Genomic DNA, 57,407 nt, shown 5'->3' on the forward strand with positions numbered 1-57,407 from the left:
CCTTGCCATCTCCCTACTGCAGGGGCTTCAGCGCAACCCCCCTCCCCCCCACCTCCATCCACCCCCCACAGGGTTTTCAGCACAACGACCCCCACTGGCTCTCAGAGCAGCCCCGCCTTGCCATCCCCCAGCCACAGGCGAACTGCTTCAGCGCAACGCCCCCAAGCCCCCACAGGGCTCTCAGCGCAACCTCCCCATAAGCTCCATCCACCCCCACAGGGCCCTCAGCGTAACCCCTCCCCACCCCCCTATCCATTCCCACCCTCAGAGCAATCCCCAGCCACCCACGCCCACAGGGCCCTCAAAAGAACCTCCCTATCCACACACATACCTACCCCCCAACATGGCCCTCAGAGCAACACCCATCTCCCCCCCACTCAGGCCCACTCCATGGCATGGGCCTCAGAACACCCCCCACCTCCCCCCTCTCCCCCACACTCAGGCCCACTCCATGGCATGGGCCTCAGAACACCCCCCACCCGTGCAGACACCACTGTATAAATAAAAAGACAGGCTAGCAAAAGCATGACTCTATAGCCTGGTGGTATGGGTACCTCTCTGGGAGGTGGGAGACCCCCAAGGTCCAGGCCCCCGCTCCATTTATTTATACAGAGCAGCACAGCTTCACCAGGAGAGATTGAGGGCTCCCCCCCAACATCAAAATCCCCAAGAGGCTTTGGAAAATGTTACCCCCTAAGGCTTTGTGCCCTTGGCTAGGCTATTTCCCAGCAGCAGTAGAGCTGCTAGTGAGCATATCTATTTTGATGTGTTTCCCCTCTATTTACCCCTTGACACAATATCCACTTGGAAGACTTGAAAAGCTTACTTGTGAATGTAAAGGCGAGCAGCTTGCTTAGCTAGACTCCCCGCCCATCTGTGGTTGCCTCTTTGTATAGTTATTCACAAAGACAAAGACAACAGGTAATAAGATTTTCTCTCTTTAATTGTTATTCAGGACAGAGTTGAATACAAATGTCAGAGAACCATGCACTGCTCACAAATCCTGTGAGACACATACATACACACTCACATCATGATAGTAATTTGAAAACACAAACTAAAGATCTATAGGATGTAACTTCAGGAGCTCTTTAGGTACGCTACAGTGATCATTTCAGATCCTTTCAACATTACTGTTTTCCACAGACACTTTTAGCTGACAATGATAATGAAACATTATTATTAACTCTTACTTATTGCACAGTGTTTTCCTCTTAGCAGAGAACAATGCTTAGAGAACAAGAAATGCATTGACCATACACATGCATGCAGTCCTGAAGGGTCTTGATTACAATGCGATACAGAAGACTGACCTCCTTAACAAAGCTGGTTTCTTAGACAGCATCAGCATTTTCATAATTGTTTGGCTGTTGTGGTCAGCCTCTGAAATGGACTGGGAGCACATTACAGTTGTAGCACAATAATCACAATGAATTTTAAAATGGGATTTCCCCCTATCCTGTATGAGACAAGCCACAGAGAAACTGAAAACGGGACTTCCAGGATTCCAGTTCCATGAGGCCCTTATTCAGAGAGCCCATGTCTGAAATCCTTCTCAATGACAGACACAAAAAAGGATACAATGTATCAGCCTAGACACCAATCACATTCTGTAGGATGATATGCGTCTTCTTGAAAAGCAGCATCCATCTCTTTCAAGAGCTCATTAACGAGTAAGGCCTTTTCAATTAAGCTTTTATAGGACTTAAGTTAGAAAATGTTATTTTTGCAATTTCTTTAAAAAAGTTCATGATCTTAACTTAAAATTACACACAAGCATACAATGTTCTAACTCTTCAATCAAAAACAAGTCCCTTAAGATAAAGACATTTTGGTAATTGGACAAAACACATTTTCCTTAGTGTGAGCACCCAGAATTTTAGAAACCACAGTTACCTTTCTGATGTTTTCTCTTGGCAATGACTACCACCGTGGAAGACAGAAAAATATTTTATATTTCAAATATAAGTAGGGTATAAAGGATGGGGAAATTGGTTACACTCTGCTCTTCTGCTGTAACAAATGCCTTCCCCCCTCCTCCCTCCAAGTATTATTGTCAGTTAATTAACCTTGTAGAATTCTGAGAAAAGGCCTTTCGAAGAACATGGCAAAGAAGCCAGTAATCTGACAACCTGATAAACATCTTTAAAAATGGTGAGAAAAGTTAAACAGGTATTGTGCGAATAATCAGATCCTTACTAAACAGAATTCAGTTAGTTTGGAATACAATGAAATGCCTTAGTTTAAGACTTTTGATTGATGATGCAAGAGATCATCAACTGGAGGTCTATTATAACCAACCTCAAGGTCAAACAAATATGTACCTGAAACTCTACACATGAATACATTAAATTGGTTGCTTAAAACAAAAGTTGGTGCAGATTTTACTGTAAATGCGGGGCTCCCCATTCTGATGTCCAGAGTTAATTGTGGCTCTACAGTGGCAGAATTTGTCCCAAAGGCAGCAAGCAAGTGCTCTAAAATGGCAGGGCATTACGTACACTGCAACATATGTTCCAACTTTTATTTCCTCCTAGACTCAAGAAATCTAAGGAGCCTAAACTTGAAAACAGGACAAGGTCAACGGTAACGTTCAAGGTGAGATGGGCTGATAGACTGAAGTTTGACAATACCATCAAATAACATCAATTGGTCATCTTTCCAAGACAGGGAATCTGTGCAGTGAGAACATAAACAAGGGAGCTTGTCATCACCCAGTACCTATCAATGACAGGACTACAGACTGATACAGAAATGGTCCAGAACACTGCCGTACAGTGCCATTGTAAATGCAGTACTTGGTCATTACTGTATAACAAGGGGGAGCAGGTGTGTGTGTGTGTGTGCGTGCGTGTGTGGCCTGTTCGTTCAGTTAATCTCTGCAATAAACACTGGGGCTGTCAAGGATTAAGATTATCCCAATCTCATCCCAGCTAACTGCACTGGGATGGTTCTCTCAGGTAGCTTGACAGCGGGGGAGTCTGTGTGGCTTTCCTCCCACTGTAAAATGATGGGCACAGATGACAGTCCCTACCTGCTCAGCAGGTCACCCCACTGAAACTGCACATCCTGACAACAAGTAAGATCTCTCTCTCTGACTTTCCCACACCTGAATGACAATAGTCCCATGATTACTGTTACAGGATTGCAAGGCTCATCCAGGGACCATCAAACCAGGGTGGGAGGAGGCTGCCTGGAGTCACTTCAGCATGATCCATCTCGCACACTATGCTAACGGCTTTGCTCTGTCAGTCTCCCCTAGGAGCACAGCACACAAACAAGATGCTTACAAGAGCATGTTTGGAGAAGGGTTCTACTGCCCCAGCTAGCTGGACTCACACTAAGCAGATGTTCTCCTCTATGTATATATCCTATACAACAAGTTCCCTACAGGAGCACACTGAACACACTAGAGGAACAGCTGCTGAACCTTTACTAATTCTTGAAGGCGACCTGCAAAGGAAGAAAATGTCAACTGCCTCAGGGCTTGTGCCTTTTCTTCACTTCTTTATGAGGTAAAAAAGGCCTAAGACCTTTAAGATCCCCCCTCCCCTAACTTATTTTACACATTCCAGCCCAGTCTTAACTGGCTAACCAGCTAGTAAAATGAGGGTATCACAAGAGCGAAAGCTGAGAGGGGAGAGAGTTTTAGTTTAAACTCTTTTTTTGGTTCATACCTATTTTACTTCCATGTCTGATACACATTCTCAATAAAGGACATCTTTGCCAGCCCTTGTCTTCACCGGGAAAAATGCGTGTTGAAACATGTTAGCTAACACATTAAAATCTGAGTGCAGGCAAAGCACGGTGTGGTTTTAATACATTCTGGTCAGGTAAATTCTGGGGGGTAACCTGGGGGTTACTCTGACCAGCTAACATGTGGTAAAGCTACAGCTTACTTTGTCTGTACTAGGATTTTAACACAGGGTAGCTAACATAAGCTTACCACTTCCCCACCTTTTTTCTACTGTAGCCATGGCCTTAAATAGTCCACACCACCTTCCCTCTTCGAGTAATGAGTTAATGAATGAGAGCTCAAAATACACGTCCTCCAACATCCAGCAAGACCAATGAGACCAGACTGACATTCCTGCTACTTCTAAAGGTAAAAACACGCGCAATGCCAAACCTCACCACAGGTTCCAGGCTCACTTCATACACATCAGGAAGAAACCAGGGGGGCAAACCCAGGTTTTAAATTCATCACTTTCAATTAAAGTCACCTTTGATTTCCATTTGACTGACTGGTATTAGCCAGATGGCTTTTCATTTGCACTTCACTATTTAGCTACTACTGCTATCAGTGAAATGGAAATAAAAGGTGACCTAAAAAGAATTTTTTAAAATTTGGGCTTGTGCCTTTTTTTGCTTCTTCATGAAATCAATGAGAGCTGCTGGGAGCTCAGCTCTATTGAAAAATCAGGCCCCTTATGGACACAGGACCCTAACTTAGACATCAATTTTTGGAACTTCTGCCCCCACCACACACACGTGAGCTCACTGTACACACAGTGAGAGCAGTCTTTCTTGTCAACTTCTGGAATATAATATTTCAACCACTTTATAGTTCAAATGCACGTTACATCTGCCATCAAATTTTCACAGATATTTATATACAACACTTGAGCTCATTTCACACTTACTGCTTAAGAGAAGTTTGCACAGCAGCAACACACTTATGTTATCAAGTATCAGAGGGGCAGCCTCTTATGGTGATGGTGGCAATCTGTTAGCCATTGGATTTTGACAGCCCTATATATAACTCCAGTACCTGGGAATTCATGACAGATTACACTAAAGGGGGCATACGCTTCAAGTATTGACTGATGTTTTAATGATAGCGCCCGTGTCCTTATTAGGTTTGTAGTCACATGAGTTAGGATTATCCAACATTCCCCACTGAGGCTTTCTGTGGGTTCATTTCAGTACAAACCCCGTCTGTCCCCCTCATAGGCTTCCTGGCCTCCACAGTAATGGAGACTTCAAGTTAATTTTTAAAATTAATTTTCCTTTTTTCCTGCAGCTGTGAAAACCCAACTCAAATCACCTGGCTACTCCCTTTGCAAAACAAAATTCCTGGCCTTACACTGCCCCTCTGCCAAGCAAGGTAATTGGGCTCTTGACAGTGAGCTCAGGCAGCCCCATACAAGCCCTAGAATAAGGCCTGTTCTTTGCCATCTGATATAAGGAAAGAATGCTAGTCAAGGAATCTTAACTGCTTCACTGATGTTTCCTGTCTCACCTGCAGTCTGGCTTGATGTACAGATGATGTTCAACTGGCGTTACAGCAGAAAACTCACACCAATGGAACGACCTCTGCAGCTTCAATGCTAGATTGCAGAGATCTGCAGAAAAGCAGCAATGGTGTGAAGAGTTGTGAAGTAAGTTATTTACTTGCTGTAAATAAATGAAGCCAGCAAGAGTATGAAGCGCTTTGGCAGAAGTGACAATCTGATAGCCACCTGGCCAAAGTTTTCAAATAGACAAACTTTTAAGATGAGTGGCTGAGTCCGTCCCCAAATCTAGCTGTTCTGGATCGAAATAATTAAGGTATGGAACAGAAACTCCCCCAGTGCGCCCCAGCAATGAGATTTAAAGTTCCGTACACCTCTCAGAAATGCTTCTGTCTCTCCCTTTGCTATAGAGCCAAGATTTATGAACACCAGTGACTTGGCAAAGTGTGACAGTTTCATTCATTTACAGAGCTCTACCCTGGTAACAATTCAGAGATGGGAAATCTCAGCTGTAAGTCGAGGTACGTGTGTAAGAGCGTTCAGACATTTCACTGGAGGGAAAAATTAGACTACTTAACTCAATGCTTATTAAACTCAGCCAATCAGAAGCTTGGAATCTCCTAAATGTGTTTTTTTTTTTTTGGTAGCAGGAGCCACTTTTCTTTTGCTTGGGTCACCCTCATTAATGTAAGTATCCTCAACCCAAAGCAACTGTCAGAGACAACAGAACGTAGTTCTGATCCGACCAGCAGAGCCAGAACTCTTGCTGGATTTGATTCAGGTGCAGATGTCAGTGTTCCACAACAGCATCCTGTGTGGATTGTGCACCACACAAGAGAGATCCTTCTTCTAAACAAGTCTCTCATGCTTTTCTTGATCAGACTCTGCTTCTCATTCAGTCATGCACACTTGTTTGGTAGGAAGCTGCCTCATTTCACTGACCTTTTAAAATATGTAGAAAAAAAAATCTAATCATAGAACTAAAATATGCTAGGATGCAACATGCAATGCATGTAGGAGAACTGCAGCAGCTCAGTATTGAAAACGCGTAATAGCTTATAGAAATCTTACTGGTTTCCTTGAAAAAGGGGATCTTGTTAGTATTAGTCATTTGCAGACACAGATTATTACTTCTTAAACACTAAGATTAAATTTAAAATTCCACCTCTCTATTCCTACTGAAAATTTCCAACACAATTGCATTGCAATACGGAACACACTTATGATCTATAGTACCCAGTTTGCTATTAGGGACCCCACTGTGTTCTACAAAGAAACACAGCCAACTTATTTAGGTTAAAAATTGTAACTTAAAGGGGCTGTTTATGACATGGGGAATGTTCCCAGGATTTCATATATCTATTTAGGTTATACTTAAAAAATGTGAGTTTCTACATTCACTGACCTAAATTTTTTTTTTTTTTTTTAAAAAAGGTTATCCCAATATAACACAATATGCAACAAGAGTTTCCCTGCTGTTCTACAGCAGCACCAGCTGATCATCAAATGCTTTCCCCAAGAGGTGAGCCTATTTCTACTGACTGATGATGCTTGGGGTACAAAGCACAGCCATGTTTTGGTGGTGCTGACTTGTAAGTGCTAAAAAATGCAATGTTTGTCCAATGGAGAGAGAGAAAATTGGTTGGGTTGAAAGGGAAACAACTGGTGGGGTTGAAAGGCTTCTTTTTTCAAGCCTCAGATGCATCTTAAAGAGGCTGCCAGGGTCCCTTGGTGTTCTTTTGGTTAACAAAAACGAAGGTATTAAAAGCATAAAAACTGAAAGAAGAGCTGAACTAAGATAATTTGAATGCCCCTCTGAACAAGCCTTCCAGGAAAGTCAGACTCTGTTACAGCAACGCTCTCAACAAGAATGTCAACCTAGGCTCCCTAAAAACTGCAGATCGGTGAGGGAGGGGCTGAGTACTTGTTTTCTAGGGGTTCCAACTGTGTCAGACTGACAGACAACCGATTCAAATCTCATTAGACAATGGATACAAGTAAATAAAACCTCCTTAAACCCCTAGGCTACTTCATCACATTAGATACAGTACCCTCAGTGGTGCCACCTTTGCCATATCGTTACTGGGTGTTTCGCTAGCTGATTTTAAAACAGATTTAAAATTAACTTTGTCTTCTTTTACACATTCCACAAAACAAGACCACTTTTCACCTCTACACAAATGGAGCAGGAACAAAAAGGAGTTACCTATTGGGGACTGAGCTAAGGCACTAAAACTGCAGCAGGTGATGAAGCAAGAAACCCACATCAATGGTACTCTTCATTAAATTGCCTTATTAAAAAAAAGGAAAAAAGGTTTCTTTTTAGAAAAGGACGAGATAATACAATATTATTGTATCCCTGGTTTTTTTTAAACATTATTTTGCTGTTCTCCCAGAGAGATTTGCTTCAGTTATTAAAGTCACATGAGCTGTTTCCAAAGCATAGTTTGGTGAAACACAGGCAGAGTTGTCTGAACTCTCCTTGGAAGCCTTCTTTTATTTATATTTTCCTCGTGAATTTCCAAAAAGTTGTCTCTCTTTCCTCCTTTTTGGCATGATACTAAAGTCAACGATCCAACAGCCTTCCCTCAGAATCGACAGATGGCAGCTCTCCCATGTGTCTCGCTAGGATGGTCTTGTCATCACAGCTTCATAAATATTGATGGCTGGCTCTGCTTTTGCACTATGTCACTGAGGGGAAAGACACTAGAGATGGCTACATCCACTATACCTTGGCAAAGCTCTGCATAAAGTTTCCTAGAAGAGAGAAAAATCAGAATGAGATATTTTAACAGGAAAAGAGAGACACACTGAACATTCTTTACCCTCATTCAAGTTTTCCTAGCAGCAGTTATACTATCTTGGCATTAGTATAAATGCCCCTTTCCCTTCTAGCTTCCTCTCTCACTGCCCAGGAGGCTGCTCATCCCTTTTACTATACTTCTCTCTCCATCTAAGCAAAGATGGAATCGTAAATCCATGCCTTCTAGTAGCTATTGCAATGGACTACAAGATCACATTAGTGGGTAGTTTTACATTTATTTACTGTCAGAATAGATTATAGAACAAAAGCAGTAGAGACTTAACTTGAAACATTAAACTGAAGCACAAGACATTTTTTGGGGAAAAAAGAAAATTTCTGATCTTCACAATTACGTGGCGAGATTCAAATTACTGTTTAGCACACTGAATTAATCCTATTTATAATAGAAAACGTTCCTACCAAACCATTCCTATGGTAGGTATTAATCCTGGACTTAGATACAGACGTGCAGCTCAAATTGACGCCAGTGGGACTTTCTCATGTTCACCTGAGAGCGGAACTCCACCCTAAATCATGAGACGCGTAGACTCCACTAATTCTGCAGTAGTAAGAAAACCTAGCAAAAAGAGCTCCATGTCATATGCATTCAGGTCTCCTCATCTGATACAAAATGGGCAAAGAAGAGTAAAGCCAACTTGGTGGAGATCTCTGCTGCCAAATGGAAACCCCAATTCAGGGACCATGTCAATGCTGCAGAAGATACTTAGCACATTTGTGGAAGAGTCCACAGCAGGTGCACACTCCCCCCCCCCCCATCGCAGTCATGTAATTTTGATGCTTCAGTATTGCAAAGAAACACGGCAGTAGGATGCAACAGCAAATGAGGTTTGCTTGTGTGGCACTGTACAGGGATTTCAATGGTTTGGCAGAGTTAGTTGTGCTTCGTCACAGTAAGTGTCATGAAGCTGGTATTATCAGCACCAGCCAAGGGGCACTGTCAACAGAGATCAAGGTAGGCTCATTCCAAAGGGGGTAGAGAATAATGGAAAAACAAATCAACCTAAGATCAGTCTAGTATAATAGTTTTCGCTCTCTCTCACACACACACACAGTTTATGAAACACACACAATTTCTCCAAGCATCAAACTCAAAACCAATGATATTCTGAGCAGTGTTTTGATGTTTTTACACACAAAAAAATTAAAGAAGGGACAAATTAATCTCTGGCATAGCAACAATGGACTTTGTTCAACTAGGCCTACCTTCTGATGAGAGGAGAAGCCTTATTTGTGGGGCAACGTGAGACAGAACAACGAGACAAACTTCAGTCTAGTGAACAGCATCAATATTTGATAAGGTATTTTAACTTAGCAAGAGCTACACAGCTAAGACTGCCCAGGTTAGACAGCTCTAGACCTTCCTACATTTACTGACATAGGATGGTATGGCACTATCAATACGTTTAGTGTCAGTTAGTTACAATATTAGTAGCTGAAAGTCTGGGCTGCTGGATGGGTGTAATTCGTAAAGTCGCATGTGTAAAAAAGCAGAGAGTGTCTGAGAACATAAAAATTGGACAGTGATAGACTGCAAAATCCGGTGACGACGGAACCTGGTTATATTCTGAACAAAAAGAGCGCTCATCCATGCTTGTAGCTGTGCCCATCGCTTCACACTGACTCTACAAAGATAACAGGCTTCAGGGTGACAGAGTGACATTCCTGGATTTTATAGATTGCATACAAGGACTGACGAATGAGTGCCATGTTGATGGAATATTCATCTGTTTCAATGATGCAGATGTTCTTCTTCATCTCTGGTGACTGTCACTGTTCTAAAACAAACAAGGCAATTTCTGTTGAAGATGTACTGTAATGGGGCTGGAGATAACAGAGGCTGATATGTTTTTTCCCTACCAAGGCCTTCTTTACCAGGATTAACAAGGTCTTTTCACCTGTGCAACTGGCTCAGCATACCTTCAGCTTCCAGATCCTTTCTCCTGCACTGCTTTCAGTAGACGATTTCTGTATCAAATCTGAATTTATGAAAGTCAGTGTCTTTCTCCCAACCATGGTGTTAGATGGATTTCTGGCAAGCATTCTGTGTTCTCTTTCATTTCTAATGGATCCTTAGACCTCCGGGTACCAGTTTTTAAAGAATGCTAGGAGAAGAGAACATTCTCCTTTTTAAGTCATCTTGATAGTTGTAAATTAAAACACAAAACATGCCTTTGGTTAAGTATTTCATTTTTTAAATTAAAGGTTCCACACCCTACAGCTGTACATTCTCTCACTCTTTTGGCTTCTGTGTCAATTCCACGTCCTGCATCCGTTTCTGAATAGCATCGGTTCTTGCTGCAATATTAATACAAGTTCTCTGTTTTAATGCAGAATGCCCAGTGTTGTCTCTAGTTGGGGGACCTTTGTGTTGATTTCCTTAGCTGTCAAGAATCGTTTCCTGTAAACCTGTCTCTGTGGCTGGGCCTTATGCAGTGCTATCAGCAAAAACAGAAGCCCTTAGCAAGTGAAAAGGCTGACTGCCAAACCCTAGTTGCGCTGCTCCTTTCCGGATATGGCCTCTCAAACCAGAGAGGAAAAATGAACTTCCTTGGAAAGGGTTCTGCAGTTGGGTGCAATGACAAGAGAGATTCTCCAGAGGTTCATGTTTGAACCCAGATCACCCTCTCCATTAGGGTTTTATCATAGGGCTTCTAATTTAAGCCAATTTGACACCAACTCGCCAAAGAGTCTCAGAGTGCATAGATGGAATGCACTGAATAAACTGAACTTGTTTCCCCAGAGCTCCCTGCCCTGGTCAGCCCAAACTCCTTCTCTCTCCCCCTGCTCTGGGAGTAACACACCTCTCTGATACAACGTTGAGTCTAAATAAGCTCCCCATCTGCACCTAGTTTCCATCGGAGTGTGCTTTCCTGAGCTGCCTCTGAGCGCCGGCAGGGAATTCACTCCCAAAGCCACAGGCTGTTGTCTGGCTCAGTGAGCTTTCCTCCAGAGTCACCACCAGAGCGAGGCTGCCCAGGGGCCACCCAAGAGCTGGGCAGCCTGTCACAGGCAGTTTCTGAAGGAGAGCCCCTGAGTCAGGAGCACAACACAGCTGCTCCTCTACCACCACGCCAGGCCACACTCCTCACATGCAAAATATTTACACTTCTTTCCAGAAACTCACGTGCGCAAGTTCAACCAACTCCTGGCAGATCTAGTTGGTGGCATTACAAGGGCATCTTTTCACTAGGGTGAATGGTTCTTGAACACCTTTGCAGGCATCGATGCAACATGGATCTGTCTTCAACATCTGAGATGCAGCTCTACACAAATGATATACTTTCCAGGTCTATTTGAGATATTTATTATAGCCAATGATAAACCAATCCCACATTTACATGGGTTTAGGCTTCCCTATATCTTGTTCATAGTACAGCAGGGTAGGGGTGAAATACACTGTCTTGTCTGAAGTATGAAGAACACATTCTTTAAATTGCTCTTCAAAACCACATTCCCACAGAGCAATTGCTAGCATATGCAGGCCTACTGCATCAGCAACACACTCTTTTGAAGGATTACAATTGGATTTTCCTCATCTTGGCATGCAACACTTGTTTTTGAGCACTGGGACCAAAAGGTCAAGAGCATACAGCTGCACCAACAACAGGGAATGGGCAGGCGCTCCAGAAGCACCACTGGGAGCAGAGTGAGGTGACAGAGTTCTCTACGCACCATTAAATTAAACCTGTTCCTATCCACTGTTCCACTGATAGAGACTGCTGATTTGTTCATGAAATATATTGCTTAATATTTGGATAGTTAAATTACTTGGACAATAGAATGTCACCCAAAAGTGCCTTTTACCCAAGTTTCTCATGTTTTTTTTTTGTTGTTGTTTTTTTTTTAAAAAACAAACATTGGATTTTAAAAGAAGGAGTACTTGTGGCACCTTAGAGACTAACCAATTTATTTGAGCATAAGCTTTCGTGAGCTACAGCTCACTTCATCGGATGCATCCAATGAAATGAGCTGTAGCTCACGAAAGCTTATGCTCAAATAAATTCGTTAGTCTCTAAGGTGCCACAAGTACTCCTTTTCTTTTTGCGAATACAGACTAACACGGCTGTTACTCTGAAACCTGCCATTGGATTTTAAGTTTTAGCAATTTTTCTCTCAAACACAAAACACACCAGTGAAAAAACCCAGGAAAGATTTTATGAAATGAAACCAAAGCACGTGTATTATTTGAATATAAACCCTTAGCTATTGTCCAAAAATACCCCACCCTTCCAATTCTATAATTCACCAAAATGTAAGAACAATCATTGAGTCTGTCCCTAGTCTACTAGGTAGGCCCACAACGATTTTGCAGCTTTCCACAGAAGCCAATACATTTCCCCAAATTGTTTGCTTTTCCAGCACTTAGCCTGTTACACTTATGACCAAACCAGTCCCAGAGGATTAAACAGACATTCAATTGATGCTGATTTGATTCAGGTCCTTTAAAAGCTAACTGTTCTGTCATCTGTGATTTTGCTTCTACAGTTTTTCCACCATTTTGATGCAATGAACTATGGAGCAAATCCTCCTTCACAAACATATTTGGGGTAGAAATCTGGATCTTCATCTTAAAATGCGACAAGGAAGGAACTCAGGATTATATTCCAACCAGCATGATGCAGGCACTTCTTCCTGTTCTGGGCTCCACCTATGCCCTTGTGTTTGAGGTCTGTCTATTGCTTAGCCAGCATGACTGATTCTGTAGCTTCTCTGAATCACTTTAAAATCTGGTCCTCGTGTGATTGCCGTTCTTTGTTAAATTAGGTCAAACCAAATTTCCCAGGATACCATGACAGTGTCAGCCACCTGTAATCTGTCAAGTCCTTTCAAAACAATCCTCAATTGCTCTTGTAAGTTTAGTGCCTCTTTTTAGAACCCTTATGGTTCAGAAGCCAAGCTGTATTTTGATCAAAGTTCTTCTCATTTTCAAGTTCCAACACTTTTAGGAGTTGGATGCACGTGTAGAGATACAATCTTCCTGATTGTTCCACTACTATTGCATCCATCCCCTTTTTCAACCAACCAAGAGGATAATGGTGTCTGTGGAAGAAGATCTGAACCACAACATGCACTAGAACTGTGTTGGGCCTTACTTCTTTCTCAGTGAGGTATAAGCAGTGTGCTGAATGCCCACACTGTACATAAGAAGTTTAGGATGACTGCATCTCTGAAAATTATCATCTTTTTATGCTCAGTCCAAGGAAATTGCAAAGATTTCTCTCCCATATTTCACCCCTTCCTTGGATGGCATCTTCACCCACATGGACACAATATTATTTGTTTTTTTCTTTGCAGCTGTAAATACCTATTGACTGGATGCTTGAGACTCTTGACTGAGCCATCAGCACTGTTGCTTAGAAGAAGTGAATGGCTGGGAAGATGTAATGATAGCTGACGGAGGTTTCTTTATTGAGTATCTTGGTCTCTTGGCCAGAGGTTCAGATGGTCTGTGATAGAGACCTATTAAATCTCCTCTTATTTTCAGTAGTATAAATTCCAAGAGATCTCAGTGGGGCTCTCGACTTCTTTAAATTGTGTAGAGAAGCATCTGTCAAATCCACAAAGGGTTTACAACTGTCAAAGGGGAGTTCTTCAATGGCACTCTGAACCTCTCTCGGAAAGCCCAACATCTGCAGCCAAGACACTCTTCTCATGACCACTGCAGTGGAACTAGACCATTCTGCAGTGGCTGCCACGTCTGAGGAGGCCTGGAGCATTTTCTTTGCTAGAAGCTGACCCTCTTAAATAGAGCCTTTAAACTGGTCATGATGTTCCTCTGGCACATGCTCAATAAAGGAATTCAGTTTGTTAGAATTTAAGTAAAGTGCTCATGTTGTGCACCACTGAAGGGGATTCTGTTATTGGCATGAAGGAAGCATCCTGCCTTCTTATCAAGTTAAAGTATTTGCATTTCAGGTTGTTTTTAATGCACAACCATCAGTTGCTCTTTGCTATTTACTGGCTGTCAGAAGAGGAGAAATTGCTCCTGAATGGAACCAATAGTGAAGAGCTGCTGGAAGGCCTGGGACAGAGACTTAAATGATCACTGCACCTACCTTTTGGTGACAGCATCAAAAAAGTCTCACTTCCAGGATCATACTCATCGGTGTTCTTCTCTTACACTTCAACAGACAAAGTTTCATTCAATGGTACATTTGCTCTTGAAGAGTCTGAAGAAACTGATTTTCTGCATGGTTAGAGATGAGCACAAATGATTTCTATCCTTCTACTTCACAATTGTTGACAATGTAAATATTTTGCTTTAGAAGAATAATCTGTTCTCATTATTTCAATTCATTCAATTGATTGTTTCCTTACCACCTCTTTCAACATTATACATCTTAAGTTCGATATATACCAAGTATCAGTGCGTGAACTCAGTAAATTCTAATCACTGCATTCGTAGTATTGACCAGCAGCTTTCACATCTGTTATAGCTGAAATGAGAAACAGCCACCTATTGCACACTACAAACAAGACTGGTAAAGCTGAAAAATAGGATAAGCTAGCCAGCTTTTATATAAAGCCAGGTTATCAGATGCTCTGCCAACCTTCCAGAAGTTCCTAGATTTATGCCACATCTAGACTAGGGCACTACTGTGGCAAACTATGGCATTGTAGTTGTGACACTGTAGTGCCACAGTGTATGTGCTTCCTACAGTGATGGAAGGGGTTTTTGCGTTGCTGTGGGAACTCCACCTCCACAAGCAATGGTAGCTAGGTCAACAGAGGCAGTCTTCCGTTGACCTACTTGTCTCTACAGCTGGGGCTAGGTGTGCATAGCTATGGTGCTCAGGGGTGTAGATTTTTCACACCCCTGAGCACCGTATCTATGTTGACCTAACTTGAAAGTCAAGGCCAGTCCTTAGTAAACCAAGTCCCTGAACTGTTTACATCTCTATCCACTAACCTCTCCACCATCCAGAGGCAGTCAGTACCACCCACTAGCCACACCCGTCTTAATCACCAATGACTCTGCCCATTCCCCTTCCCCCACTAATCTTCAGTTCCACAATTTCTGCCTGTTTTCCACAGGTATAAAAAGAACCAAAAAAACTCTTCTCAGTTCCATTTACATTTTCACAAATAGAGTTTTCATTCACAGATTGAAACTGGAGCTAGATACTTGAACAGCAGCGCTTTTTTCATATGACAAGTCCAGGAGTGGGCATCTCAGCCTTTGGACTGGCCCACGCTACTGCTGGGGAAAAGCCACCGGTACGAAGGGCTTCTCCCAGTAAGTCCCTCCCCTGACCATGCTGCTGCTGGGCTTGGAGAGAGGGATAACGACAAATTCCTGCTGAGAAATAGTGTAAGTTACAGAAATTCAGCTGAGCGGAAATGTGCCTTCTGGCACAGAGGCAGAACTCTGGCGTGCCATGTGGCTGTAGCTACTGCAGCACTACAGCCAGGGGGAGCTTTCTCCAGCCCCACAACAGCGAGGGGCCGCCTTCTGGAGCACATTCAAGGCAGGGTCACCTAGATCGCCAAGCTTAGGGAGCAGCAGGCTACGTGTTGGAGGCAAGTATCTGGTCTCAGTTTCAGGAATGATAGCTTTCCACTAAGCAGAGAGGAAAGCCAACACCTTCTTCAGAACTACAGCAGCAAGAGACCAGGTATGCCGTGCTGTTGGTACATGGGAGCTACCATTTTATTACAGGAAGAGGATGCTCACTGGGCACAGGCAGGGGCCCCATTGACTTCGATTAGCCAGACCTTCAGTTCCTCATCTACCATGAAGTCAAAGCCGAAGAGCTGGAAACTCTGGTAGTGAAGGTGTTTGGTGCTGATTGCAGGCTCTATACACATAAGGCAGCTTCTGCGAAAGGAAAAAATGCAAAAAATCTGACTTAGCAGCCAACAAACATTTAAGAGCAATAATTCTAGATTCCTGGAGCAGGCAGACACACAGCACAGCGATCAGAAGGGCACTGTGCAGTGGGAAAAGCAAATGGAAACAGTGGATCAAGAACAGACTTGTTCCTCTTACTATTATTACTTTTTGCTATTGTGCCCAGTCAAAAATAAAAAGAGATAGTAAAAAAATCTGACTCATGCAAAAATATATCTGATTGCGCTAACTAAAGGCCTGATCCAAACCCCATTGAAGCCGTACCACTGATTTTATTGAGAATTGGACCAGCATTGAATATGGCAGGGACACATCATAACACCACAGGCTTTAGAACAAGAAAGAAATGCACAAGAGCACAAAGAAGATTTTAAAACAACTCTTTACAAAATCTATCATTTAGCACATCTCTGAAGCAGCTGAACGCGTTCCTGTGACACTCAACACGTTTTCTGAGTTCTCCAACAACACGGAATGGCATAAAGCCAAAATTGGTTCAAGGAATGATGCACAACAGACTACTAATCACGAGCACCGAGACGTGCTCTCTTTATCTGCATTTAGAACAAGAGAACGACTATGGACACTAGACATGCAAGAGTGACCTCCCAGCAATATGGGTGTGACCTAATTAACAACCTTTATCCATTAAAACAGGATTTCTCTTTCAAGTAGACAATCACGATTATTATTCACCACACAGGATGCTTTGACAAACTATCGAGTGTAGAGAATACAAATATATGTATATATGTACTTACCCAGTATATGTGTATGTATACATAAACTCCACACACACCTGCATTTGTTGACTAAAGAATAAACATTGTGCACATGATAAGCATTCTGGGTTTTCATCAAGGCAAAGCAAAAGCATATTTGTAAGTGTGGCATAAGTCAGCGATGCAGGGGGCCCCAACTAACATCAATGAGGGTGGTATTGTTAAATTGCCATAAATCTAATTAAAGTTTACATTAAGTCTGAAGAAAGCAGGGTCCAATATATGCAACAAAACTGGAGCCAATACTGTAAACCCTTTCAATTGAGCAGTCCCAATGACTTCCACTGGGCTGCTCTCCAAGGCTACTCGTTTGAGCAAGGATTTGTGGGACCAGGACTAGCTGCATCAGCTGGGGGAGAAGCATGCCTGATGCAATATCACACATTGGCTCAAGTGCTTCTCTAGAGCGATGCCCCCAGTTCAAGAAAGAAAGGAGCTATGAGGGGGCCAGTTACAGTTCCCTGATCCACAAGCCCTCCAGCCCGGACGTTAGAGCTGCCTAGGGACACAAGATCACATGCCAACTGAGAACCGGGGGAGCACAGCTACGCTCAGGCCACCTCAGTGCTGGCGGGAGGGGCAGTTGACGCAGGAGTGGACTAGGACAGCTTTGTGCCACTGAGAGCTTCCCCCACCAAGAAAAGGTAGGGCCAGATTCTAGCCCCTTTGTCCACATAAGCAGCACGAAGAGGTCAGGATGGGGGAAGTGCCTGTTATCTACCTCATTCCTTTCTACTGTACCTCACTGCTGCAGAGCCAGTTCCAGCCAGCTAGTACCCGGAGTCAGCGGAGGCTCTCATGGCAGAGGGCTGGGGTGGGTCTGGTGTATAAAAGGGGAGCGTGTTGGCAGGGGGCTGTGCAAGAGGTATGCACAGCTCCTACCAAGATTTCAGCTCCCGAGGATTCCCATGCGCAGCAACGTGCAAGGACAGCACGTAGACAAGTTGGGAGATCCAGCTCTGTGCATCTCCTCTCCCCATGCGATGGAACAAATGCAGAAAGCACTGCAGACCCTGCTCCAGCTGCTGGGCTACAGACTTGCACCTTAGTGCCAAGTCATACTGAATCCAACCCAAGTGTACAACACATGGCTTCACAAATCAGTCTAGGAGCACTGAAACAGAGCGAAGGGTGAACCAGCCCACAGAAATGCAGCAGTTTGAAAGAGCTCAGCTGATTATCCGCATGAGCAGGTGTCCAGAAATGTCAGCTCATGATGGAATGTCATGCCATGGTTCAGCAGCTGTAGGACAGGAACCAACTTGTTGTAACAGGAAACCATACCGAGAGGAATGTCTTGAAATAGCTCCTATCATTTCTGAGGGAATGGGTTTAAATAGGATGTTATAATGAGCCTGCATCCTTATTCCTAGGCACATTACTGGAGCATTCTAAACTGTGAAAAATTTTAGATTACAAAATCAATATAAAAGCCTGAGATCACAGTACAGCCTTCTGCTTCCAGTTGGAATGACTTTCCTTCCCGGCTATGACATCATCCCAACCCTTCTGTTGTATCTTTGTTCCTCTGAGAGCACACAGGCTTAGGAATTGGGTCTATTCAGCTCAGGACCAGCTTCTCCGGAGAAAGGGGCAAGAAACCCCATTTTGAGCAAATTATGGAATAACCTGGGGCCAGCAATGATGTAACGAGCGGAATCCACCAATAAGCCAATATTACATCCATTTAAAAAAAAGTCAAAAGGACATTCCGTTTGCAATGTGAAACCCTCAAAAGTTAGGAAATGCCAATATTAAGGTTGCCCATGCAACCCTTATTCAGCCCTCCTGTGCATATGATCAGGAACAATCAACATGGATTCATCAAGGGCAAGTCATGCCTGACCAACCTGATAACTGGCTCTGTGGATATGGGGAAAGCAGTGGACATGATGTACCTTGACTTTAGCAAAGCTTTTGATAGGGTCTCCCACAGTATTCTTGCCAGCAAGTTAAAAAAGTATGGATTGGATGAATGGACTATAAGGTGGATAGAAAGCTAACTAGATCGTTGGCTCAACGAGCAGTGATCAATGGCTCAATGTCTAATTAGCATCTGGTAGCAAGCAGAGTGCCCCAGAGGTCTGTCCTGGGGCCGGTTTTGTTCAACATCTTCATTAATGATCTGGATGATGGGACAGACTGCACCCTCAACAAGTTTGTGGATGACACTAAGATGGGGGGAGAGGTAGATATGCCAGACGGTAGGGATAGGGTCCAGAGCGACCTAGACAAATTGGAGGACTGGACTAAAAGAAATCTGATGAGGTTCAACAGGACAAATGCAGAGTCCTGCACTTAGGACGGAAGAATCCCATGCACTGCTATAGGCTGGGGACCGACTGGCTAAGCAGCAGTTCTGCAGAAAAGGACCTGGGGAATACAGTGGACGAGAAGCTGGATATGAGGCACCAGTTTGCCCTTGTTGCCAAGAAGGCTAACAGCATATTGGGCCGCTTTAGTAGGAGTGTTTCCAGAAGATTGAGGGAAGTGATTATTCCCATCTATTCAGCACTGGTGAGGCCACATCTGGAGTATTGCATCCAGTTTTGGGCCCCCCCTTTACAGAAAGGCTGTGGAGAGAGAAAGTCCAGTGGAGGGCAACAAAAATTATTATGGGGTTGGGACACATGACTTATGAGGAGAGGCTGAGGGAACTGGGTTTATTTAGTCTGAAGAAGAGACGAGAAGAGAAGAATGAGGGGGAGATTTGATAGCAGCCTTCAACTACCTAAAAGGGCTTCCAAAGAGGATGGAGCTCAGCTGTTCTCAGTGGTGGCAGATGATAGAACAAGGAGCAATGGTTTCAAGTTGCAATGGGGGAGGTCTAGGTTGGATATTAGGAAAAACTATTTCACTAGGAGGGTGGTGAAGCACTGGAATGGGTTCTGGGGAGGTGGTGGAATCTCCATCCTTAGAGGTTTTAAGGCCCGGCTTGACAAAGCCCTGGCTGGGATGATTTAGTTGGGGTTGGTCCTGCTTTGAGCAGGAGGTTGGACTAGATGACCTCCTGAGATCTCTTCCAACCCTGATCTTCTATGATTCTACAATACAGTCTGTAATTAACATGATCACATTTTTCCCACAGGACCCTGTTTCATTCAGTACACAGGATAGAGCACTGAGTAAACGAAGCAACTCTGTTAGTTCTTTGCATCATCTCCACCCTATTAACAGAAGTGCTTAGCACCTGTAGCTCCTGATGATATCTGGGAGTTGTGAAAGCTCAGCACCTCTGAAAATCAGGCCCCACTTGTCTCATGCGTGTACCTAATCAGTAAGACACCTGAAATTAGTTGAAACTTTGGTGAATTTTGGCTTACATATCTCTATAAATATATGTACATCTATTAATATGTTGAACAAGAAACAAAAGTAGCTCCATTCACCTTGTGGAAATTCCCTAGACTAGACAAGCCCATAGGGTCAATTTTGTGCTTTGCCCCACACTTCCTATGTGACCTTGGGCAAGTCACCTAACTTCTTTGAGCCTCAGTTCCTTGTCTGTAACATGGGAATATTGATACTTTTGTCTGTCTCGTCTGTTTAGACTGCGAGCTCTTTGGAGCAAGGTCTATCCCGTATTGTGTGAATGTACAGTCCCTACCACAATGGGTCCCCAGTTCTGGTTGGTGCCTCTGGGTGCTACTGTAACACAAATAATGATCAACGTTACCTTATTATTTGTTTGATCTGCAATAACAGGCTACTTTCCAGTGTAATGTTCAAAGAACTCATCAAATACTGATTGAACTCCTCAAAAAACATTTCATTCCCTTCTTCATACTTCCCATAGTTTTTAGAATATTCCTTCTGTATGCAGTGATTGGTCAAATGGCAGGTTTTGTCTTGGAAATTAGCACTATTGTATGGTTCTGAAGAGGTCCGCAGAACGCCTTCTCTGTAGAGGTAGATATTATATTGGTGATCCACTAGAACCCAGCTTCTGAAAATTAGAAGAACACTAAATAGGGTTTTTTGTTTTATTTTTTAAGCCAGCATATGCATGTAATCAGATTTATTAACAACACTTCGCTCACCCCAATGCATTTTCTCTAATCTTTGTGAGTAAGAATTGACAGGCAATCAATAGAAAACGTTACCTAATATCAAACTTGCGATGGCCTGGCTCTAACAGCATAGGCTTTTCAAGGTATTTCTGAATCACATGCACTTGTCCTTGATCATCTATAAAGTTCAGAAGTTCAGTAGCCTCTGAAGAAATAAGAATTCCTTCACCTAACATGAAAAAAACAAAGGTAAAATACAGCAGGTTTCACAGATATGATGGATGGAAATTTTTTTTTTTTAAAGGATTTTGAAGTACACCAAAATATATGTAATGGCATATGTTATTGGGTCTCTTATTGCAGCAGATTTGGCATTATGACCATGCTTGAGAATATGGAGGTAAAAACCTCTCTAGTTAAGGTTCTCAGAGATGTCTAGGCGTCAAGACAAAGGAAGAGTTTCAGCTATAAGAGTTACAATTGAAAATACACATTTAGATCTTGGGACATCTATGTACTTAAGAGTCCGGATTGTCTGTGTGGCTGAGTCTTGTCTAAAATTTGTGCTTTGTGGCTTCTACTGTTTTTCCTCAAGTTCTTTAACTACCACATAGAATTATTCCAAGAGACAAATTAACAAACAAAAGATGTTTATCATGTACTTTTGGTGTGTTTCAGAGAACTTTTCTCAGATGCAATATACCATTCCAATTGACAGTAATTAAGACATTTCTATGGAGCAGAGAGATGGGAACTTCAACTCTACAACACACTTATCAGGGAAACCTCCAATACACAAGACCTCCAATACACAAAAATCACAGGAACACATCATCATCATGTAGTTAGAAACGTCAGGCCTGATGTGACCTCCAGGCTTTTTGTGTTGAATCCAGTTAGAGATTTTTCAAATACTTCTAGCAATCATGTCACTACTTCCTGATGGCGATTATTCCATTGCCTGACTGGTCTCCCCTGCCCCCAGTTATTTTCCTATCATCTAGCAGGCCTATCCTGCACACCTGAATACCTTTACTCAGATGTAGTCACACTGAGTGCAGGAGTGCTACATGCATGAGTTAGGTTATGTACGTAAATATCTGCAGGACAGGCCCCTCTCCGCCCCTGCTTTAAAACATTACTCCTCATTTTATGTAATCCTGTAACCCTAAAAATATATCCTCTTTGGCTTTTTATAGATATTTAGGTCTTTTTCACCTTATCCAGTCTCCTCTTATAGGACATGCTCTCTAACACTTTAAATCATTTTGACAGTTACTTTTAGATGCTCTGCTGCTTGATCAATGTCATTTCTTGGAGCAAGTTGTGGTCTAAGACTGAACAAAGAGGAATCATCACCCTGTTCATCTCAGAAAAGACATCAGAGAGTAATATTTATCTCCTCCCAACTCAGCCCACACACCCATGTTTAACGTGCCACGTCTCTTTCCATAGTGGGGCTGTATAACTAGTTTTCTCCCATAGTCTGTTTTGGTTCAGTATTTGCCCCCAGTGAAGTACCATGAATCTGTCTAAGACAGTAAGATACTGTCCCCTGCACTGTACCATCTGGGTGCGTATCACACGTTAATGAATTTAACCTCCTAACACCTGTGAGGTAGACGATAATCTCCGTTTTACAGATGGGAAACTGAAGCAAGGAGGGAATATGTGGCTTGCCCAAGTCACATGCAGAGTCTACGGAATATCCAGGACTGAAACCCAGATCTTAGTCCCACTTGAGTGTTTTAACTAAGCAACTCTCTTTCCTCGTTTGGTTTATGTCTCATCTGAAAGATGGCACAGAAACAGCACAATGACACACCTTCCACCAGGTGACTTTGAATTTAAACATGAAGCAATTCAAGTTGCCCATATTTTCTATGTGGCTCCTCAGTTTATTGAAGCTATTTCTTCTAGTATGGTTTTTGTTCCAGCTTCTTCTTTTGACAAACATAATTCTACAAACAGTCACAGGAGTAACTTTATTCATTGCAGTCCAATTTAGTTCAATGTGAAAGTCATTGCTAAATTAGCAAGAGTGCAAAAAGAAATGGTTTTAAAAAAGGATAAGGCTAATATCAATATTTTCCCTGGTATGAAAGTCCCCCATTGAGAAAGTTCAAATCTATCTTCAAATTTCCTCCAATTTACAGTTGAAGTTGGCAATTATCCCTTCCCCCATATAATTTCAATACAAACGTCCATTTGCAGTGGCAGAGTATTGGAAACAGAACACAGTCTTTCCAGAATTTGGCATTACTGGGAAGCAACACTCACAGTTACAGTTGCCTAACACTCCCCAGAGAACCCCTGATTCTTGGTTGTTTTAAGCTTTGCCAAACTTTAACTCTTCCAGCTGAAATCTTCTCTGTTTTGGTCTCTGTCTCGCATTGAATTTTTGAAAAATCTGAGCGCAGGGCAGCCATTTCCAAGGAGGAGGCTAGGGGAAAACAGGTAGTTTTGCCACGGCTTACAAAAATTCCAGACTACTATTTTCAACAGCTCTAACAGCTCCATGATTTGGAGCAGAAGTTTGAGATTCAGTGGAGGGGGTAGGCTTGCAGTCAGGGAGGTTCCTTTTGCTTTCCCCATGAAAATCCCCCCAGTTCTAGCTGAGTTATAAGCTTTTAAAGTCCCCATTAGCACATCCACGGTAGGATTTTTTCTATACTCGTTTCACCTATTTCCCAATTATACTGAGCAAACTCCCAGCCTCTGCCAAACTTCCTGTGTTTGCAAGCCTTCCTCCACCAAAAATACCCTTGCATCGGCGGAAAAGTATATTGGGCTGAAAGCCAGGAGACCATGAGTTCCAGACTCACCTCTTTCAGTGACTGATATTTACTTCTGTGCAATGCACAATGCTTACTATTGAGCCAGGCCGCATTATGCCAGGAGGAAAAGAAATATAATTCCTCTCGTTTTACAGATACAGTAAAAGAGTTTGCACAGGATCACTTCTAGCAGAACTGGGATTTCTTCAATATGGTAGATGAGAGTCTTACCTGCACTGTTTTTCAGAATGAATTTGCTGAATTTATGTGTTTGGTTAGGTTGTCTGAATCCCCTGCTCTAACCAACCAGACAACGCTCCTTACCCAGAGCCAGGAACAGAACCCAGGAATCCTGATCCACAGCATTCCATTGCTGTCTAGCAAATCGCTGTGCAGTTTACGTATGTTGTAAGCCTCTCAGGGCAAGGAATGACTTTTTGTTATATGTTTCTACATTACCTCACACAGTGGGGGTCCTGATTTATGACTGGGATCCTTAAACACTACAGCAATACAAATTATAAATAATCACCACCACCCACTAGTAGCAATGTGGTATCATATCCCCACCTAGTGGCTGGTTCAAACAGAGTAACAGCCTACTACTGGTACCCGTTACTTTCTTAGCTCAAGGGGCAGAGATATGTGCTGAGGTTCTAGATTCAAACTTAGCCTTTGGAGAGAGTGGAGAGGAGCAATATGATTATACATAATGGAACTTTTTTTTTTTTTCATTTTTCTTTTAAAAAAGATCAAGGAAATTCCATGCAAAATAACCCCTATTAAAATAAGGGCGATGTTGCTAAGTCAAGCACTGAAAAGTTAGAAAATGCCAGATTTACGATTGCCTGTGTAATCTTAATTTGGTTCCCTGGTCCATATGCATTATGATAGTCTTTAATTACATGATCCCATGCTATTCCCCCCCCAGGACTCCTGCTCCAGTGAGTGCACAGGATGGATGGTAAACAAGGCAGGTGGTTAGCTGAACTTGTCACCTGCATTGTAGCTGAGCTAGGTGGGGATTAAGCAGGACAGAAGTAAGGCTCCTTGGGATCCCTTTAACTGTCCATATCCATTGTTCTTGAAAAAAAATCCCAAACGTTTGCTCTAAATTTAGTATTTTCTGGTTTTGTTTGGGTTTTTAAAACAGCAATTTTCCTTTTAATAATAGGAGACTGAGGTTATTAAATTAGTTATTAAATACTACATTTCTTCTTCTTCTTAAATTACGTAATGTTAGGAGACTGGGTTTTCCTAAGCATTTAGAGGACTATGATCTCTGTGATAAACTTCCTTTTATTGTATAGAACAATTCTGGGAGAAGATATGAACCATTTTTGAAGATTATAAGAGTGCTCTGTATTCCGTTTTAATTTTCTGCTCTGGGTTCTGCTTCTGTGTGTCAAACACTTACAATTACATTTGTTGCAATAACTGACAAGATGGGGTCATGTCTGTAGCAGGAGACATTTATCATATTTAAGTAAAAAGCTTTATAATTTTCCCTGTCATAGCTACTCCCCGGATACAGGAGACACTTTAGTTATTGCTTAAATCAGAGTTTTAAAATCAGCTAGTGAGACTACAGGAGTACTTTTTCCTACAAAGATTAGATGGGAAGAAACATGTCCTTTTATTTCATTTTGATGAAACCAAGGCTTCTCTTAGGTCACGTCTGAGGGATATGAATGACAGGACATAGTGATAGGGGAACAGATGGTCTAAAGGACAATCTTCTGGAAGAATGCATCCACACTGATTTTCAGCGAGATGTTTTGATATACTTTGGAATTTCACTGTCCATTAATAAGAATATATTTTACAGACACCTTGCGCTGGAATGTATACAGTTTTAAAGCTTCCTTGTAGCATTACTTGATAGCTTTTTTCCTAATACTGGATCAAAAATCCTTTGAGATCTTGTACGTGACAAATTATGATTGTCCAGAGTAATTACTTGTCTTTATTAACAGTCAATCAATATGATTTTTATTTAAAATACTGATATTTTCCTCAGACTTGATTTTTGTGATGGGGATTTCTGCAAAACAAAGCGGCTGGCTATTGTGGGTGGCCAAAAGGCCTCTGGGCTGGACCCAGGCTGCCATGAGTTGGCATAACTGCATTGTTTGATGGTGTTACAGACTGACTGACATCAGCTGACAGTCCGGCCAGCTCTGTACCCGAGGTGAGCGGGTCCCCCAGGGAACCACAAGGGCTGAGATTTTTAGCTTCCCTCTAAACACAAGCCGTAGTGATTTTAAGGAGGGGGAGGACTTGGTTTCATGTCTCCTACTCCAGCACACGCACGTCTGAGAGCGTCTGCGTCCCTCTTCTTTTCTCCTTCCCCTCCTGTACGTGATTTCAGTCTCTGTCCTCTTTCCTTTCCTTGTTTCTGTTCTTGCCTCCCTTTGGTCTGCGCTCCAGCATCCCCTATTGCCAGCCATGAGCACCCAGACATCACGAGCCGGTGGGGAGAGAGCTGCCTTCCAGTGTCTGAGCCTTGCAGGGAACTCCCTGTATGCGTTTCAGGTTCAAAGTTCAACCAGGAATACAGGTGCCTCCCCAGTGGCTGCTTGGAGAGTGACCCCTCTGCCCCATTATCCTCCCAAATCCTCTGGAATGGGAAGCTACTAGTCGATTCCTCTCCTTCCACCTTCCGTATCACTGGCCTGAGAGACAGCAGTACAACAGACCCTATCACTATCCTGCCTCCCTTCTGGCTCCACTCACATTCTCCCCAGTTTCCTGTCCTCCACTTGCCTCTATGATCATCTGTCCTCTCTGTAACCCTTATTTTCCCCGCCACTCATATTTCCCTGCACCTCTCCTACTCCCCCGCACATTTCCACCCCCATCACTCTCCCCCTGCCCCCCACATTCCCTCATCGCCGCACCCCACATTGCACTGGCTTTGTTACAGGACACACCTCTTGTGCCTTGTCTCTTGCTGGGGTCTTCCCCACACAAAGAGCTCTGCCGGGGAGCAGTACTGGGCGTTTATGGCATCAGGGTCGATCATTGCTGGTCACTTATTCATCCCCCCAAATATCAGACAGAGTGTGAAGGTTTGTACTTTTAATCAGTGCTGACGGTTCCCTAGGAGCAAAGAGGAGACCATAAAATGCCCCAGCCAGTGCAGAAAACAGAGTTCTATGTGGTACTTATGTAAAGGCCTGCAGTGCGGAGCACATACTGCTATTAAACAGGCATATTGCAACCACGGCTAGACACGATGCAGGGAAAATAATCATCCTTCTATTTTTTTTAAAATAACAAAAATCAAACAACAAGAATAGAAAAGAGTTGGAGCATCTCAGCAGGAAACAAACCTTTGGCACCGGCCGAGGATTTGGCTATCCACACGTTCCCCTCCCCATTCTCCTTCCTCTTGTTGTAGGAGGCCAGGAACACTTCCCTTTCATCCGTCCTGGAGTTGTTTATAAGATGGCGAATTCCATTCTGCGCTGGAGCCACTGGAGTCTTTAGGTTAGTTGGATAAATCATATATGATTCTGGGAACCATGTGCAAGATTCTGATAACTCAGGGCTCGTCTTGATTAGCCTAGTTGGAGAAGATAAACCAGCCCATTAGCCTTGCTAATCCTAGAACATGCCAGCTCCCAAAATAATTTATACTTATTAAATGCAGGTTATCATTAACATGAGCCTTTTTCCTGCTAGTGAATATGATTAATGCATATTCAACAATAATAATACTGTACTGTATATATTTCTATTAACTTGCTGAAAACAGTCTTCTCTTTAAAGCTGCTAGAGGAAAAAAAACAGTAGGACAAAATATTTTTTAAAAACCAGCAAATATTGTAATACTATAAGACGGAGATTTGGGTAAATTCCTCTCTCCCCTAAACATGTTTTTGAGTACTCACCTTTCTAAATAAACGTTGTTACAAATAATTGATCTAGATCTTTCTATTTTGTCTTTAATATTTTTGCCTTTTATCATGAACTGGAGTCAAATATTCTGAAATGATCAATAAACAAATGGTTCCACATAGCTAGATATTGCACAGCATCCACACAAAGCTTTCTGAGAAACCAGCAAAGACTTTTCATTGGGAATCCTGTGTGCTAACACAGAAGCCCCTGCAAAAGTTGCTGTGCGGTGGAACTTGATTGGGAAAGATGAGGGGAACAGAATGGTGAACTAGGCTATTCAGAAACGTAATTGTCTCCAAATGGGAGCTATGTATCCAAGCCAAACCCACTGATATTAAAGGGAAATTTCCCATTGACTTCAGTGGGCTTTAGATCAGGTCCTTTGTCAAAATGGCTTTATTCAGAGTCTCAGGGGATTTTTAAGCAATTAGTAGTGTTGGTGACCCCCAGGATTAAAAGGGAAAGGCAGCTACAGCTTTAGAAAAGACAGGCACTGACCCCAAAGTACAAGCTACATAGAAATAATTTTGTGAATCTCAATGAATGGTCTTAAGTAATCTGCTCTCTGGCACTGGGTGATTGTTTACATCATATCTACATAGAAGGGCCTGGGATTTCTAGAAGGGATTTTTTAAGGAACGTAAGCCATGCAGGCCCAAGGTGCACCATTGTATACAAATGACTACGATGGGCGGGCTACAGAATGAGACTATACATTACGTAAGTTAATGTAGGCCCTGCAGCCTGTCTCTTGTTGTATGACAGTGATGTCTTAAAACAGTTTGACCAGACCAGCAGCTTTGAAATGAACACGCTCTAACAGAAGCAGAGTTCAGTCCCAAGTCATATTTTAATAAACCAACTCAATATTCCATCTCTTTAACAAACAGAATCACATGCACCACTCCTTGCAGGAGACATTGGCATTGCTGATTATTATGAAACTCCATCTCTGAGTCATCTCTTGTGAAAGAGATGTCTCCTGGCATTCTCTTGACCAAAGGATCTGGTTAGCTAGAAGCACATTAGTACTGCAAGTCTCTATAAAAAGGAACAACAGAAATAGCAGAGTGGAACCAAGCTTTAAAAATATATCTACCAGGAGAAACAGATAATGTTGTAGTGGTTGTTTCTTTAGGTCCACATTTTAGGAAACAACAACATCTGCTGCTCTTGCATTCCCAACTTGACATGCAGCACCATTTGCAAGCGCAAACAACAGAATTACACATACAAATGCTGCTTGCCCATGAAAATCAGGTCCAGTATCTAGAAACTGAAATGCTATTTGGGCACACAAATGACTGTGAAGAAAAAAAGCAGATGCAGCTTCTGAAGATTGCTGAAGGGCCCCTGAACAGAAGGCCTTTAAAGGCAAATTTTGGTGCTTTTTCTCAAGCATCATACAAAACACACTTAATATTTAGTTGCATTAGAAAAAACATTTCTTCAAACACACTAAAAGGTTTCAATGGAATCCTTACTTCACTAACGAAGCTTTGCGACAAAGCTTGTCAGCTCCCCTGTAGTAATTTACCAGCTGCACAAGTCCAGGTTCATGACCTACAAGAGGAAAGGGAGAGTTAAGAAACAAAACTTATCAATTAAAAAAAAAGGGGGGGGAGGGCACAGATTGCTAAAGAATCCTAGGAAAAAAGAGAAAAATTAGACTTCTCTGTTATACAGTCAACTGCATGATGCTGATATTGGGCCCAGGTTGCATCCTGAAGAGCACCTTTCTTAGGCTTGACCATTCTAAGTTAGGTTTTACTATTTGTGGTGGTAAGTCATATATGCCTTATATACTTCAATATTCTAGTGCTGGTTGTCACTCGTACATACTTGGTATTCCACAAATAGGCCTATTACTCAAATATCTGCAACGAACCAAATCTCCCCCCAATGTGACCCCACCTTGTTCTTACAACAGAGAGTAGCGATGTGCTATTTGCTTAGAATACCTAAAAATCCTTAGTCCCCTGAGGTTCACCAGCTAGACAAGTGTCTGTAAGCATTATCCACCTCCCTCCTGGCCACAGATGGTGGGGGACATTGTTTGAGCATTTGGACTCAAGAAATAATGCAGCAACTCTACCTTGTGTGTCTTGACAATTAAAATCAAATGTCAAATGATTACTTCTAAGAAATGTGCAGAATCTTTCATTTATTGGCTAGGCAACCTTGTGTTATCTGTCTTGGCTAGAAGTAAAGGGGTGATGAACAATGACAAGGGTCGAAGGCAGATTCAGTGTCAAACGGTCACCAAATGGCTACACATTATTAATCCATCATATTTATTAGGGCAGTGCCTATGGACCAACCAAGGACAGGGCCTCATTGTGAGAGACACCGTACAAACACAGGGTAGCCAACAGTCTGTCCTGAACAGTTTACAATCTACCATCTAAGAATCTAATCGCCCACCCCAGCTTCTAAACTTGTCCCCTCTTCCAGCCAAAAGTCTTTCTCAGGTGGCTGAACCCATCCTCAAAAGCCCACAGATGCCCCTGACTCCTCTCCCGGCACGAGAGCCAGCCTGAGAGCTCAGGACAAAGCTGAAATATTGAAAATGCCCAGATTCAGTGGAAGCGTGCCCTTTCCCCATTGCTGCCCTGTCATCATGACTCAAGGGTGCCCTACCCACAGTGGATACAGCTGAAGAGAGGCTCCTTGCACTGAAGACTGCTCTCTGTTGGCACCTTTTCTATCTGATTCAGAAAAAGAAGAATCTGCTGCACACAGAAGGGGCAAGGGATGGATTTTGGGTGGCCAGACAGACAGCAGGTCACCCACTGGCAGTGGCCTGCTCCGCATGAGCTCCCTATGACAGGGGGCAGGGGCTGGGAGCAGAAGCACAGGATTGGTTGTTACACAGACACTTCCATCTTCCTCCAACCCAACCCTGTGGGGAAGGGGCTGTTACTTCAGGGCTAGTAGCCATTGGACTGGAACAGAATCCAAACTGGCTCCGGGGGCAGGGCGCAGATTCCATCCACATAGCACACCCGACCAGACTGGGCTAAGGGTTTGCCCCTAAGTTGCTCCACAAATTAGAGACTGTCCTGAACAGAAATGGCACCCAAACCAGCTGGATGGACGAGGAGAGATTGGGAAGGGGCAGGGGTGGGCAGGTAATTCAATAAAAACCATGAGGCACACTCCAGCTGGATATGCTTTAAAAGGAAGAGTATAAGACGCACGTTAGTTCCATGCACGGGAACTAGACAAACTCACACAGCACTCGCAAAATAAGAAAGGGAAATACTGGTTTACTGGTTACTCTAATTCCATAGTTTTCAACCTTTTTTCATTTGCCGGACCCTGAAAAACTTCCAATGGAGGTGCGGATCCCTTTGGAAATATTAGAGACTGTCTGCGGACCCCCAGGGGTCTGCAGGCCACAGGTCACACTCTAGTTGTTCTAATGGCCATCCGAAAAACCAATGAGAGACTGACATACATGAGTAGCTTTTTAATCTTTACTAATTGGTTGCCCTGAAGCAAAAAATAATAGAAAAGGAAAAGTGAATGCCGGGGATATTGGCTCTGTTGGATGGTCATTCAATAGGAGCTACTGTTGGAAGAACTGGATATTATGTTCTAATCTTATTACTGTATTTTCTTGAAAAGAAAGAGGACTCCATTATGCACATTTTATTGTGTTACTACTAGAAAAGGTTATTCTAGTATTCTTTTTTGCCACTGTATTTATACATACACACTTTAAGATCCTTCAGTTAAAAGAACAGATACAGGCAAAAAAGTGGTGGGGGAAAGAGGAAAATACACAGCAACATGCTGGCGGGAATGTCATGGCAAGGGGAACTAGTCCTACTGGCAGGGAACAGATGCAGGAGCTATTTCAGGAACATAGCCCCACATTCTTATTACAGGATTAGGGAGCTGTCACGATTTACTGAAATGAAAGAGAGATTCCAGTGCAGAATAATCCTCCTGACGGCAGCCAGGAAACGCATTTCATTGCAATGGGACAGATCCTTCTCACCAAGCACATGCAGATCTCTCAACTTCTGTGTGCTGCTCTCCCCAGTAGAAGGCTCTCCGCAGGATCAGCAATGACACTGCAATCTGTTCTCATCGTTCTTCAACCTCCCCAGGGATCCCGTACAACAGTGAATGCAGCCTAGGTCTGCCATAATTTCCCTCCCTCTCCCCTGTAGTTTTAAGGCCAGAAGGGATCTCTGAGATCATCCAGTCTGACCTCCTGCTTAACACAGGCCAGAGAATTTCACCCACTGATTCCTGCATCCAGCTCAATGACTTGTGGTAGAGCTAGAGCATATTTGTAGACAGGCCAATCTTAATTTCAAGACTCCAGATAACTGAAAATCTACCACTTGCCTTGGTAAATTGTACCATCATTTACTAATATGTCCCTCTGATTCTGGCTAGTTTCAGCCTTTGCCTGCTATATTAAAGAGCCCTCTACTATCAGATATCTTCACTCCATGTAGGTAATGATTATTTTTCAGTGGAACACTCCCTCTGTGCTACGGAATGACCCCCTTCAAGAGGGGAAGGAAGTTCTAGGGGCAGTAGCATGGGTCCCTGGCAGAAATGCAAGGCTGTAAGAGAGGGTAGGGAGACCTTGAGCTGGTGCAGATGCAAAGGACCTCCATGCAGATGACCCTGTTATCTTCAGAAGATCCCCTGGGATCTAGAGAGGGAGAGGTGATGAACCCTAGTCTACAGGAAATCTGTAAGAAGCTTGTGGAGTTTGCTCCCCCCCTAGTTTTCCGGGGGGAGGGGGACAGAGAATGGGAGTGGTGGCACAGGGACGAAGACAGATCTGCCCATATGACTGCAAAACAAATAGCTCCTATAGAAATGTGGCTGGCAAAAATAATGACTTACTGCGAGCACTGCATTAACAACTGAACTCTCAGAGGAAAAACACAGCAAGTAAGACAAACTGGTTAAAAATAAACCATCCACCCCGTGAGTTTGGTAGTAGCCTACACACTGCCTCAGTTTTGCTGTATTCTCCTAGCTCATAATTCTATTGCTATGCAATCAAAGGTGACTTCTTCAACAATTTTGGCAATTTCAACATTTTCTTCAAATTTGTAAAAATCCCCCCCCCCCTTTCTGTATTTAAAATTGTCATTTTGGGGGCTTGTGCTGGTGGATACATATTAGTGAAACATAGTAATATGTCCTATCAGGTGTATGACTCCCAATATCAAACACCACAAATCAGTCTCCATTTCTTTTTAAAATGGGACACCATCAGGTTACAGATTCTAGTTTGGTAAAACATATTTTTTAACTTGTATTACCAATAATTCTGTAGATCATCCCAGCACAATTCTAATTGCCACAACAGCTCAAGGGGAGTTTAGACTGCAGTTGGCCAGTAACTATAATTAGCTGTGACCTTGCCACAAGCCCTCATGGTAAAGGGTGGGTGCATACATTTTGTACCCAGGTTGGTAAATCTTCTATGAGAATTTTGTCAATGGCGTTAAAGCTTATCTATTTGCACCTAGTGTAGATGTGCTGCACCAGCTTACAGAGTAACAGCGCAGCTTACCACAGTTTGGGTCACCACTAAGGATGCGTTAAATAAAATCAAACGACAATCCGCTTTCAATAAACAAAAAAAATAAACCTCCCAGGGGGTGAGAACTTGAGGGAGTGAGGAGCAGCCCTCCCACAGGCCCCACCACCTCCCTCCCTTAGCATGTCCATTTCTAGACCTGCAGAGCAAAACCACATGGACTTGGGGGCCAAGGGGCAGCCTGTCACAGAGCTATTATGTCCCCAGGCCAATTTCCATGATGTTTATTTTCCTGCCTCACACATTAATGGATGGAGTACATGAGCCTGGGCACTAAACAAAGCAAGCACAGATCTGTCGCCCGCTCAAGAAAAAGTTATGGAAAGTTTTCCACAGGAGCACTGGTGAGTTCCACATCAGCCAGCCAATAGACTCTGAAAGGCCAGTTCTGAGTGAGAAGTGTTTAAGGGCCTTTATTTCTTTGGTTCACACCAAAGTGAGAAGTTTGATTCTTTCCATTTCCCCAATGCTTACACAACCCTGTTTTAGCTGTCTTCACTGAGTCAATCCCTTAGTTCTCTTTGATCCCAGGCAGGGTTTTCTGCAGAGTGTTACAGCATTCTTCTAGTGCTGTTAGCAAAGACAAAGGGCAGCCCTGGATGAACCAGACCTTCCGAGAGCAAGATACTTGTATCTGAATACATCCTGGCTGGCTTAATTCAATTCTGACCATCTCCTGAAAAGAAGCAGACAACCGTGCCAAATTCCACATAGAAGTTTTACAATGAGTCATCTCTCTGTTCATTGGGCTAATTTCAAAATAAATTCATGCAAAATCATAAATTAACTCAAATAGCAATAATAAAGGGACAAACTTTCATATAACAATCTGCCCAAATCTAATGTATAAGAGGATCTAAAAACGGATCAAACCACACCTTAGTACCACTTAGAGAATTTCCCAGTGTCCCCCTTTACAAATGACTCATCTTTTTTACATTAGGATATATATATAAAATAAATCCTCAACAAAATACACTGCAGATCCCATTTTGATACCACTGTACTATTATTAAATTACTTTTCTCCCACAGCTAAACAGAACTCATTTTCTCCTGTGAGAAAACTTGTGATCATATGGGGAGTTGAATGATAAACTGTGGGCATAGGTTTGTCATAACAAGCAAAGAGAGTTACATGTTATGTTAAATTTCCCTCCCCTTGAGCCATGTTTGAGTCAATCCTGATCCCAGCCCCACTGTCAAGATTTCAGAAAAGGGTGAGGAAGTTCTCACCAAACGATACCAACCATGGAAGTTCAAAAAGGTGAAAAACACCTCAAGATAAAGAAATGTTAGCTATTTCTTTAAGGGTCAGAGGGCTTCCTGGAGAAGGGAACATTTGGGGATTAAAGATAAAAGCAGAGTGAGGGTCTCTACCCTTTCACACTTTGGGGGCTGGGGCAAGGGGCCCCCTGAAATCATTTAAGAAAGGGGGGTTACATTTTGTAAGAGCCAGTTGGCCTTGCTTCCATATCAGACTAGGTAATATTTCAAATAGCGATTTTAATTTAAAATACTGGTTGAATTTAAAATACTCGTCTCCAGCTGAAAATTGCAGCTATCTCATAATACAGCATCATGTTGCTGAGGTCTCTGATTCGAAGCATTCCTTTGTTCCTGTTTTCTAATATAAGGTACTGCTATAAGCAGACAGCAGTTCTAAAATTCCTCTAAGATTCCACAGTATAATGGAACAGAACCGTAAAAACTAAAATGTTTAATGCAACATAGATGTGACCAAAAACGTTAATACAGCCCCAAATGACTAATTTCTACAATTGGGTAAGTTAACCTTTAGGTCATAAAAATGCTATATTTTAACGAAGGCTAACTTTAAAAATAAGAGCCATCACCATAATCTCTCTTCAGCTATGCTGTTGTACTTCCCGAAGGCGACCCCCCTGCTCCTGCCATGCCAATGGCCAAGTCCCTCCCCTGTTGCAGCAGACAACACCCAAAGCTACACTCTGCAGCACACGCTAGTCACATTTTAGTTTACATTTCCCAGTATGCAAAAGCACATAAACGTACATCCCCACAAACATCCGAGAACATCCCGTAATGGAAACAAATTACTTCGCACTAGTGATTAGGCAATAAAAAGCACAGGTTCTGGCCCACTCCACACACACAGGCATGAGCATGCTGCATTGAACACTGGCCGATAAAAACCAGCTGTCTCGTTGGGTTGTTTATTGGCCTTGTCCTGCCAGTGCCGCTTCTCCTCTTACCCAGTCTCCCGAAGGGCAGCCTGTTCCTCTCCCCCAGCATCAGGTTAAATCTGGGGTTGTCTCTTTTCAGCCTCTTCCACTGGCCGGTGGACAGGAGTATTTTGGACACTTCAGCATAGATGCTGCTGTTTTCATCTCGTGCCACAAAGGTGTACATCGTCCCACGCAGTCCGAGCCGCCCCCAGCCCGAGCCGGGCGGCAGCGACCTAAAACGGGTCCCCTCGACCCCGGCCGCCCCCAAGCCGCAGGACTCAGAGGAGGACACCGGCGCCGCCAGGCATTCCTCTCGGCCAGACGCCGCCAGGCTCGGGGTTACACTCCGCTCGGCAAGGTCAATATGTGGATGGCCAGGCAAGCCCATAGGGGAGCACGGGCCCGCCCCAGCCGCCGGCGAGCGCCCTTCTGCGGCGGTGGACGTGGGCCAGCCGCCGCCGGGCAGAGCCTGGGCGCTCCCCGAACCGCCAGCGCCGCCTCCCCGGTCCCCGGCAGAGCCAGGCCCGCCCCGGGACCTCCCCGGCCTCCGCCTGCCGCCGCCCGGCTCACGGGCACGGGAGCGGCACGGGAGCAGCGAGCCCGGCCATGCCCCTGGCGAGCTCCGCCCCCGCGCTTGGCGGCGCAGCTCGCGGGCCCGGGGGCGGGCCGGAGCCCCGAGGGGCGAGTTTCGGGGGGGCCAGCGCCCAGCCCGGGGCCGCGCAGCGAGTCAGAGCCGGCCGCGGGCCGCGCTCCCGGGGGGGGGACGCCCCCGCCGGCCCCCAGTTCCCGCTCCGGCGCGGGGCCGCGGCAGCAGCCAGGGGAGGGCCGGCGCTGAGGGGCGGGGGTGTGAAGTGGGGATGGTGACGCCCGCAGGCTCCGGCTGTGCTCGGCGCTGCACAAGGTGCCGGGTGGGGGGGGGGCGCTGCCACTCAGCTGCCGGCCGGGCCCAGTTGGCGGGGCACGTCGGCAGCGCGCGCGCGCTGGGGGGGGGGGGCGGGGGGTGTCGCTGCGGCGCGTGACCCGACAGGCCCCGCGCGCGCGCGCGCGCTGCGGCCGCGAGCCGGGCCCCCGGATGCGGAAGGGTTTCCTACAGGCCGCGCGGCCGGAAGTGACGCTTGTGGGTGAGGAGCCGCCAGTGCCCTCGCCCGACCCTGGCCAGGAGGCGCCCCGGGGCTCGGGTCCGACCCCTCCGGCCTTTCGGCCCTGCCTCGCCCCGCGCTTCCGCCGGCGGGTTGTGGCAGCGCGGAAAGTGGCGGCCCGTCCTGGGGGGGCTTAGTGCGCGCTGTGGTCGCCCCGCACCGAGCCTGGCGCCTGCTGTTCCTCCCACACGGCGAGCTCGCTCCCCTGCTCGCTCTCTGCTCGCTCGCCCGTGGAAGTTCAGGAATCCGAAAATGGGAAGAAACCCGAAAAATAAATGCTACTTCAAATGTAGCAGTCCCTGGCTGTGCCCCACTCAGCTGTAAGCGTAAAGCTCTCCCCCTCGTAGGATTTCCCGGCCACCGGCAAACGAAATCCCACTGAGAGATGGACTACAAGAGACATGGGGTATTAAGGAATAGTTGCGCACCTGATATTCCTGCTCAGAAAGGTTAGAGAGAGAACTGGGAAAGGGCTGGGCAAATGCCTACCAGATACTTGGGTTTTCCAAACTCTCACTCTGCTCTACGAGCAACGCTGCTTCTGAGGGAGAGAAGGGTATGGGATGCCCCGGGGTAGGATTCACCTGGAGACAAGGGTGAAGGAGCTTCCAAATTGCCATGGGCCCTTGTCCCAGTATCTCCTCCCCAGCTGCTGCTCTTGCCCACATCAGATCCGTCTCCGAGGTAGCGTGCTCCCCCACCCCCATTAGATAGAGTCAGAAACAATTAACATATCCCTAACCAGGGTCAAAGCTGCATCTTGAGTTACGCTGTTAAAAAAGGCACACGCACAACACCAAACCAAATCGATTTCTCTCTCAGGAACAGCCTGAAAACTTGTTAGAAGGTTTTGAAATATACTGAACAGTTGAAAGGTTTGAAAATATACAGACCTATTTCCTTGCTACGTATACATACAAACCCCCACTCTAAATCGTTGCTTCTTGGGGGCGGTGAAGCCAGGCTCTTCCATTTGATAGCCCCAGACAGCGGGTGTGATTAGGATACTGCCCTGCCCGCTGAGTGATGGTGTCAGAGTGCCACACACAATTATCCCAGCAGTGTCCCCCCCCCCCTTTTTATACAAGCCCCAAATCTTCCCTTACAACAGAGACCCTGGTTCAAAAGGCCATGGATGTTGTTTCTCAGGAGGCTTTAGAGAATGAAGACCCATCTCCCAAGTGCGTGAATGCACCAGTCGAGTATGGCGGGGGAGTGGAGGGAAATGGGCCTCTCAGCTGCCTATAGTCAAGGGTCAACTGAAAAGGAAAGAGAAAAGAATAACCCCTGGCCTTGTCTGAGTTCAGCCCTCCACTGGCTGCTGTGAGGTGGGGCGGCCTAGTCTGGGGTTGTGCACAGCTCAGACAGGGCCTTGGCCTCAGGACTGGCCTGGGAACGCTTTGGCAGACAGGCAGCCATCACCCCTCAGGGCTCGCCACCTTCTCCCTGGACATGGGCTGGCACGAATTCCCCCAGGCTGGGGCTAGTGACAGCTCCCTGCATGGCTGGTTTCAGAGCAGCACAGTAGGGGGGTTACTGGGCTCCCACAGCTCAGCCCCTCCCTGCTGCTTCACGCACTTTCTTTCACTGGGATTTCTGTGGCTCTCTCTTGTTCCCTTGCAGCAGGTCTCTGATCTCCCAGACCACTCTCTACAGCACCTGTCTCTAGTGCTGCTAGCCCTGCTCAGCCTCACTGCCCCATCTTTTCCACCTAGCTGGGTGGGATAAAAGCAGGTACACAGCCCCTGAGCTCCCCCCGTCTCTGGAACCAAGGTCAGGGGAGCTCTCCCCCAGTGTGCTAGGAGGGTGGGTGTTTACTGCGGGGGGCTTATTCCCTGGCAAGTCTGCATCAGGGCCAGGCCCAATCTGGCCACAACCAATGGCTATCGGGAGCGTCCCTGTTGCTGAACAGCTGCCTGCTTCATTTTTCATGTCAGCTACAATAGGAATTGGGTTGAATTTATAAACGGGGGCATTGTTCCCCCTGCATTTAGAAACATGGTTCTCTCATGGAGAGGAGGGGATTGAAATTAGAACACGAGATATTCCCCACCATAGCAGCTCTCTGGCCAGCGCTGTGCTCATTGCAGGGGGCTGTGGAGTTTCTACTAGCTCCGTGCTTAAAATCGGTAGGAGGGCTAGTTAACACTACTGCCTCTGATGTCAGCACCTCCATCAGCTGACTGCCGGTAGCTATGAGACCACACAGCAATGCGAGCTTCTTGTTACTTGTAAACAAGCATACACCATGTATTGAATTTGAGCTTGTTGGAAAACCAGTGGAAACACTTCACCACAAGGTAAAGTGACATTGAAGTTTTTCTGTCAATTATGTGTTAGGAGTTGTGTGGCTGGCTAATAATAAGGTCTCACAAGTGTCTAATAACCTTTACCATTGATTGTAGAGAGTGCTTTCAGGTGGGTATTGTTCTTGATGTGGTTCTTGCAATTATCATAGCTTTCTTGTATTTATAATTTACAGCAGAAAGCTGTTCAAATGATAAGATCACCTCAGATAAGCAAAGTAAAATTGCACTAAGCTGTATTAAGAACATTTTAACGGTATAGTACCTGGTAGATCACTATCAAAGACTGTCCGTCGCCACTGTAACGGTGTTACTAGAATAAAACACTTGGGTTTTTTTACTGATTAACTTGATTGTCACTCAAGCTGGTTTCGTGTATTATGCATGATCATCAACCTCAGAGTCTGCACTGGGCAGAGGTGACAAGCTCATTCTCCACAACATGTTTATTTTAAAAATGACATTTCTAATCCCCTGTAAATTTCACTTTGCTATTCAGTTATTTAAGGCATATGTAGTACTGTTACTTTAAAAAAAAAGGGAAAGGGTTGATTCTGAATATTCTCTATTTAAAATAGAAGATTCAATAGAAATAAAATAATTGTAACAGACTCGAAGAGTCAGATTATTAAAATGATCACGTACAGCTGCATTCAAAACTAACCTTTGCGCATACAGATTGGGTAGATGAACATCTGAACTGTCCAATTAGCATGTGCAAATGCTTGCCTGTGTGCAACCAGTGTATGCAAAATTAGTGAGTACAGTTTTGGAGGTGAGTTTGAGGTGGTCTGAAACCATGAGACAGGCAGCTAATGAATATTTCCCCCATTTATCTTAGCTAATTGTAAGAGTCTTAGTGAAAACTCTTAACTTTAGCCACTTGTTGGAGCATTTCACTGCTATGCACTAGCATGATTTGCGTGGTTTGTGATGAGAAGATTAGGTGGAGAGGAAACCTGAGGCTGCAGAATTAAGCTGGAGCTCTTCTGAGCCTAGCTAAGGTTTTCCCACAAGCTTTTTGCCATGCTTGTGTCAGGTCAGGCTGGTCAGACTGCAGGAGCAGCTGTGAAATGTCTGATCTTTTCTGCTTCTAGACTTGTCTGCAGGTAGGAAGTGCAGCAGCACAAGAAAGTGAAAACTGATCAAGGGGAAATAGTACAAATTCAAAGGGTTTGTTGGGGTTAGTTTGAATTTTGAGTGGTGGAGCAAGTTGCCTTGAGTCATCTGAGCCATTTTGACTAATGAGGAGCTGACGTTAACATGCTGGGCCAAATTCACTACTGGTGTAAATGAGTACTGACATCAATGGCGTGCTTCAGACCCCCAAACACTTCATTATGCCACATACCAGAGCCATGCCTGCAATAGGGGGCACTCTTACCGCTCTGGCACTTCCTAGTGGTCCATCTGGGGATTAGCTCGCCACACGCTCTGATACCCCTTCCTGTGGTTGCACGTCCCGCCACTCTCGTGCTCTGGGAGCTGCAGTGCTTTCCTCTTGGTGGCTTAACCCTCTGGTCAAGTCACAATCAAGACCCCCACATCCTGGGATGTTATCCATCTGGGACCCTTCCCCAGCAGCTCAGGTCCTTCCTCTCCCAGCCCTTACTGCTCCTTCCCTGGACTGCTCCACACATGCCTGGGACAGGCTCTTGCACTTCCCCCTCACACCAGGGATTGTGTCTGCAGCTTCCTCAATGCGGCCCCCCTGCTGCCAGCTCCTGGCTTTATAGACATCCCTCCTCTCCCCCCCCAGCCCAGGTGAGCTTCATCCCCAATTCAGCCTCACTGTGTCCTAGCTCCCCTCGAGGCGCAGCCTGCGGCTAACTGGCCTCTCTTGCCTGTATTAACCCCTCCACAGCCAGTGCAGGGTGCACACCCCATCTCTGATTGTAGAAACAGCTTGCAGCAAAATTGGGGATAATGTAAGGGTGTTGTGAGGCTACATTCATTAATATTCCCCAGGTTCTTTGAGATGTTTGGATGGAAGGTGCAGGGTCAGTGCATTCTGTTCTTAGTTAATATTACTGTATTGTAGAGATAAATCTTGAATTCTCTCTCTCCTGTGTGTAGCCGAGAAGCCATGGAGTCTTTTTATCTGTATGACATCAGGGCTGTAACCTCCAACAAAACCATTGAGAGAATTATTTCACCCATGGCAGCTCAACTCTGTCATTTAATGATCGCAGCTGAGTGGGAAGGGGTGAATAACGAGCGCCTCGCTGATTTAGAAAAAGCTGCTGAAGAATTAGCCAAAGCTACCCAAGAACTTGCTTATGTTGCAAGAAGGTAACACTGAGTTTTAAAGAGGGCAAAATTAATTTGTGTGTGTGTGTGTGTGTGTGTGTATTATAGGTGGAGCAGGCAGGGACACCTATAGACCACATTTCTCTTGTTGCTTTTTAATTTATCCGTCTGTTCCAGGCATTCTGGTTCCCTTCGTTTTGATTTAAAGTGCCTCACACACTGGGATACGGGTGTTATAGGTTTTAATTTTTGTCTGTGTCCGTATTGTTGCTTAACTCTGGTCTGTTGCTTTTCTGGAAGATGTCTCTGATTTTTAACTCCTCTCCTGCAGTACAGCTGTAATTTCAGGCCCCTCCTTTACTAGCCACAGAGATACCTTCATGGTTGTTTGACCACATAGTGGAGGCCAGGGTAACAGAGTTAGTATGGGATGGGGTGCAGGCAAGTGGGGGGGGTTTCCCCTCTTACTCGGATTGGGCAGAAGGTCCATTCTACCCCCAACCACACACTCATGTGACCGTCTTACATGCGGCTGCTGTTTAAAAACCAGAACATTTAATTAAGGGAAAGCACAACCCTGCCCCCTTCTCCCCTGACCTACATCTGCTTACCCTCCACGGAGTTCTGTTCATTTAGGAGCTGGTTGTATCCTATGCCTGTTCAGGTCGTCTGGCTCCTCCCTGGAGTCAGCATTCCCAGACCCATGCTGGTGCTGGCTTACAGTGACGCGTTTCACTAAAGGCGTGTGTGTGACCTTGCGTACCTGAGATCAGCATTCTTCCGCCAGGGTGGCTCATGAGTACAACGATGAGCTGCTGGCTGGGGAGATGCTGCCTGCTGCTGAATCGCTCCTCACGTCTGGGAAGAGCATCTTACTGGTGGCCCAGAAACTTCATATTCAGCCAGACGTTCAGAGTCATCAGGAGGAACTGATTGATTCAGCAAAGAGAGTCTTAATGGAGACTGTAAAGGTGAGTGTAATACAGCTATGTTATTTGCTGTAACTCCTCCTCCAGTAACCCTTCATTCCCTCCCAGCAGTTCTGCCTTCTCAGGGGAGGAGATCTGCACAGTGGCTAATTCCCTAGGCCCCTGTTTCCCAGAGTGGGGAGTGTGTGGAGGACGAGGTTGTGGTGGGGAATAAAGATCAGCTGCTGGACAAGTTTTCCCTGCCCACCCAGGAGCGTCGGTAGGGTTGCCAAACCTCCAGGATTGGCTTGGAGTCTCCAGGAATTAAAGATTATGTGGTGTGATGAAACCTCCAGGAATATGTCCAGTCAAAATTGGCAACCCTAAGCGTCGGAGAAATAATAAATAAAGATAGCGTCACGTGCTCTTGGGAGGCAAGGCACTGCTAGTACCCCCACGTTACAGGTGGCTACTGAGAGCTTGTCTACACAGAGTGAGTGTGTGGCAAGGGGTGCAGAGTGAAGCTCCAGTACACACACTGGCTGTGTGGATCCCACTACTGTGCACCAGAAGTTCTGCAATGGCGCTTATGACAGAATTTTTAGTGTGTGGAGCATGGCAGGCTAGTGCACTCTAGATGTACCGCCCCGCTGGCCACGCTCTAAGCCTCAGTGTAGACAAGCCCTTAAATTACAAGCTCTTTGGAGGTGGGACTGTCCTGTTACATGAGCGTGCAGCCGACAGCACAACGGGGCTCTGACTTGCCACACACAAAGTATGTTGTAGCTCTTATATGGTCCTTTTCATCTGCAAACCCCAGAGCACTCTACAAACGAAGGCCCGTGTTGGTACCTCCGTTCTACAGCTGAGCCAATCAGGTGAAGGGATTCGCCCACGGTTCCACAGCAGGTCAGGGATAGGTCTTGATCCAGTGTGCTAGCCCCTCAGCTACGCTGTACCCCGCCCCCGGCCAGAACTTAGAGCAAAATTTGGTGCCCAGTTGCTTGGGGGTTTAGGGCCACCCTATGAGCAATAATACAGTTTGAATCGTCTCATTGCTTTTAACCTTTTTTCCCCAAACCAACTGAAAATATGAGAACTTTGCTCCACGTCTCTCTGTATAAAGAAGTATAAAAGCCAAGGAAGAGAAGTAGTTTGGGGTCGTGGTTCAGGCATGACTCTGGGAGTTAGGAGATATCTGGTGTGACCTTGGACAAGTCACTTAACCTCTCTGTGCCCCAATTTCCTCAGGTGTAAAATGCTGTTAGTAACGCTCCCCTCGCTTTCAATAGCGTGGAGAAGCTGTGACCATCACTGCTCATGAAGTGCTGAGATACTCTGCGGGTGTTTTTGTAATATCATGAGAATTCTGTACTCTCGGGTTTCAGCACGATCGATCCAGTATCGCTCACCAGCAGAACTTTTATTTTCAAATTCCCCATGACAGATGATGTCAATGCACACAGACATTTTAAAAACAAAGCCAACAAGCTGAAAATGACAAGTACGTTTCTAGCAAAAAGAACAATACGGTTCTTGGGAAATGTTCAATGCTTCCTTTTTTGTGACCTTTGTTCTGATTTATCAACTAGATCCTCCAGCTTGAAGATGATGCTGCAGTGACAAGGATTATCCAGGCCGCTCATTGGCTTCGGGATTGCCTGACCACACTTGAGTTCGCAGAAGACGTACCAGCTCTGCTGGCTGCTTTCCGTGACTTTTCAGAGTCCTTGGTCCTGCTGAACAATTTGACAGAAAGACGCATCCAAGAGCTCAGAGATTCTCCTCCTCAGAAGTATTTGGCCCAGACGCTGCAGATCCTTAGGAAGTGCGTCCCGATGTTGCATGCTGCAAAACTCAGTCACCTGAAGCACCCCCAGGACCAGCATGTGAATGGTTCCAAAAACTACATTTTCAATTTGGTGGATAGCACCATAAAGGAACTGATTTCCTTACTGACAAACACCACCAGAAACAAGGAACTACTGGAGAGAAATGGGCTCTTTTCCCAGCACGTGAGCCAGCTGCTGGGCCTCCTGTCCAACACAAACCCTGCTCACCTAGCTGAGGGCAAATTCAGTTTTCTTGTGGAAACACTGGTCTTCCACTGCATGCTTTTAGCTAACTCATCCAGGCCAAGGATTAAGCTGCAGTTGATAAAGCACTGCCATCATCTCCTAATGCTCAGGAAAAGCATTTCCAACCATGGAAGCATAATGGAGGAATTGCCAGCACAAAGCCAACTAGAATGCAACCTAGAAGAGAAATGTCATGCAATGAGAGTTGAGGTGGAGATTCTTGATCAAACAGTGCTCACTGCTGTTTTGTGTCAGATTCTGGACACTTTCACAGACATTAACGAACCCCTGAGAAGGTTAATGGAGGCTGCACTGGAACCTACTACTGGGCAATATTCTCCTGCAGGAGAGGATGGATTTCTAAGAAAACTTCAGCCTCTTGTTACTGCCTTCTTCGATCATGCTCATCAGATGCTCAAAGTGGCAAATTTTGTTCTGGCCAGCTGCACCAACGTCAAAATCATTAAAGAAATTGAAGATTGTGTAGACTGTTTAAATAGACTCCTTGCCACGATGCCTCTACTCCTTACGGAAATGAGCAAGGATCCTAATAAGATTCACATCCAGGAACAACTACAAACCTTCTATCAAAGATGGGCTTGGACAACAGAAAGCTTGTTAGCGTGTGTTGATGAGACAATCAACTTGCCTGAATTCCTTGATCTGTCTATTCAGGAAATGGCCGATCACAGAGAGTGTTGTGAACAAGAACTAGAGAGTCAGAACTCTGGAAAGTTTTCATGGCATGCCACTCATATGATCAGCCGAGCGGCTCGCGTGATCCAAGTTACTAACAGATTTGTGGATAAAGTCAGAGATCCTATTTTCAAGAACGGTTTGTTAGTTTTAGTTAAGCAATTGGAAATCTCCATTCTGGAAGTGAAAACTGCTACTAGCCACTGTTTAGGAGGCATCTCTTTTCTACAAACTAGAAACGCATTTTCAAAGAGAGTAAAGCATCTGATGGACTCCACTCGAAATGTCAGAGAGGGGTTGCATGAGTCTAACCATCCAGATATTCTTAGTCCACTTCGGGAACAAATTCGGAGCCTTGACATTCCAAAAGAGCTGGGATACTTTTCAGCCCAGGACCATATAGAGCTCAGACCACCAGATGACATAAAACAAAGCACTACTGACAACACTGAATTAGTAGAAGAATTTTTAAGCGAACGGCTTCCATCAGCCACCTCTCCTCTTGAGATGCTTCCAAGAGCAGGTAACTTACACCCGGGAAGAGTGGATGTACATCCTGTGATCAATGAACTCATCACTGCAACAAAGAAACATGACATTACTGCTGTAAACACTGCTTGCTTTGGTTTACTTGAACTTTCCAACTGTTGTGTAGATGCAGCTCAGGAAGCCTTACCAATTGTCAAGTCACCACTGCTGGAAAAGCTGACCCACTACAGAAAGATAGTTCTATTAACACCATCTATTATTAGCTTAGCTAGGGAGATAGGTCCAAACCCAGTTTCCAGAGCAGACAGACTTCTTCCAACAGCTGTTTTGTTATCGGAGAAGATTTGTGAAACTAACCAATGCCTGGTGGCTGTGGCAGGCTCTTGGTACAGTCTAGTCCAGCAGTTATTCTGCACAGTAGCTCCAGCTGACTTGCTGAAGAGCAAACAAACTTTGGATGAGATAATGCAGACTTTAGCAAGAGTTGTTCAGCTAGCGGCTGATGTTGCCCGTACAGATTGCGAAGAGGAGCTCACGATAGTTCCTAAGATTCAGGAAAGGTTTGTACGGGTCCAAGCAAAATTCACAAGTGCTCAGACTAATACAAAGCATTTACTTGAAAAGGCCTTGTCTTCTGATTGCTTCCGTTCTCACCAGGACCGTCTCGAGGGGATCTGCCTTCTCTGGTCTGTCAGCATACAGGTGGTCCTGAGTGCTGTGGATCAGCTCATAGGACGAGATGTTTTGTTCTTAGGTGAATTAAGGAATACAATGAAGCACAAGCTTTGCTTGCGGGATGTCCTGGCAGCTGTATCCGAGAGCTCTTTGAGAATACAGGAGGCAGCCCGGCTGTCCTATCTCGCCTGTGCTGAACGTAGTGTGCAGTGTGACATCCTAGCGCTCCGGGAGGAGGTAAAGGTACTAACTGAAGCTCTCCTGCAAGTGGCGGATGTTCTGTCTGTCTCCCCAGTGCCTGCTACAAACTTGTCCATTCGTGCTGAGCTGCTCCAACGAGAGCTTGCTGTTAGAGTGAAAGCACTTCTGCTCCTCCTGACCAGCACCAATCAGGAGTACACAAGGGTCATCCAAAACATCCTCAGACTGGCCTGGCCTCCTGCGCGTGCCCAGGGAGGTGATAGACGGATGGTTAAACAGGCAGGTCAGATAATGGCAAATGTCCAGCTGGTCAAAACCATCATAGAAGACACTTTGGAGAACACAGCTCATCTAAAAATGCGGGAAAGCCTGCTCTCCCTGACAGACCACCTTCTCCTCCTTACTGCTGAGCTGCTAGGAAGAGCTGGTGAGCAGCTTCAAAGCCATCAGGACAAGGAGCTGGTCCAGCTAGATTACATTGCATGGGAGTGGTCTGCTAACGCTCACTATGTGGTGACGCAGCTTCAATCAGTGAAGGACATTGATAAAGCTGCCTTGGAGCTCGTTAAGCAGTGTTTACAAAACAGCAAGTCACATGCTGTTGCAAACCAATGTCATGGCAAAACAGAGCTCTCCCCCGCCAGGATACCCAGCACCAAACATCAGAATCACACACACCAAGCCACTTCAGCAGACCCCTGGCCTACCATGAGTGAATCGAAAGGCTTAGCTGCCAGGGATGCATTTGAAATCATGGTATAGTAGATCTTAGCTATTTAATGCTAAACTGTGTAATCTCTAAACCATGCTAACTGCATTTCATTGCTTGTCCAACAGTCCCATGCCTTGATCATTTCAGATTGCTTTAGGTTTTTTTAAATCAAATTATGCAAAAGGGCTTAGAGTTGTGGCTGCACAGAACCATCTTCCTCCCTTGCTCACTGTCCATGTTGCCTCCATATCCTATGAGCCGCAGTGAGTGTCCCCTATAGCAGGGCTCAAGATTACCTAGGAGTAGCAGCACCACAGTCACTGGGTTAACGAGGTAAACCGGCTGATTGCCTTGTGCCTTACTTAACTCTGATGCAAAGCTGTGCTGGAAGCTGGAGTTCACTGGAAACCAGATTTTATATCGGTCACTTTTGATGGGTGAGTACATTTAAAATAAACCAAATACAAAAGGTATCAGCACCTAGTCATCGGTCAGTATTTCCAGCTAGCTCTGAGAGGTTAGGCACAATGTAAACATTTTGCAGACCTTTTTCCTGAAACGGAGATAATTGCAATTAGCAAAATGCGTACTTCAGCATTCACTGCAAAGTGCCAAGGCTGGTGCACTCAGGGCAAGTCTACCCTAAAAGCGCGACATCGGTGCAGCTGTACCAATGCAGCTGCCCTGCTCTTGCACATCTGGTGAAGACACTCTCCCACCGACAGCGCTGGTGTGGACAGCACTTCGGTTGCTGTAACTTGTGTTGCTCAGAAGGTGTCTTTTCCACACCCCTGAGCGACGTAAGTTAGATCAACTTAAGCGGTAATGTAGACCTGTCTTTAGTGAGTGGCTAGCATGTTCTTCTCCAGCTGAAATAGCCAGATCTTTTGAATTGCACAGGGGATGCCTAGTGACTGGAGCTACTGAGAGCACAGAACATAGAGTGAGAACATACAGATTTGCAGAATGAAATTGGAGGCTACCTCAGTGGTACAGATCAGACTTTTTCTTCTTTGAGGGAAGTGGGGAAGAGAGGGCCTGAATTTACCAGAGCAGAAGCTCCACTTGTATATTTTCCTCCTTGTGTCAAGTAAAAAGAAAAAAAAAAGGGGCGGGGGGGCGCTAGGGATTTCAAAGGCGCTCAAGGGAGTTAGGCACGAGTTGCACTGAATGTCAGCAGGGGCTGGGAGTCTGACTCCCAGCAGCTGCTTTTAAAATCCCTGCCCAGGAAGACAGGCGGGGCATCTAGAATTAGCTTGTGGCCACGTACAGTTTCATCAGCCCTGCAATATGGGGCTGATGCTGTGCCCTTTAAAGTCACTGGGTATCTTTTCATTGACTTCGAGAGATGGCTGGAAGGACTTCTGAGAGTGCTGGAACAAGCTGCTCCACTGCCAAGTTAGGGCTGAAGCTTGAAAGTGAAGAATACGGAAGGTCTTGCAGAGCTGACTAGGATTTCCTTTAGGCTTCACAAAGGACAGCTGGGTGCTGTGCATGGTTTGAATAATAGCGGTTTGAATTTCAGTGAAATAAATGTACCCAGAGAATCCTGCACCATGGAGCTATGCTGGTAAGCAGGATGGTTGCTGCCATTTCTGCAAAACATGTAAATTTGAACATCAAGTCATTTGCATAAATCTTCCAATCTTCAGCCTTTGTAGATAGGACAAAAGGAGAGTCTGATACCTGGGCACAGCTGTGGGATTCCCATGGCTATCCCTGCCCAGCTGTGGGAACTCTCTCCCCAGCTCTTTATGTGGCAGGGTTTCTTTCAGTTACATCTGCTACCCCCTAAACTCGCTAATCAACTCTCATTTTCTCTTGTACTGCAATATTCCACCAAGTGCCCTGCTGAGCGTTTGCAGTTGTTTGGGCAGGAGGGAGGATTGGACGGGGCCTGGGTGCCGCGGTAGTACTTCTAAACCACACGATCACCTTGCTGCTAGTGAAACCAATATGATGCATTAGTCAGGCACCGTGTGGGAGGTTCTGTTGCCGTTTTTGGCTTCTGAAAACTATTGCTTTCAGTTGCAGCAGGCATTCACACATTTCAAGATAAACAAGATACAATTGTTTTAGCTCACAACTAACTGTCCTAGAGCTGTCAGCTCCAATGAGGATGGTCTTTGGGGTGCGAGTCAGGGGATAATACGAGAAGATTGTTTAAAGGGACATATGGGTTTAACAATGCCCCTGGGCTAGGTAGACTCAGTCCAGTAGAAAGCAAGGACTGAGGCTTGCTTACTGGGTGGGATGGATCTAGGCAGTGTTTCTGTTTGTTTTGCTTAGTAGAAATGGCTCACTGAATAAGCCTGTGGAACAATCCCAAGAACACGCGTGTGTAAAAATCCAAAACCTACCCATTTCCTACATTAAAAAAAGTATTTCTGTCAAAAAGAGACTGTCTCAACCCTCTTCGTGACTGCACTTTTCCATGGACGTCAGTAATGCAGAGATGGTAAAAGGGAAGGTTGTTTGTTTGAGGTGAATCTGTTTCACTGTCTTCACAGCTCCTGAGTGACTCTCCTAACGACTCCCACTCCACTAGCAGCAAGCAGGGTAAGGGAGCCGCTCCTGCTGCCCTGCCAGAGGATGCTGGACAGTGGCAGGACGACAGCAATAAAATGCCCCAAGTCACCAAGGAAATGGCCACTGGGATGTCTCACATGGCACGGTTTCTAAAGAGGAAGGGACCGATAACGGTATTGCCAGTGTTGTTATAGGATGGGAGGAAATATTTTGCTCAGTGACCAGGGCCAGCTCAATCCCCCGAGCTCCCATTCGTGGCCATCACAAATGTCTGAGCAGCATTGTGGAGAGAGGACCATGCCTCAATGAGTCAGAAAGGGGGTGTTATCATGATGACAAGGCTGCGCACACACTAACTCCTGCCACAAGAATCCACTAGTGCCCTGTGCGCACACACCCGCCCCCTGGGAAGACTCAATCAATGTCCGTTTCATTTAAAACAGGTGTAATAGCATTAGTGTATCTGCAATGCTCTGGAAAGAATTTCCTCCAAAAAGGAGAAGAGGAAGGCAAGGGAGATTCTTCAACCCCTTTCCCCGGCTATTTCAATTGATTTATTGGCTCTCGGAACTATTACCCTCCCTCTTCTCCACACAGGCCTGCTGGCTGCTGCAGTTTGGGGCCCAAAGTCTGTTTGCGACTTCTGTTCTGTGACGAAGTTTGGCATATCAAACCGTTCCCAATGTAGCTTTCACAGAGCAGGTTAGAAGTGGCGGAATGAGCCATGACCTGCTGCTGCAGCGGCTGCAGTTTGGCTGTTGAAAACACTTTAAACCTGTCCTGTTTTCTCCATCAGCCTCTGAACCATCCATCCCCACAAGGTGTCTTTAGGATTTCTGTTTGTCCATTAATATCCCCACCCCAGGCCTCACATAAGGGGCATCGGGAAGTTTGTGGGTGTTTCTGTTGTGAGGGCCCAGCTTTGCCCCCCTTGGGCGTTGATACATGCATGTGACATCATCAAAACCGACACAGCTGGGCAGTCAGTGTCCTCAGCCAGGCTCTGATAAAGGTCCCGTTGTGCTAACGTGCGCTAGCGCTAATGAGGCAAGAGTAGGTTTTACATCTGTTTTTATAGCGAACACCCCCAATCCTTCCCGACTTCTTTTGATTTAATTTTAGACCAAAGAGCAGCTCATTGCCTGTGCTAGTCAAATGGCTTCCAATGGGCAAGTGTTTGTCAGATTTGGCCACCTGATTGCAAAGAACTGCCTAGATGAAAGATGTGCAACTGAACTGCTGTGTGTCACCGAGCAAATCCAAACAATCAGCAACCAGCTCAGAATTATTTCCAGGTAAACCACAGGTTCAAGGGATATTCTCTCTCAGTCTGGTGTGTGTGTTCACTCCTTCTTAAAAAGGGATTTTTAAAGGACACTGCTAACTATCTTTCTTGTTCGTATTTGCATACGGCGCCAGTGGTAGGCATCTAGTTATTGGGCTGAAGACTGTCTCTGCCGTGAAGAGTTTTCCTCTTTGTTTTATCTTCTTACAAGCTGAAAAACAACTTATCCCCTGGTTTTTGTTCCCACATCCTAGGTTAGGGTGATCCCTGCTACTGGCTGCCGCTGCCGAGTCAGCAGAGTGAAGGCATTTTAACCAAAGTCCCCTTGAGATCACTATAAGTATCCTATTTGTAGTTTGTTTCTGAATTACGGATTTTTTAAAATAGTTACATATTTCTATTCACGAAGATTCCTCACCGACTTCCACTTTTCAGCACAGGGTCCACAGTCCGCAGCAGTGTCCCTTTAAAATCAGTGCATGTGCATGAGGTGTGTCTATAGAAACGACTCCTATAGCAGACAATAGGGAGCCTCTCGTGAGCTGCACATCTGAACCCCCCATGCAGTGTTATTTGATGTGCAGAAGGTTCCGCTCTCGTATCTTTCCCCTTCTAAAATAGCCCAGTGGTAAACTCTGTCTGCCTGAGAGCCCGATCCTGCTCCCAGGCAGGCAATGCTGAGCCACCTCTGGGCTTCAGCTGAGCCTAGAATAAGCGTTGAGCTAATGTTTGAACAGCTTTCTCCAGAGCTAATGCTACTTGTACTAGGAGGCACTTATGTCGCCTCTCGCGCTTTCAGGCTTCCAGCCATGCTGCGTCTGCCTGGAGATTCTCTGGCTCCTTGCGGTTAATTTTCTATTGACACCCTGAAACCCAGTGTGAGTTGGGCGCCTGTGTCCCTTGGGCTCCTTGACCAATGAGTGCCATGCTGTTGGTGGCTTTCTGGGGTCCTGAATATCCCTGCATAGCTTTCTGTGCTAGTTAAACAGAGCTCAGAGGCGTCTCAACCTTTCTTCTTGCCACAGACTCAGTGCTTATGTCACCCCCATCTCAACACTCTGAGCACACTGGCTAAGTCCAAATAGCAGCAATAGGTTTCCTTTGTCCCCCTTCGGCCAGAATGACCACCGCTGGACCAGCTCACACTGGCTGACTGAGGGAAAGGGTCTGTAACTAGGCACGGGCAGCAGTATCGTTGGGCATTCAGGCGACAGCAGGTTTCAACATTGCGTTTGCTAATTGTCCATTTTGGCTACTACTGCTCGTGCTTTTATTCTTTTGCTCTCCTTACAATGCCTTTTTTAAGCTGAAAATCTCTTCTGTGGTCAAAATTGTTTCATGAGCAAGGGCCAGCAGTATTGGAGCACTTTCCTTCCACACGTATCAGCTTGTTCTGTGACCTTCCTAGATCCAGGAAGCCCTCAGCCCCAGCCGTGACTCTAGAGTGACAGCATATAGTCACTTAGCAAGTTGTGTAATGCTTTCTCTTTACATTTTTAAATATCTTAAGGGTCAAAGCAGCAACAGCAGGGAGTAAGTGCTCTGCTGAACTATTGGTGAACAATGCACAGAATCTGTTTCAAGTGGTCCTACAGTCCCTGAAGGCAGCAGAGACCGCGTGCGTCAAAGTAAGTGTGCACTGGTATGGGTCAAGATTCTTTCAGAAGGTGAGTTCAAATATATTCACATTTTTACCCCCAACACTTCTGGATTCAGGCTGTAACTTTCAGAGAATTTTAAGGGAGTTCAGTGTCCAAATCTCACTGGAAGTTGGACACTTAACTCGCTCCCTGAAGAGCCTCTGCAAATCCCATCTGGAATCTGTGTTTGCCTCTCAAAGGTGACCAGGTACCAACTGTAGCACAGACATTCCCTGGCAGCTGATTGCACTGGAGTTCTGTCTTCCTGGGGGAACCATAAATGTTCCTTAGCCTGAATTTGTTGTGTTCTGCAAACCCATAATTAGAATTTCTCACAGAACGTGACTATTGTGACTATATAAGTCTCTTATAACGGAGACAACTGCTTCCTGGATCTGCAACCTTTGCTCCTGCCCTGTACTTACCGTATTGAATCATCCCTCCAAATAATGGACCTTCACTGTCACAAATTCCAAGTTGCCCTCTGAGATGAGGACTGCCCAATAAGTACTGGGCCATATCTATAAGGCGAAGCCGCGTAAGTTCATCAAAGTGCCTTCAGCTTTTGATTTTGGATAGAAAGGCAGATAGACAAAAGAAACACACTGCCGTGGAAGTAGATTTTCAGCTGGGGCTTTAGAGACAGGTGAAGTGTCTCTTAGGCTTTGTCTTGGCTCAGTTAAGTTTCCATTAAAACTCCCAAGGGCTTCCTAATGATGACAGCAAGAAATAACTAAATACCTTAAATAATTGAATAGAGCAATCTTTAAGTGAGCGCGCTCAGAAAACAGGCACTCTTTCAACCAGGCTCTGCTGATACGACCTATAATTTCTGAAAAGTTGTAAATATTAAGGCCAGAAGAGACTATTGTGAATATCTAGCCTGACCTTCTGTATAACACAAGAAACTCGTAACTTCTGGTTCAGCTACAGTGTATCTTTCAGAAAGAGATCCACCTTGATATAAGGACTCCAGGTGACAGGGAATCCACCACATCCCCAGGGAAAATGTTTCAATGGCAATGGTTATCATCGGCACTCTTAAAAAATGTGCATCTTGTTTCCAGTTTGAATTTGCTGACTTCAACTTCCAGTCTTTGGTCTATTAGATTAAGGAGCCTTCTACTAACAGAAATCATTCCCATTTAGGTGCTTATAGACTCTCTCTCTTTTTGATAAACTAAATGGATTGAGTTCCTTTAGTCTCTCATTATAAGGTGCTTTTTCCAGACCATAAATCCATTCTTGCAGCTCTTCTCTGAATTGTTTTCCATTTTCCCAACACATTGTTACTCCTTTTCAACCCAAGTGGTTAATCAACGTTTTGGGGCACTGGGGGCATTCCAGTTGGGAGTAGAAATTTATGATGGAGACTGATATGTTCTTTGATGCAGTATTGTGTATTGACAAGGAAGTACATAGTCCTGCTTTTCCAAATGCAGGAAGAACCAAAATTTAAAAGCTACTTATCTTGCAGGCCAAAGCTTCTTTCAGCCAGCAGCCCTGACCTCTCCCTAGCTTCTCCCAGGGCCACACCATGCTTACAGGCTGCTGCTTGGCTTTCCTTCCCTGAGTCTGTTTGTTGTCTGCACACCAGCTTGTCCCCCCCACCCTCAAATAAAACGAACCCCCTCACCCCAAAACAATACCCAGTTGAACCTTGCCAACATGGTGCTGCTAGTTTCTGGGTAGACTCCACTATGCCTTATTTAGGAACTTAGCTGTAAGAGACAAGTTATCTCAAATGTAGGGCACATTCACACCCAGCAGTTTAAATAAGGTTTAACCTAACCAACAAGGTTTTACCCAGCTCATAACTATACTTTTACGAAGTGTGGAGAGCAGAACTGGACACAGTCTCACCAATGCAGTATGAAGAGACAGTATCACCTCTCTACACTTGCTACATATTGCCCTATTTGTACATGCAAGGATCGCACTGGCTTTTGTCCCCACAGCATCATGCTGGGAATGCATGTTCTACAATAGCCTGTAAACCCTCTTCAGTCACTGATTTCCAGGACACAGGTATTTTTGGTTCCAAGATTATGACTTTGCATTTGGCTGTATTAAAACAAATGCTGCCTGGCTACCCCCCATTTACTAAGCAATCCAGCTTGCTCTGTATCAGTGACCTGTCCTCGTTATTTACCAGCCCACAGATCTTAGTCATCTACCGATTATTTTCAGCAATGATTTTCTTTTCTTCCAATGAATTGATGAAGATACTGAATTGCATTGGGCTAAGAATAAATCCCTGGGGGCCTCACTAGCTGATTCCCCATTAACAACTGTGTTTTCAGATCTATCATTTAGCCTGCTTCTGATCTATTTAATATGGACAATGATTTTGCAGAGTACCAGCTTGTTAATCAGAATGTCACACTGTACTAAGTCAAGTGCCTCTTTTCCATAAAACCATACGGATTGGCTTTTATTATATTTCCATCCTTTAACTCTTTACTGACAGTCCTGTGCCAGCTGTTCCATTGTTTAGGCTAGGAGAGGTGTCAGGCTAACCAAGTTAACTTGGTTCCCACATGTAGGCATCTAGAGGTGGTGTGTTTAGGCCCCTTTGTACTATAAGAAATTTTAAACTCCCATGTCTATCCACGTATATTAATGTGGGTAATTATTTTGCTTCCTTCAAACAGGGTTTGCGAAAGCCAGATCCTGACTCAGAAGAAGCAGAGGCAGCTGCCTTTTGTATGCAATGGAAGAAAAAGCTGTTAAGGCACAGAGTCAAAGAAGCTTTAAACCCAGATAGGGATGAATTTGGACTTCGCAGAGCACGTGCAGGGCGTGAACCCACTCTTACAGCTATGGTTCAGGAACCACTGTCTCAGAATTAAGACCAATCTCCCCCACCCCCAAATTCCAAACCCGTTCAACCACCAACCATGATGGCTGGTGCTGCCCAGGAGTAGGAAGGGCCCCTGTCATTGATCCCTAACTCTTGCAGGAAATGACATCGCTGATGGGGAGGGATAATAATGCCACTTACCTCCTTAGAAGCCAACAATGCTGTCCAGGAGCAAGAGACAGCTTCACAAATAAGTGACATTAACATATATAATCTGGAGGCCCAGGCTGTCAATTCTTGGCAATGAAGCAGCCCCTGTACAAAAAGCAACAACTAGGTTATTTTAATAGAAGTGTTCCTTAGATACTTATCTAGGGTGGATGTGGTGTTGTAAAGGGGTAGCAAGGTATTCCAATGCAAGATTTTTGTACCCATGTCAAAACCACCTTTTGTGCAAGTGAAAAGGCTACAAAAATGTACTTAAGTTGTCAAGCTAAGTTTGAAAGAAAAAATGACCAATAAAATGGGGTTTAATTTATTTTAAGACAAACTTTAGTAATGCAAAAGATTTCTTTGACACAAATTATCACTGTTTTATTTTAAAAGAAAAATTCAACCCGTACAAATGGTCTGACACAAATTAACATGGCTCATTACTTAAAGAGTGTTAGCCTTGTGCTTTGTATTGATAAATGCATAATTATTCATTGACACAAAAATTTTAAGTACAGTATTCATTATAACAGAAGCCAGGTATACTATTGCACACCATCATGTTAGCAAAACATAACACTCCTCAGCAATGGGCAATATGACAGTATACATGTGTCTAGCCTTTTTCAACATATTTGCTGAATGCTACATATCTAAACCTGAACCATCTGCAGTAGCAGACTCATATGGATTCACACTGGCCACTTTGATGATTATAACAGTCCTCACCACCAGTACACAAGCAAGCCTGTGTGCATGCCAGGCTCCACCTTGAACAACAGGTGGATTGACAAAACATAGATCAATACAAGAAGCTCCAGATGAAGTGTGGTATGCCAGAAGTGGAACACTGGCTTTTCTAGCTTTCGTCACACCATTTATCATACCCCATGGGGACCTCATCTTTCCTGAGACCTTAGGTATACTGTGGTCTATGTGTTTTGGAACAAGATGTACAGGTTAGTGGCTGTTACTTGAGGCATGCCTACTACGTATGACATGAGAGATTTTCAAGAAAGAGTCAACCATTCCTGGAGAGGCCAGTTTGGCCTGAAGAATGGCCTTTCTGACCATTTTACTATCTCCAATCAGCTTTAGATTTGCCATTTCCAGATGAAGTCCACTCAGAATAATGAGAAGTGGTTTGTCCTCTTCATACCCAACAGGCCAGGTCCACTGCATCTGCATGGTTATGGTGAAAAGGGGTTGATCCACAATGATCACTGGAACTTGGCATGTGTTTAGGTGGTGTACAGCATTCCTTAGCACATCTACAGCATGACAAATCATTGCCACTGACTTGGAATCATCTGAAAAATGGGGATGATGAGCAGTGATGGCTGGGGTGAACTCTGGCACTGACTGTTTGCTAGCATGGTAAGTGGCCCAGGAAATGTCTTGATCTCCACTGAAGGTAACCAGATTTACTGCTTGCCATATTTGTTCAAGCCACCTACACTCTTCTTGCAGAGCTTGGGTAATCAGTTGGCATTCAGTCTTGATTTCAACATTTTTGGCAGGGATGAAAGCATTGGGTTTCTTTAAGATGAATGAACAACTGTGTGAGACTCAGGAAGTGATGAGATAGCCTTCTTCACTGATGCTGCAGTCTCAAAGTCTGGGGTGGGAATTCCATGGACAATTGTCTCCACTTGAGTACCGGGATGCTCAAAAAAGTGATATCCCCCAGTTCCGTGTGAGGAGCCTGTTGCTGTGGTGGAGCCTAGATTGTGGTCTGTGCTGTCTGTGGCAGAAGTAGTGAACAGACCATCATGAAGCTTTAGAGGACAGACTACATTCTCATCCTTGAAGTGTTGGCATGCACTATTTGCCATGCTGGTAAAAGAGGCCGACATGCTGTCCTAGGAGATGGACAATCCAAGTTTAAAGAAGGTAGCTACTAGATGACTTATTCATGGCTGTGCATGAAGTGTAAAACCAATGTAGATTGGTTGAGAGATGAGGTAGGTAAGGTAATATCTTTTACTGGACCAACTTCTGTTGGTGAGACAACAGCTGACCTGAGGAAGAGCTTTGTGTAGCTCAAATCCTTGTTTCTCTCACCAACAGAAAAGTTGGTCCAAAAAAATATCAGCTCATCCACTTTGTCTCTCTAATATCCTGGGACCAACATGACTACAACAACACTGCACATGTAGGTTGGTAAAGGCATTTCTTGAGCTTTGTTGTGGTACAGATTTTCTGTTCCTTTGTGGCAATGGATGTTGCTGTTGTACTGCACGAGTTGTGCCAAAAAAAGGGTAGTTGGATGACTGGAAACTTGTTCTGAGTTTTAAATGTTTGGACCATC

At 44.8% G+C, this 57,407-nt stretch overlaps 2 protein-coding genes across 18 annotated transcripts; one reads left to right on the forward strand and one right to left on the reverse strand.

Annotated features, from left to right (window-relative positions):
• Positions 1-925: 925 nt before the first annotated feature.
• TTL (tubulin tyrosine ligase) lies at positions 926-36,116 on the reverse strand. Of its 7 annotated transcripts, XR_006290005.1 has the most exons (9): positions 35,200-36,115; positions 28,870-28,948; positions 26,815-27,047; positions 20,796-20,931; positions 20,369-20,638; positions 15,734-15,877; positions 14,115-14,245; positions 8,458-8,614; positions 926-7,991 (listed from the first exon to the last, which is right to left on the reverse strand). XR_006290005.1 is itself a non-coding variant. In XM_037896311.2 (7 exons), the coding sequence occupies exons 1-6, from the start codon at positions 35,558-35,560 to the stop codon at positions 15,730-15,732; spliced, it is 1,227 nt and encodes a 408-aa protein (XP_037752239.1). In that variant the 5' UTR covers positions 35,561-36,113; the 3' UTR covers positions 926-7,991; positions 15,706-15,729. The 7 variants fall into 7 exon arrangements, 3 of the variants coding, with proteins under 3 accessions (XP_037752239.1, XP_037752238.1, XP_037752240.1); XR_006290004.1 differs by lacking the exon at positions 8,458-8,614; XM_037896311.2 differs by lacking the exons at positions 8,458-8,614; positions 14,115-14,245 and having other exon boundaries at positions 15,706-15,877; positions 35,200-36,113.
• Positions 36,117-36,259: 143 nt separating this feature from the next.
• On the forward strand, positions 36,260-55,421 carry LOC114019323 (catenin alpha-2). 11 transcript variants are annotated; one of them, XM_037896313.2, is made up of 8 exons: positions 36,260-38,611; positions 40,694-40,909; positions 41,655-41,838; positions 43,368-46,670; positions 49,137-49,328; positions 50,278-50,450; positions 51,951-52,107; positions 54,735-55,421. In XM_037896313.2, the coding sequence occupies exons 2-8, from the start codon at positions 40,704-40,706 to the stop codon at positions 54,930-54,932; spliced, it is 4,413 nt and encodes a 1,470-aa protein (XP_037752241.1). In that variant the 5' UTR covers positions 36,260-38,611; positions 40,694-40,703; the 3' UTR covers positions 54,933-55,421. The 11 variants fall into 11 exon arrangements, with proteins under 11 accessions (XP_037752241.1, XP_037752242.1, XP_037752247.1 ...); XM_037896314.2 differs by having other exon boundaries at positions 36,260-36,760; XM_037896316.2 differs by having other exon boundaries at positions 36,261-38,611; positions 51,951-52,068.
• The last annotated feature ends 1,986 nt before the right edge of the window (positions 55,422-57,407 follow it).

This window comes from Chelonia mydas, chromosome 3 (genome assembly GCF_015237465.2).
Source record: "Chelonia mydas isolate rCheMyd1 chromosome 3, rCheMyd1.pri.v2, whole genome shotgun sequence".
NCBI lineage: Eukaryota > Metazoa > Chordata > Testudines > Cheloniidae > Chelonia > Chelonia mydas.

Coding starts and splice junctions, on each gene's coding strand:
- LOC114019323 (XM_037896313.2), top strand. CDS start 40,704: ATGGAGTCTTTTTATCTGTATGACATCAGGGCTGTAACCTCCAACAAA. Junction 41,839..43,367: donor TCTTAATGGAGACTGTAAAG/GTGAGTGTAATA, acceptor TTTATCAACTAG/ATCCTCCAGCTTGAAGATGA. Junction 50,451..51,950: donor CAGCTCAGAATTATTTCCAG/GTAAACCACAGG, acceptor AAATATCTTAAG/GGTCAAAGCAGCAACAGCAG.
- TTL (XM_037896310.2), bottom strand. CDS start 35,560: ATGGGCTTGCCTGGCCATCCACATATTGACCTTGCCGAGCGGAGTGTA. Junction 28,949..35,199: donor GCTGCCCTTCGGGAGACTGG/GTAAGAGGAGAA, acceptor TTCCTCTTGTAG/GTCATGAACCTGGACTTGTG. Junction 27,048..28,869: donor CGCAAAGCTTCGTTAGTGAA/GTAAGGATTCCA, acceptor TTCTCCAACTAG/GCTAATCAAGACGAGCCCTG.